This window comes from Zea mays, chromosome 10 (genome assembly GCF_902167145.1).
Source record: "Zea mays cultivar B73 chromosome 10, Zm-B73-REFERENCE-NAM-5.0, whole genome shotgun sequence".
In the NCBI taxonomy this organism is placed as follows: domain Eukaryota; kingdom Viridiplantae; phylum Streptophyta; class Magnoliopsida; order Poales; family Poaceae; genus Zea; species Zea mays.
The window spans coordinates 128,251,616-128,322,108 of record NC_050105.1 but is presented as its reverse complement, the minus strand read 5'-3'; the positions used below and the strand labels follow the sequence as shown (position 1 = coordinate 128,322,108).

Below are 70,493 nucleotides of genomic sequence, written 5' to 3'. Positions count from 1 at the left end.
GAGGTTGTCCTCAATTTAACCCGGGAGAGGATGGCTTCTACCTGCAAGAATATTTTCATTTGGAGCAATAGTGGGATCTTACTGCAAAGTTCCCTGTGATGCTCTTTCATCCTAAGGAACAGGCACAATCCTAAGGATGGAAATACTTAAATAGAGACTTGGGGTAGGAACAGGTGATGTTCTACCCAGGTTGATTAAGGATTAACGCGTATGTAGGCTTGATGATCGAGGACCCTTTAACTGGTCACATGCCTCGTCATGGGTAAGCCTTGCCTCGGGCAGACTAAGGCCGGAATAAGATAACACAAAATGGGCGTGGAGCGGTGGCGAGAGTAGCGTGTACCCTCCGTGGCAAGAGGCTGGACGGTGGTGTATCTGTGCTCTCGGTTTGCGTGAACCTGATCCGGTCTTAAGAACCCCGGTGGCGGGTTGACATATGCAAGGGTTAAGTGCTACATATGTCGTGTGATTGGAGATCCTCAGCTGAGTATAATCGATTCGGATCGCCGTACCTTCGCGGTTATGAAGACTTGGTCACTGCCCTGCAACCTAAAGTCAGGATGTGAACACTATGGATAAAAATGATGTTGTATGGATGAGATGTTGAAATTAGACTAGATGCAAATAGAGTCTATTAATACTTAATATGGCGTTAAAAGATTGAAAGTAAGGACTCACTTTACTAAGCTGCTTCTGCAAAAGTACAAGTTGATTTTTGCTAAAGCCTCTCCTTGACTCCTATTTATCCAGCATACCCTTGAGAGTCTTTTCCTTAGTCGGGTAAGACTTGCTGAGTAATTCCATACTCAGGGTTTATCCCTTTGTTGTTTTTAGGTGAGGAAGCGACAAAGTTTTGTTGCTTTTGCTCCAAGGTGGTATCTAATGAAGAAAAACAAGAATGAAGATACGGGAGGACTTGGTCCTCCACATAGGATCTTTTTGTTTGATAGTTATTGGGAGGAGTTTTTGCCTCCCTTGATATGTGTACTCAGCACTCGTTTATAGCTCTGGTCTGTAATAAGTAACTTGATCTTACTTTCTAAATAAATGTAAGTTTATGTAATTGCTTCCGCACTTCTATATCTCCGATGTTCTGTAATGTCTGCAAGACGGGTGAAACGTTCCTGGTAAGGTAAGGAAAGATACCGAACTTGTCAAGTGACTTAGGAACATCCACAGGGTGTCTGATGTCTGTTGGACAAGAACAACTGTAGGTGGGCCTAATTACTTGGGAGGTTCCGTCACAGCTGGTATCGAAGCGTAGCCCTTTTTTGCAGATGTTATGAGGCATCTTCAAAAAGGATTTCCAAAAGTCTTACCTAAAAACTCTTTTCTCTTCTTACCTAAGTATTCTGAAGAGTTTATCTTAAAGACCAGATAGGAAGAGTGCAATGTATAGAAGGTATGAATCAACTAAGGTTGATTCTGTAATTATACATGCATCATGTCATACAAACTATAAGTTAAACCCCCTGCGTAGCTAGTTTAGTACATGATTCATCTACCTTGTTCATACATCCTTAGTGAATAGAGTGTATCCGTTGCCCTTCTCTATAGATGAATCAACAAGAAGCTCCTACAGGAGTTGGAGAGTTTCTACGAGATTTTGGTGTTCCAGTGGTCCTGTGGCGACTACTTCAAGAGGTCGGATATACCGAAGCACCCAAGTACCAGTGGTCACGCACTGTTCTTAGAGGACAACCATGGTATGAGGTAGTAGTGCGTATTCCAGAACGTGCTAGAAAACCATCTTGGCCGTATTGGATGTTCCATGCCGAAGGAATGACTCCTTGGGAGGGTGCTCAGGTAGCTGCCTTAGAGGTGTTAACAACCATTTGTTACCAGAAAAGGGAAGAAATACAAGCCACATCTATGAGGTTGTTCCCTGCAGTTGCCTTAAGTGACCCATTGGTGTATCATCACCAGGCCCGATTAATGGAAAGCATTCCTATTGGGCAGGATTCTGTTGAATCGGCATCTGCTCGAGTTTTGATGGCCGTGCTAGAGTTGCAACTTACTCGGGGGCACAGTCGTCAAAAGTGGCAACAGTTGTACACTGGGAGTTATGCAGCATTTAAGATGATGGAAATGGCCAAGAATAGTGCTTGTACTCAAGCACAAGAACGACTTGAGGAAACAAAGGTTCAAGCGAAACAGATTATTGGACTAGAGCATCAGGTGACAGGACTTCAGATGCAACACCAAGCTGATCAGAATCGCATTAAGGAGCTTGAGCATCAACTAACTAATGCTCATTCTAAATTAAAAATTTTGAGTCAGCAACAAGAAGAAATTTGTCTGTATGCTATTGATGTTAGAGAAGACCTTAAGGAAACCATGAGCTTCATAAGCCATCAGGATCAGGCGATAAAAGAATTGAATCGTGCTCATCCCATGGAATTTCAAGTAGCACAACGGCTTGTCAACCATCTGCAGCAAGCAGTGCATAGGCTCAATGTTGCCTTTTATCCTACTCCTACACCGGCGGACTAAGGGTTCCTTGGAAGAATGGCAACAAACATCTGGCAGATGGTGTAGCTAGAGAAGATGTAGTAGATCAATGTAGTAAGGTAGGTGTAGATAGACCAGCTTGGTAATAAAACAGGTTAAACTTTGTTGGAAAGAGTTTTCCTGTTTCACCTGGATCATGTAACATGTGAGCTTTTATATGACTATGGTGTAAGAAACGACTGCCGGTTTATGAAGCAACTTTTAATATCTATAGTAGTTTGTCAAAATTCAAGAGTTAAGATGGTTATTCCTTTGGATATTCCATGCGGATCGTCATGTTACTTTAGTAACCCAACCTAGGAAAGACATGTCCGACCATTTTCCTTGAATTTGATGCCTTTGGTTTCTTCATATCTATCGAAGGCATACCAACTTAATCCTTGACCTTGTGATCCCTATGATGGGCATAGAAATATGCTTGGGCTGAATTAACAGTCTCCCATCATACTTCTTTCATCAAGTTTAGGTTATGGCCATGCCTTGTTCACTTCCTTGGGCCATGATCTATTTGGATCTCTACTTGTAATCGTACTTACAGGTGGAGTGTCTTTTGTACCTTGTCATCCTTGATCAGTCTATTTGTGTTGTGTGAGATTCCTTATTGGTTATGTCTGGTATTGGCGTTATGACTAAAATTGATGATGCTGCGCCAAAACCGAGGGCCTCTTGTGGGTATACACACAAGGTTGTGCTGCTCGATGCACGCTTGTATCACAGTTAGTAGTCATAATCCATTATGAGATTATATCAATATGTTATCTCTACGCAAATCGTTCTTATCACGTGAGATCCATTATTGGTGCCAGTTTTGTAATGGTGTCATGGTTAAGAACTTATGGTACCGCGGTGAAACTGAGAGCCTTCTGTGAATGTACACACAGGATTCTGCTGCTTGGCGCATGTTGGTATCGAAGTCTCTGGTCATGATCCATTGTGAAACTACACTGATGTGTGATCTTCTGTGGGCTCCTTCCTTAAAACAGTTTCTTGTTGTTTGTAAAGAGATCAAGCAACATCTGTCATTTCCATTGGATCAAAAGGCCATACCACTTTCATGTGTGGTCTTATTTCTTTTGATCTTGGTAGTGACTACTTACACAAGTTCCCTTTGCATTCTTTGTGTAAAGGTGAAGCCTTGGATCTTTTTAGTGTTGAATAACAACTGATTAGCTCCTAAAATGAAGACTGGTTTTCCCTGCTGCTGAAATGCAGGAGTTTGTTCATTCACTTTCCTAATTAATCTATGTATTCCCTAACCAAGTGGATAATTCATCTCGCTTGAAGAAACGGATGAACAACCTGACCAAATGGATTTCTATCCAAATGCATGACCTTTGGCTTGCAAATGTGAACTCTCAACCCTTGGCTTACCGATGGTACTGAGAGGACTTGCTCAATGTCAAAAGTAGTTCAACAAGTTGGTTTCACTAACGTGTAACTGCCTGGTGAACGAAGGTTGAGTTTAGAGATCGTTTTATCGAGTTGTCTAAGCTCACTTTTGTACAACCCCTCTTAAGGAAGAATCTTCAAGAATCGAGATTAAGTCGGTCAATAACCACCTAACCATCGCTCTAGTCATGCCTCGATTGCCTCATGTATGCTTTTCCAACATAAGTGATTGGGTCGAGCCATGTCTAGTGCCCGATAAAATGGACTAGTTGCAAAGTCCGCATTTTTAGATCCCTCCACTGGTGATTTTTCTTGAATCTATATCACCTTTCGTGGACCTGGATTCCCTAGCTAACACAAGTTGACCGTGATGTTATTCGACATTCACACCCGTCTCGTGTGCTATGAACTTACTGTAACCACTTGTTGGTAAACCTCTTCTTGTGTGTTTTACCCAAGATGGTGCATCTGATTCTATTTGGGTAAAGTTGCATAATTGCCACCCAACAGATTCAGATAGTACAATGTCATCAGAAAAAGCAAGTTGCACACCTGGAACCTTATGTGTTCTTCTGGTGGGCAAAGATGCAAATTGAAATTGCACACTATGTGGCTAGATGTGACACTTGTAAACATGTCAAGGCCATACACATGAAAACTGATGGTCCATTACAAACCTTACCTATCCCAACATGGAAAGGGGAAGATATTGTATGGACTTTATCGTGGGATTACCTAGGACTACAAATGGGTATGACTCTATCTGAGTTATTGTTGATCGGCTTACGAAAATTTCTCATTTTCTGCCAGTCAAGACAAATCACCCGGTTACTGTCTATGCCCAATTGTACATTGCTCGTATTCTTAGTCTGCATGGTGTTCTGAAGACCATGGTGTCGGATCGTGGATTGCAATTCGTATCCAAATTTTGGGAAGAAGTTCATAAATCCCTGGGTACTAAGTTGCTCCACAGTTCGGCCTATCATCCTCAAACCAGTGGGCAGACTGAAAGGGTAAACCAAATGCTGGAAGATATGCTACGAGCATGTGTTCTGAAATTCCCACAGAAATGAGATGAATGTTTGCCCTTAGCGGAGTTTTCATATAATAATAGCTATCAAGAAAGTATCAAGATGACACCTTTTGAAGCTTTATATGGACGACGATGTCGTACTCCGCTAAATTGGTCTGAACCTGGAAAAAGATACTTCTTTAGGCCTGATATGGTGAAAGAGGTCGAAGAAAAGGTTCAGAGAATTATTCATAATATGAAGAAAGCTCAGACTCGACAAAAGAGTTATGCAGATCGACGACGACAACCCTTATGCTTTCTGGAAGGCGATTATGTCTACTTGAAAGTTTCACCAATGAAGGGTGTATCGCGTTTCGGGGTTAAAGGGAAGCTTGCACCCAGGTACATTGGTCCATTCCTGGTGATTGAGCAATGTGGACCAGTGGCGTACCGACTTCAACTACCCGAAACATTGTCTGTTGTGCATAATGTGTTCCATGTATCGCAATTGAAGAAGTGTCTTCGGGTTCCCGATCGAACCGTTGAAGTAACAGATGTTGTCCTTGAACCGGACCTGACATATTCTAAGTATCCTATTCAAGTCTTGGATCAAAAGGACAGGGTTACCCGGAGAAAAACTCTCAAGTTTTATAAGATACAGTGGAACCAGCATTCTGAAGATGAGGCTACTTGGGAAACTCAAGACTTCTTGAACAAGAATTTCCCAGGCTTTTTAGCCTCTTGTAAATTGTAAAGCCTGTATAACTGTGTAATAGAGAAGTAACCCCCACATCACCCCTGCCTTGTACCAAAACTTAAGGAAATAAAAATGTGATGTGTTTCCTTTACCATTACCTACCCTAGGATTTTTAATCTCGGGACGAGATTCTTTTATGGGGGGAAGGATGTAACACCCCTGGTGTTACTATAACTAAAACTTGAGCATGGCATCATAAGCATTGGCATTGCATATGTTTGATACACCTAGAGTGCATTCACTAGGCAAAAATTTCAAACAAGTTGTATTGTTTTAATGTTTTTGCAAATAGAACCCTGATTAAAGAACTTAACCCTAAATAGGGATTAAAGGGGTAAAACTTAACCTAAGATGAGAAAACCTAAAGACCTTAGGGTAAAAGTTATAAAATGACCCCAAAAATAAGGTTGAATCACATTTATACCCCTGGGATACCAGAAACCCTAATTGGAACCCTGGAAAACCCTAAAACCAAACCCTAGGGGCTTATGTGCAAAAGTGGTGAACCTTTGGACTAAAGTGTAAAAACTACTATGTTTGAACATATACAGTCATTTGGTTCACAAATATGTGAATTTGCAAGTTAAACCCTAAGTTTTGGGCTTATTTGCAAGAATCACCTCTTAAGCACTATAGAGCCTAAGTCTGAAACTCAGTTTTGTTGGTTCAACTTTGGAGCCCTGTATCTTTTAAAATATAGGGATTTTGCCCAAAGTGACCACAACAAGTGTGTAGACCAATTAATGGAGAACAACTTTGCTTAAAGGTGTGAGCATTGTTGTTAAGGAAAAACTGAAGATAATCATGCCTGAAGTTGGACTGTCAGGCTGTCAGACTGGTTTGGTCTGAATTTTCAGACTAACAGTGAATTACCACCAACTTCAAACCCAATTTCAGACATGATTCAGTGACTTTTTGTGACAATACCATGTAGCAAAGTTGTAGCTGGTATGTAGTATTACAACCTTGATGCAGAGCTTGGGCTAAGTTGCCATTCAAAATTGAGAGAAAACTAAGTTTCAAAATGCTCTGTCAGTTCATCTAATAGGAGATCACCATGGTACAGTAAATGTTCAACTGAAAAAGATCCCAATTCCGCCCCCTGCTTGTCGCCGGTAGCCCATCGCCGTTGATCACCGCTCGCCGTGATTCGTGCGCCATGGCCATCGGATAAGCACGGCTCAGTAAGAATCTCGGCGTCCGATCCACTTGCGCTCGAGTTGTGGCTACGCTTGCCGTTTCCCCCCTGGCCGTCGGTCGACCAGATAAGTCTCACCGCCGTCGTGCTGTCGCCGTTACGTGCCACGTGTTTGTGCGCTGGTCCTCGTCGTTGTGACTCACTGGGTGCATGTCCAGTGATCACCGGAGGAAGCGCCACGGTGAAAGCCACCCATCCCTTGCTCCTGTGTCCATGTTCCCTCCGACCGCCACCGTGCTTAACCCAAATTCCCGGCCACCGCTATCGCCCCCTATAAATTGAAGCCACCGTGAGCTCTGCAAGGTCATCACGCACCCAGCCACCAGATATCGTCCTCAATCGTTCACCTGAGAGCTCGAATTTTGGATTCCCCCCAATTCGGTTTCCGCCGCCGCGATGAACACCTCCCCGTGGCCAGCCCAACTCAGGTTAGTTCCAGTGTCCCAGTTGCTTGTTCTAGAGTCCTTAGACCCTCCTCAAGCTCTACGACCCACCTAATTGAGCTAGACCACCCTGGGTTGCCGTGAACGCTCGTGTTCTTCCCCGATACCCGCGGTCACCGTGGCCAGTGCAAACTGAATAGCCATTCTTGGAATTAGTGGGGGGAAAACACTCACTAGATCTTGAATTTGGGTTCGGCCAAAGATGGGCGCCAGTCTTTGAGCAATTTGTCTGATGCGCGTGCTCGTCGGAGTTCCGCACGACGCCATCCGCCGTCGAGGGTGTCGGCGTGTAAAAGAATAAGAACACAGGGGCCTTTCTGATGATGTCAGTGACTCCCCGAAATAGTGCAAGGGTTTCTTCTGTGTTTATTCAAGGCGCCAGGGTCGTTTGTGCAAAGTCGCCTTGGTCAAGCGCGCGCGGGCACGACTTTCCCTCTGGGCTGGGCCGTATGGGTTGCTTCTGGCCCAGCACTGTTTAACTTTTCTCCTTTTCTTTTTCAGTAGAGCTTTGAAAACCTATAGAAAATGGTAGAAAAATCCTAAAAATATGAGACCAATTTTCTTAGAACCCTAATTTCCTGTAGTATTTAATAAAAATAAACTCATGATTTTTAGATCAAATAGGGAATTCTAGAGTATTTAAAATAGCCTAAAATACTGGTTCTAGATTTTTAGAAAATAGATAATAATCCCAAAATTGCCCAAACTTTTTATGTGAGCTTTTCACATTATTTAGAGGCCTTGGGTAGAATTTGGATTGATTTGGACCTTGTTTGATCACCAAACCCAAAACCAACCCCCCTGCCCTATGAACTCCTTTACCGACTCCGGAAACCCTAAGTTCTCGGAGTTCCGTGAAGGAAAGTTGTACTCAAGACATAGATAATAAGTTTATATTATCTTTGCATTCTCATGAGCATTACATGACATTCATTCTTATATATATATATATATACCTATATGGTTATATTTAGAAAACGGAGAAGAGAGTGAAGTGATTGAAGAGAAGGCACCACCACCTTGGAAACACAGGCATGGACTTGGCTCTACTTCGACATCTGCGAGTCCGAGCCTGACTCACCTATGAACAAAGGCAAGCCCCGGTGCATGCAACCCCTTTCCTTATGTTTTTAAATACTTTTCGCACACTTAAGTCTAGTGAAATGTGCATTAGGTTCATAGGAATTGCTTGAAACCCTTTGATGCATTGCTTTCCTTGATATCCATGCCTTTATCGATACTTCTGTGAAGTATCAAAATTATGATTTACAAAAATGCTTAGCCTTGCTTAGATCTTGTGGATAGAGGTTGTCCTCAATTTAACCCGGGAGAGGATGGCTTCTACCTGCAAGAATATTTTCATTTGGAGCAATAGTGGGATCTTACTGCAAAGTTCCCTGTGATGCTCTTTCATCCTAAGGAACAGGCACAATCCTAAGGATGGAAATACTTAAATAGAGACTTGGGGTAGGAACAGGTGATGTTCTACCCAGGTTGATTAAGGATTAACGCGTATGTAGGCTTGATGATCGAGGACCCTTTAACTGGTCACATGCCTCGTCATGGGTAAGCCTTGCCTCGGGCAGACTAAGGCCGGAATAAGATAACACGAAATGGGCGTGGAGCGGTGGCGAGAGTAGCGTGTACCCTCCGTGGCAAGAGGCTGGACGGTGGTGTATCTGTGCTCTCGGTTTGCGTGAACCTGATCCGGTCTTAAGAACCCCGGTGGCGGGTTGACATATGCAAGGGTTAAGTGCTACATATGTCGTGTGATTGGAGATCCTCAGCTGAGTATAATCGATTCGGATCGCCGTACCTTCGCGGTTATGAAGACTTGGTCACTGCCCTGCAACCTAAAGTCAGGATGTGAACACTATGGATAAAAATGATGTTGTATGGATGAGATGTTGAAATTAGACTAGATGCAAATAGATTCTATTAATACTTAATATGGCGTTAAAAGATTGAAAGTAAGGACTCACTTTACTAAGCTGCTTCTGCAAAAGTATAAGTTGATTTTTGCTAAAGCCTCTCCTTGACTCCTATTTATCCAGCATACCCTTGAGAGTCTTTTCCTTAGTCGGGTAAGACTTGCTGAGTAATTCCATACTCAGGGTTTATCCCTTTGTTGTTTTTAGGTGAGGAAGCGACAAAGTTTTGTTGCTTTTGCTCCAAGGTGGTATCTAATGAAGAAAAACAAGAATGAAGATACGGGAGGACTTGGTCCTCCACATAGGATCTTTTTGTTTGATAGTTATTGGGAGGAGTTTTTGCCTCCCTTGATATGTGTACTCAGCACTCGTTTATAGCTCTGGTCTGTAATAAGTAACTTGATCTTACTTTCTAAATAAATGTAAGTTTATGTAATTGCTTCCGCACTTCTATATCTCCGATGTTCTGTAATGTCTGCAAGACGGGTGAAACGTTCCTGGTAAGGTAAGGAAAGATACCGAACTTGTCAAGTGACTTAGGAACATCCACAGGGTGTCTGATGTCTGTTGGACAAGGACAACTGTAGGTGGGCCTAATTACTTGGGAGGTTCTGTCACACACTGCTTCCTATTTGGGGTCGAGCCCGGAACCGATCCGGACCTGCTTGGTGGTGTCACCACTGGGGTCGAGAGGGACGGCCTTGACCGTCTCCGCTGGCTCGAAGTTGCCGGCGTGGCGCTTCACGTCTGGCACCTCCTTGGAGAGGTTCTCCAGGTCGGCGATGAGGGCCTCGGACTCGGCGAGGGCCTCGGCGTACTCCACGCACTCCACGTCGCATTCGAACGCGTGTTTGTACGTGGGGCCGACGGTGATGACCCCGTTGGGGCCCGGCATCTTGAGCTTCAAGTAGGTGTAGTTGGGGACGGCCATGAACTTCGCGTAGCATGGCCTCCCTAGCACGGCGTGGTAGGTTCCTCGGAACCCGACCACCTCGAACGTCAGGGTCTCCCTTCGGAAGTTGGAGGGTGTCCCGAAGCAGACGGGGAGGTCGAGTCACCCGAGGGGCTGGACGCGCTTCCCAGGGATGATCCCGTGGAAGGGCGCAGCGCATGCTCGGACGGAGGACAGATCGACGCGCAGGAGCTTGAGGGTCTCGGCGTAGATGATGTTGAGGCAGCTGCCCCCATCCATCAGGACCTTGGTGAGCCTGACATCGCCGACAACGGGGTCGACGACGAGCGGGTATTTCCCCGGGCTCGGCACATGATCGGGGTGATCGGCCTGGTCGAAAGTGATGGGCTTGTCGGACCAGTCTAGGTAGACTGGCGCCGCCACCTTCACCGAGCAGACCTCCCGGCGCTCTTGCTTGCGGTGCCGAGCCGAGGTATTCACCGCATGCCCTCCATAGATCATGAAGCAGTCGCGGACCTCGGGGAATTCTCCTGCTAGGTGATCTTCGTTCTTGTCGTCGTCGCGGGCCCTGCCACCCTCGGCGGGTGGCCCGGCCCTGTGGAAGTGACGCCGAAGCATAACGCACTCCTCGAGGGTGTGCTTGACGGGCCCCTGATGGTAGGGGCACGGCTCCTTGAGCATCTTGTCGAAGAGGTTTGCACCTCCGGGGGGCTTCCGAGGGTTCTTATACTCGGCGGCGGCGACAAGGTCCGCGTCAGCGGCGTCGCGTTTCGATTGCGACTTCTTCTTGCCTTTCTTCTTGGTGCCGCGCGGAGCAGACGCCTCGGGAGCTTCTTCCGATGGGCGGCCCTGGGGCTGCTTGTCCTTTCGGAAGATAGCCTCGACCGCCTCCTGGCCAGAGGCGAACTTGGTGGCGATGTCCATCAGCTCGCTCGCCCTGGTGGGGGTTTTGCGACCCAGCTTGCTCACCAGGTCGCGGCACGTGGTGCCGGCGAGGAACGCGCCGATGACATCCGAGTCGGTGATGTTGGGCAGCTCGGTGCGCTGCTTCGAGAATCGCCAGATGTAGTCCCGGAGCGACTCCCCCGGCTGTTGCCGGTAGCTTCGAAGGTCCCAAGAATTCCCGGGGCGCACGTATGTGCCCTGGAAATTGCCAGCGAAGGCTTGGACCAAGTCATCCCAGTTGGAGGTCTGCCCCGGAGGCAGGTGCTCCAACCAGGCGCGAGTAGTGTCGGAGAGGAACAGGGGGAGGTTACGGATGATGAGGTTGTCGTCGTCCGTTCCACCCAGTTGGCAGGCAAGGCGGTAGTCCGCGAGCCACAGTTCCGGTCTCGTTTCCCCCGAGTACTTCGTGATAGTAGTCGGGGGTCGGAACCGGGTCGGGAATGGCGCCCGTCGGATGGCCCGACTGAAGGCCTGCGGACCGGGTGGTTCGGGCGAGGGACTCCGATCCTCCCCGCTGTCGTAGCGCCCCCCACGCCTGGGGTGGTAGCCTCGGCGCACCCTTTCGTCGAGGTGAGCCCGACGGTGGCGTCGATGGTGCTCGTTGCCGAGGTGGCCCGGGGCCGCAGGCGCGGTGTTGCGCGTGCGCCCGGTGTAGACCGAGGCTTCCCGCATGAATCGGGAAGTCGCGGCATGAGGTTCCGAGGGATAACCTTGCCTTCGGGAGGCAGTGCTCTCGGCCCGCCGGGCCGCAGCGCCTTCCAGGAGATTCTTGAGTTCTCCCTGGATTCGCCGACCCTCGGTGGTTGACGGCTCCGGCATCGCGCGGATGAGCATTGCTGCGGTTGCCAGGTTCTGACCAACCCCGCTGGATGCGGGCGGCGGCCTGATCCTGACATCGTTGGCGACGCGGTGCTGGAGACCTTGGGGCAGGTGACGTATTTCTCCGGCCAGGGGTTGGCCCACCCATGCTTGTCCGACGTCCCGATGGATCGGCTCAAGCGCTCCTGTTCCCTCGTTGAGCCTGGCCTGCGCCTCGCGGACTTGCTCGAGTTGTGGGTCGTAACCCCCCGCCGGAGCGGGGACCATAGCTAGCTCCCGTGGGATGTCGGCGCGAGGCACCGGCCTAGAGAGATCACCGTCCTCCGGCATGCCAAGATGGTTGCCTTCGGAGGGATCCCCTAGCTCGATGTGGAAACATTCGCGGCTTGGGCCGCAGCTCTCGTCGCCAAGGCTGCGGCTTCCATCGGAACAGTCGGATAGGCAGTAGTCACATGCGGTCATGAAGTCCCGCACGGCACTGGGGTTGCCAAGTCCGGAGAAATCCCAACCGATGCTGGGATCGTCATCTTCCTCGGACCGAGAGGGCCCGTAGGTCGAGACGTCCGTCAGTCGGTCCCAAGGCGACCGCGTACGGAACCTCAGTGGGGTTGCACTCGCCTCAATGAGAGCGCCCGCCAAAACGAGGTCGTTTGGCGGGTTGAGGCCGAGTCGAAATGACGCAAGATGGGAGTTAGTCGGTACCTTTTTGTCGATGAGGAGCGACGTAGTCACATCGGGGACTGGTTGCACCGTCATCTCTGGTTCGAGGGCGACGTCCTGCAGGCTTTCCGCGAGCGCGCCGGCGTCGTCTTCTTGCTCGGGGTCAGCGTGCCGCGGGGGGACGGCGCTTGCCTCCGTCTTGAACGCGAGGTCGACGTCCGGCGTGCCTTCCGTCGGGGCGTCGGGGGCGTCGATTCGCTCGACGGCCGACGAAGCGCGGCCTCCCACCTGGCCTTAACGGCCCCGCCTCCTCCTCCGTTGGCGGGGGAGAGAACGGAGCGAGCCCGAATGTTGCCCTTCCACCACGCGGGGAAGACGTCGTCGATTCCGCCGCCGGCGGGCGGGTTGTCGGCCACCATTGTCGTAGTCGCGCGGCGGTGGAAGAAGTATCATGTCGTAGCTGCCGTCGAAGGACATGAACTCAAGAGTCCCGAAACGAAGCACCGTCCCGGGCCGGAGAGGAAGCTGGAGACTGCCCATCTGGAGCTTGACGGGGAGCTGTTCGTCAGCACGCAGCGTGCCCCTACCTGGTGCGCCAACTGTCGGCGTTTCGAGACAGGGGGGTCCCTAAGCCGACGAGTGAGTGTGCTGCGTGCCCCAGCCCAGATGGGTCGAGCGCGTGGGCGAGCGCGAAGGGGGGAGAGGCGAGGTGGCCGGAGTCGAGCGTGAGAGAGGTGGAAGTCCCGCGGCCTTCGTGTTCGTCCCGTGCCCAGGTCGGGTGCGCTTGCAGTAGGGGGGTTACAAGCGTCCACGCGGGTGAGGGAAGCGAGCGGCCCCAAGAGAGCGCCTGTCCCGTCCTCGGTCCCGCGCGGCCAACCTTCTCTAAGAAGGCCCTGGTCCTCCCTTTTATAGTCGTAAGGAGAGGATCCAGGTGTACAATGGGGGGTGTAGCAGAGTGCTACGTGTCTAGCGGAGGAAGAGCTAGCGCCCTAGGTACATGCCAATGTGGCAGCCGGAGAGATCTGGGCACCCTGCTGGCGTGATGTCGTGGCTGTCAGAGGTGCGGCGGAGCCTGGTGGAGGGACAGCTGTTGGAGCGGTCGAATCCCTGCTGACGTCGTCCTGCTTCCGTAAGAGAGCTGGGGGCCGCCGTCGTCATAGAGCTTGTGGAGCGCCATCATTGCCCCTCCGGTGGAGCTGGCCGGATGGGACGCCGGTCTTGTTCTCCGTGACCCGAGTCGATTCGGGGTAGGATGATGATGGCGCTTCCTGTTGACGTGGCGGTCTGTGCCCTAGGCAGGGCGACGTGGGGGTTCCTCCGAAGCCGAGGTTGAGTCTGCCTTCCGTTGCCGTGGCCGAGCCCGAGCCATGGGGTCGGGCGAGGCGGAAGTCGTTCGGCCGAGGCCAGGGCGGAGTCCGAGCCCTGAGGCGGAAGTCGTTCGGCCGAGGCCAGGGCGGAGTCCGAGCCCTGGGGTCGGGCGAGGCGGAAGTCGTTCGGCCGAGGCCAGGGCGGAGTCCGAGCCCTGGGGTCGGGCGAAGCGGAAGTCGTTCGGCCGAGGCCAGGGCGGAGTCCGAGCCCTGGGGTCGGGCGAGGCGGAGCTTCGTCGTCTTTCGGGTCTTAGCCCGAGTCCGAGCCCTGGGGTCGGGCGAAGCGGAGTTTCGTCGTCTTCCGGGTCTTAGCCCGAGTCCGAGCCCTGGGGTCGGGCGGAGCGGAGTTCGCCGTCTTCCGGGTCTTAGCCCGAGTCCGAGCCCTGGGGTCGGGCGGAGCGGAGTTCGCCGTCTTCCGGGTCTTAGCCCGAGTCCGAGCCCTGGGGTCGGGCGGAGCGGAGTTCGCCGTCTTCCGGGTCTTTGCCCGAGTCCGAGCCCTGGGGTCGGGCGGAGCGGAGTTCGCCGTCTTCCGGGTCTTAGCCCGAGTCCGAGCCCTGGGGTCGGGCGGAGCGGAGTTCGCCGTCTTCCGGGTCTTAGCCCGAGTCCGAGCCCTGGGGTCGGGCGGAGCGGAGTTCGCCGTGGCGCCTTTGGCAAGGCCTGACTGCCTGTCAGACTCACTCTGTCGAGTGGCACTGCAGTCGGAGTGGCGCAGGCGGCGTTGTCCTTCTGTCAGACTGGCCAGTGGAGCGGTGGAGTGACGGCGGTCACTTCGGCTCTGCCGGGGGCGCGTGTCAGGATGAAGGTGTCAGGCCACCTTTGCGTTAAATGCCCCTGCAATTTGGTCAGTCGGTGCGGCGATTTAGTCAAGGTTGCTTCTGAGCGAAGCCAAGGCCTCGGGCGAGCCGGTGATGTGTCCGCCATAAAAAGGGGGCCTCGGGCGAGACGGAAGTCTCTCGAGGTCGGCTGCCCTTGGCCGAGGCTAGGCTCGGGTGAAGCGTGATCGAGTCACTCGTGTGGACTGATCCCTGACTTAATCGTACCCATCAGGCCTTTGCAGCTTTATGCTGATGGGGGTTACCAGCTGAGAATTAGGCGCCTTGAGGGTACCCCTAATTATGGTCCCCGACATAAAGAATGACAATGTTTGGAGATCTAAAGAGCACTTTCAAGAAACTCTTTATACCCTTATTAACAGAAATAGAGGCTTGAGTGAAAAAAGCCCTCCAATGACTTCTTTAATAAAAATAACCTCCATCTTTATATCCTTATTAATAGAAATAGAACACTTTCACTGAATTTTTCATTAGCCATGAAGAGCGGAATTGGCTCTCTGCAGTATGCACAAGATATAGAAAAGTCTTTGAAGAGCGAATTGATATAGAGACCGATTTTTATTCAAATAACTTCCCAAATTATTATTTACGGAGCGTTTAGATCCCTTCATTTCAGAGAAATTAAAATTCATTTAATAAGGTAACCTATTTAGCTTGGAATTTGACATTTCATCACTTCCCAAAGTTCTATATAAGGTTATCTTAAATTAATGGAGTGGGGATGGGAAATGATTTTATGTATTACTAGAATTTGTTTCTACTATGTAACTTAAAAGACGATCTTAGACTCACTCCTTTATAGTAAAAATATAGCACATAAATATCTCCGACATCTTACTAATAATATTATACTGATATATTTTACATAAACCCTGAATTTTTTTAATATATATACCTAAATTATTATTATTAGAATGAAATTCAATTTCAATGATCCAAATGATGCATTATAGAAAAGTCTAAGAAAGACTAATAATTTATCCTCCTCGTCGCAGTGAAATGTTGTTATAGTATTGTCCACTTTCCTGTTCCACTCCATCCTAAACAGGAAAGTGACGTGTATTTATACCTACTCCCCCATACACAGAAAATAGTTTTGGTTTTGTCATATGACACAATTTTAGTAGTGTTAACAAGCCTGTAGTAAAACACACAAACATATTTAATATATAAAATAACTTATTGATTATACGATCTGATGTACACCGAATCTCCAGCGGGAAGATCTCTGGGCAGCCCCATAACCACACGGATCGCTGATACAAACACGCTGTGCCAGCTAAGTCCAACACAACAAAAAGTCACATGTACCACAACGTTTTCTCATACTCAACTAGATAAAGGTGAATGAGCGACCAAACAAATTATAAAAGGATCAAGCTTTTTTTAACTCATACGCCAAGTGTAATATTTATTATTGTGTAACACACAGATATTATACTAGTTAGACTATAAATCAGTGTTAGCAAGTTGATTTTAATCTACTAGGTAAAGATTCCCGCACATGAAGCTTAACATGTTTAGCGACCATTTATAATGCCAGGGGGACAACCCTCCCCAAATTCTCAATCTGGTTCGGGCTCCTGGATCGGACCCGAAAAACTGGTGAGATTTGACCTACAGCGGAGATGGCCACCGGCGACCTGCGCAGCCTCGCCACCGTCGCGGCCGCGGTGATCGCGTGCATGGGCTACGCCCGCTTCGCCGCGCGGCGACTCCGCCCGGTCCTGTCCCGCCTTGCAGCGTTCCTCCCGGTGCTCGCCGTCTTGCCTTTCCTCCCGCTCGCCTTCCGTGCGCTCCACCCGCGCGGCATCTCCGGCTTCTTCCTCGCCTGGGCCGCCGAATTCAAACTCCTGCTCCTCGCATGCGGCCAGCGCCCGCTCGATCCGAGCCTCCCGCTGCCCTCCTTCACCGCCATCGCCACCTTCCCCGTCACACTACGGGATCCCAAGAGCTCCGCCTCGAGGCCGGGCCTGGGGCTCGTGGAGTCCGCCTCCATGGCCGCGCTGCTCGCGGCCATCGTGTCGCTGTACCGGTACGAGGAGCGGATGAACGGTTACGTCCTGCTCACGCTCTACTCCGTGCACGTGTACCTCGCGCTCGAGCTCGTCCTGGCGGCGGCCGCGGCGGCGTCGCGCGCGCTGATGGGCCTGGAACTGGAGCCCCAGTTCGACCGGCCCTACCTCTCGTCCTCGCTGCGGGACTTCTGGGGCCGGAGGTGGAACCTCTCCGTTCCGGCGCTGCTCCGCCAGTGCGTGTTCCGCCCCGTGCGCGCGCGCCTCGGCGCCGCCGCGGGTGTGCTAGCTGCGTTCGTCGTCTCGGGCCTCATGCACGAGGCCATGTTCTCCTACCTCACGCTGCTGCGGCCGACGGGGGAGGCGGCCGCGTTCTTCACGCTGCACGGGGCGTGCGCGGTGGCGGAGGGGTGGTGGGCCGCGCACGAGGGGTGGCCGCGGCCGCCGCGCGCCATGGCCACGCCGCTGACACTGGCGTTCGTGGGCGTGACGGCCTTCTGGCTCTTCTTTCCTCCGCTCACAAGGCCCGGCGCGGACAAGCAGGCCATCGCGGAGTGCGAGGCCATGGTCGCTTTTCTGCGGGACACCGCAGCTTGGGCGGTCGACTCCGCCTGGTCAGTCTTGTCAAGCTGGTCGTAAATTGTGGTCCGCCGTCCGCAACAGGCGTGCGCTGCGCCTGCGCCTGCGCCTGCGCGTGCCGTGTGCTTTGTCGCCGTGGCATCTGTTTGCACTTTTGTTTTGGGATGGTGATAATTTCAGAAATATTCTAGATGAGGAAAATCTAGATGCATGAAAAATATATTGTAGTTGAAGTGTTCAGCAACTTTGTAGTTTTTTTAGATAATGTACAACTTTTATAGTTGCTGACCTTTTTATTTGAAAACGATTTATTATATGTCTAAATAATCAACCAAGACATGTTGACAGACCAGTCTTCCTAGTAGTTTGTTATGCAAGAACTGGAAACATCAGCACATCATCCAAAAAGTAAGTCTGTTTAATTACTTAGGAGGACTAAGGCACGGCGATCTACCCAGTTGCAACTTCATCAGGTTGTAGTATATCCCTCCAGGTCCGACGGCGATGAGCTCCCCGTGCCGCCCTCTCTCCGCCACCTTCCCGCCCCGCACCACCGCAATCATGTCTACCTTCTGCACCGTGGAGAGGCGGTGTGCCACCACCACACACGTCCGCCCCTGCAGCATCCTGTCGATAGCGTCCTGCACTAGCCTCTCCGACACGGTGTCCAGCGCGCTCGTCGCCTCGTCCAGCAGCAGGACCCGCGCGTTCTTCAATATCGCACGCGCCAGCGCGATCCGCTGCTTCTGCCCGCCGGACAGCTGCGCCCCTCGCTCCCCGACGCGCGCGTCGTAGCCGCCCTCCATCGCGCTGTAGCACGGCGGGATTGAAGAAGTTTTTCAGGTACAACAAAGGCGTGCGCACACCAACCAGCTGCAGAATCTGTACCTGATGAACTCGTGGGCGTTGGCAAGCTTGGCGGCACTAGTCACCTCGTCCTCGGTGGCGTGCTCGTCGCCGTACACTATGTTGTCGCGGATCGTGCCGGAGAACAGCGTCGGCTCCTGGCTGACGAGCGCGACGTGCGACCGGAGGTGCGCCAGGCTGCAGCTCCTGATGTCCCTGCCATCGATCAGCACCGAGCCTTTCTGCACGTCGTAGAAGCGCTCGATCAGCCCGATCACCGTGGACTTGCCGGATCCGCTCGGTCCGACGAGCGCCACAGTCTTCCCCGCGCCTATCTCGAGGCTGAACCCATCGAGCACGGTCGTCCCCGGCCGCGTCGGGTAGCTGAAGTGCACGTCCCTGAACTCGATTGTGCCTTTCATTTCCTTCTGCTGCTGCTGTTGCTTCCTCTTCTTCCTTGGTCCGTCGGCTTCGTCGCCGTCATCCTGGATCATCGGTTCACGGTCCAGCGTGTCCAGGATGGACCGCACGGCGTCACCGCCCTTGGCTAGGTCGGACGTCAAGCTGCCGGCGTCTGCGATCACCCGCCCCATGGTCATGAGCATGAAGAACACCTGGAACAGGTGCGTGGGAGTGATGAGGCCCTTGGCCATAAGCCTGCCTCCGTACCACAGCGCGAGCGCCATGCTGCCCGTGTTGCTGAACTGGCACAGGGACAGGCAGAAGCCGGAGTACCACGACTGCACCCTGTTGTCCTTCCTGGGCGCCTCATGCGCGGCCTCGTACAGGCGGAGCATCCGACGCTGCGACGAGAACGCGGTGATGGTCCGGTGGTTCACGACAGCCTCGCTGGCGAGCTGGCTGCCTTGCACCTGCGCCTTCTTGGCCTTCTTGGACAGGGCGGTCATCAGCACCTTCTTGAAGTAGAAGCTCGCGATTACCAGTGGATGCATAGCCATCATGACCACCGCGAGCCGCCACGACAGGGCGAGCGCAAGGGAGAAACCTAGCGCCGCGTTGGCGGACGCCTGCACCAGGAGGCACATGCGGTCACCGACGAGGGACCGGACCTTTGTGGCCTGCGTGGCCAGCCGCGCGCACACCGCGGCGCTTGAGTTCTCGTCCTCGTCGAACCACCCGACCTCGAAGGAGAGTATCTTGGCGAACATCTGTCCACGGACGCGCTCCGTCAGGCGCTCGCCCATGACGGCGAAGTTGTAGTGCTGCACGATGTTCGCCGTGATGCAGACGATGGCGATGCCGAAGAAGACGAGGGAGTACAGCCTGTTGAGAACACAGTTCAGACAAACGTCACTGGCACCGCCATGGCACTCTGCACTGCAATCTATGTTCTCGATCGAGCAATGACGGACACGTCGCGAGGTACCTGGTCTTTGAACGGATGAGGTCGTCGTCGCCGAGAAAATACACCTCCGGCAAAGCTCCGAGGCTGTAAGAGTAGAGCGGCAACACCGCACCGAAGACGATGGCACCGGCGCACCCGAGCAGAGCTTGCTTCCATTCCGGCCGGTTCATCTTGAGCAGGCGGAGCTGCGACGGCTTTCTGCCGCGCGCCGTGTCGCGTCCGTCGACCTTTTCGTCTTCCATTTCCACGGACCGTTCCACCGACCTGAACGACGGCACCGGGCTTGGGTGGAAGTCGCTGGGCACCGACATGATCTCAACGCTACGGAACGACACCCTGTTGCTCTCCGGCTCTACTTCCACCACCCGCTGGCGTTCCTCCCTCGCCACGGACGCCCTCTGCAGCATCGCCATCCGCGCGTAGAAGCCGCCGCCTTCGCCGGCCTCCGCGCCGAGGAGCTCGTCGTGCGTGCCGCGCTCCACCACGCGGCCCGCGTCGAGCACCGCGATCATGTCGGCCTTGCGGACCGTGGAGAGGCGGTGCGCCACGACGACGGTCGTCCGGCCCACGGACGCCCGGTCCAGCGCGTCCTGCACCGCGCGCTCCGACTCGGAGTCCAGCGCGCTAGTCGCCTCGTCGAGGAGCAGGATCTTGGGGTCCCTGATGAGCGCGCGGGCGATGGCGATGCGCTGCTTCTGACCTCCCGACAGCTGCGTCCCGAACTGCCCGACCTGCAAATGCAAGCATTGAACTTGCTCAAGTACAAATAGGCAAATAGCTAGTTCATTCTGTGGCCAGGATTCGAAGCATCGGCATACATTGGTATCGTATCCATGGGGCAATTTGGTGATGAAATCGTGAGCATTGGCCATCTTCGCCGCCACGACGACTTGCTTCAGCGAGGCCGCCTCGTTGCCGAACAGGATGTTCTCCCTGATGGTCGTGGCGAACAGCACCGGCTCCTGGCTCACCAGGCCGATCTGGCTCCTGAGCCACTCGACGTTGAGCGTGCCGATGTCGATGCCGTCCAGTAGTATCTCCCCCGAGTCCTGGCTGTAGAACCTCTGCAGCAACGAGAGGATGGTGGACTTCCCGGACCCGCTGCCGCCGACGAGGCCGACGGTGGCGCCCTCGGAGATGGTGAGATTCACGGCGTGGAGCACCCGCGTGTCAGGCCTTGACGGGTACGAGAAATGCACGTCCTTGAACGTGATCTGGCCCCTGATGTTCTCCATGGCGGTGCCCTTCTTGCCCTCCGTCTCGAGAGGCTGCAGCTTGTCGATCATTTCGCGCATCCGTGCCGCCGCCGTCGCCGCGTCGACGAAGTAACGCAGGTTTGGCAGAGCCACCATGATGGACCTGGAAACCTCAGAGCAGAGCAGTGCCAGGTACGTATCAGGCAGGCTAGCCGCACCGCAACGCATGCATAAGGATTAAGGAATCGCTTAATTACATTCCGGCCAAGACGATGCAGATGGAGGCGACGAAGACGTGACCGCCCTGCGCGTGGAAACGGATGACCAGGACGCTGCCGATCCAGGACATGAAGGACCACACGGCGTATATGACGCCCATGCTCCCGATGACGACGCCCTTGATGAGCCCCTGCTTGATGCCGAGCGCGGTGCTCCGGGCCAGGGCGCGCCCGAACCGCTCCAGCTCCCGCCGCTCCCCGCGGTACGACGCCACGGTCCGGATGGACGACACCGCCTGCTCGGCGACGCCGCCCGCCTCCTGGTACGCCGCGCGCGCCTGCCCCGCCGCGGCGGCCATTCGCTTGCCCAGGTACACGCTCGGGACCACGAAGAGGAGCGTGAACGGGAGGCCCGCGAGCGCTAGCCGCCACGCGAAGACGAAGGCCACGGCCAGCGTGCCGAAGAAGAGCGTAATGTTTGCCAGGACGTTGGGCAGCTGAAACGTGAAGAGAGGTTGAGCGGCTCGGCCCGGCCCGGCCAGGCATGCACGCAAGTAGAGATGGGGACCTTCTCGGCGAGGAAGTCCTGGATGGTGTCGGCGTCGTCGGAGATGGTGGAGATGACCCTGAACGTGGTGCCCTGCGAGGCCGGCCCGGACGTGTCGAAGAACTCCACCTGCTGCCGCAGGACGGCCTCCAGGTACAGCCGCCTCATCCTGGACGCCTGCCGCTCCGCGGTCTGCGTCCAGCACAGCCCCTCTACAAACATTTTGACAGGGTAGAAGCTGCAGAAGATCGACGGACGCCGCAAAAAGGAAAAAAAAAAATATTGGAGACTGCTGCTGCGCTGCTCACCTAGGAAAGCGCAGGCGCCCACGGCAACCGCGACGTACAGCAACCGAAGCGCGAACTGCAGCAACGTGGCAGGGACGGCTCAGAGGGCTGCCCGTGCGGGCAATGTGACATGCCGGTATAGTATACGTTGGTGTTTCGAGAGCTTGCCTTGTCGACGGCGCTGGAGCTGAAGGCGCTGTCGGCGGTCCCGGCGCCGCCGTAGCTGTTGACGATGTCACCGAGCACGAGCATGGAGAGCGGCTGCATCATGCCGTCGCCGAAGCTGCCTAGCGCGCCCAGCGCCATGAGGCACCAGTCCCGCGCGTCGGCGTAGCGGACCAGCTCCAGGGCCGAGGCCTTCTCCTTGGCCGCGGCCGTCGAGCCTGCCGGTGCCGGAGCGTCGACCATACTCGCTCACCGAGTCACCTCAGTCCCCGATGGTCCCTTGCGTGCGTGTGTGTCAGTGTCTGAAGTGGACGACAGCCTGTGCTTAACAGTTCATTGCGTTCTGTGCTCGGGGAGACGGAGACGGAGACGATGCAATCTACTGACGGTAACATGCTCCAATCGGATGGCGTAGTAGTCCGTCCTGTGACTGTGATCCTCTTGTCGCCTAGTCTCGCGTGCGCGCGAAGGTTTTCGAGCGCGGAATATGCTAAGGCCGAAGGGGACTTCTCGTCGATCGGGCGAGCTTATTCCTCCGCGCCCGGATGGGTAGCTTCGGTGCGCGCGGGGCTTGTCCACGGCGATACGGCCAAACCGAGCCTCTGGAAGAACGTAACAGACGAGAGAATATACGTGACTGTACGGCGACCTCGTCTCACCTAAAAACTGTGATCGATCGTAGTCGTCGAGCTCCGGACTTCATCCGAATCGTCAAGGGCCTAACAGTATTTTTTTTTGTGTACTCGCTTCTTTTTTTTTAGACACTCAACTAAGATTTAAACATTTTGACTTTGGCCAATGATTATCATGTAGATTATATTATCGCATCTAATATAAAAGGGATCCAAGTGTACATAATGGGATACTTGTGATAATATAATCAGAATGCGAAGTCGAAGAAGACGAACTTCGTTCTACAGTAATATGAACTCCGTGAATGATCATTACCATCATAAATATTAAGCATTCTGATCTATTAGATAGAGCAATGTTTTTCTACGTCATCTACTTAGAAATATATGAAGCAACTCTTGAAAGCGTGCTTGTTGTCGCCGTGTGGGTTTGTCAATAGCTTAGAACAAGCGAACTCGGCCACAATAACTACTACTCCCTCTTACTTTTTTATTTATCACCGTTTACAGCTTGTTCGCTGCGGCTTGCTGCGGCTGCAATCCGGCTGCGGCTGCGGCTTCTACAGTATTTTTCTCTCTATGGATTGCAGCTGCAGCAATCCAAACAGCTGCAACAGTGTCGGCTTGTAGCCAGCCGAACACGCCCTTAGTTTCAAAATAAACTAACGGACAACAAATATTTGAGAACAGATGTAAGATAATTCACAGAAACAGTCAGTTTAGGTTAACCAAAAAATAAACGACCAGACTAAACGTCTCTATTAATAGTCTAAAAACTCTAAAACAAAAAAAATATAATTTCTAATGTTTGGTCGGAGAGCCACCGGAGTGGACCGGTTCTATTCTAGATTTAGAGAACAGAGCGGCTACATTCCATATTCTAATATTCTAATAGCGGAGTGAAATTATTTTATTTTATGTTTGGGCTCACCATAAAATGACGGGGAGAAGTGAAACGGTGGTATTCTGCCGTTTTTTGGAGCGAGTTCATCTCATATATGGTGGGAATATTCTTGATTTAGACCTGCTCCACTCTGATCGGTCTGCTTACTCTCCAACCAAACACGGAATGGAGTGGCTCCATCCCACCTCACTCCCCAACCAAACGGCCCTAATTAAACTCATGACTAGACTTGTTCAAACTCGGGTTGAGTAAAAATCGGGTGGTGGGTTGTTTGGCATGGCCTATATCCGTTTCGTGTTTAGTGTCAAGTCGGGTTAGCCCGCGTCTTCATGTTGGACGTGTTAGGTGTGGGGTTTTTAGGTTTGGTCAGATGTTTGGTAAAAAATCATAGTTTGTGTCTGGTCTGTGGATTATTGTGAGTCAAAAGCAATCGCATGTACCCGTTCGTTGCAATGGTTAGGCTAGGTTAAATCAGGGGTTTTTTTCGAACGAGACAAATCTGATTTGTAGAGTCGGATGACCCATGCTCAGGTCTACTCATAACCTACCATTCATGTGTTGTTTGGTTAACAAAATATAACGTAAATGGCAACGATAATGATTTATGCTCAAGTACCAGCGGTAATGAGTTTGAATAGGTTATTATCAGTTTTTAGTGTGATATTTGATTACGGTTAAACATAAACAAACATGATTGATCGTTATCAGTTACTCATCACGTTACAAATATGTGAACCAAACATCACCTTAATACTAGCACCTCTCTACTGCTTCAAGTCGACACCACATTCACATGTGATTATGTATAATACAGGGGGGTTAAGCTAGGCATCCGCAATGGGCCCTTACAAATAAGAGGCCCAATTCTAGACATGTATGCTATTTGTGTATCATGTATGGGATCTCAGCCCATAGAAGCAGGTCCATAATCGGTTGCTAAAAAGGGCAGGTCTTTCAAGACTTCTGATATGGGTTTAGAAATTCAGTAATCAGTACAGACCAGGCGTGCAGCTTAGAGATGTCAATGGGGAATTCCCCACCGGGTTATAGCATCCCAGACCCATCCCCATCATATTTGACTCATCCCCATCCCCATCCCCATACCCATCATGGATGCAAAACCCATCCCATACCCATCCCCATTCGGGTTTCGGGTCCCCAATGGGTCCCCATCCTCAATTAAGAGATAACTAGGTACTAACAACTAGTATAAACCATCCAGATTTCATACATCACCACATTGGCAATCACTCATCCATGAACCATGATCCATTCATCCATCCATCAAAAAAGAAATCAGTACTTCGGGACCAATAGAAGAAATGGAGAAATGAATTCTCCTTACCTTCCTTCGTCATCATCCGAGTTCGTTGGCGCCTGAGAATCCATGGTCGTCACCGTCGTCCTAGGCTCCTAGCAGTCGGCGTAGTGTATGATTGGTTATTTTAGGGTTTTGTTTTTTGCTAGTCTGCTAGTTGCCTTGTTGGGCTAGGACCTGGGGTTTGGTGCGCTGTCGTGCTAGGCTTGGTGGCCGGCTCGGCATCAACTCATTCATACAAACATGACAGGTGTACACGTATGAAATACCCATGGGTAATCGGGTTCGGGTTATTGCTTCCCAAACCCATACCCGTTTACCCAATGGGTGGAGATTTTGTCCCATATCCATACCCATGGGGATAATTTTTGTCCCATATCCGTACCCTAATAGGGGAATTCCCCACGGGTTAGCGGGTATCGGGTCCCCATTGACATCTCTAGTGCAGCTATAAGATAACGTGACCGAAATCTATACTCTTTTGATTTTTATTGAATCTACCCCAACATATTTTTGATAAATTACTTAGTAATAATTACTAGGTAGGTGCCCGTGCGTTGCGACGACATACAAAATATTGAATAAAATGGTAATGCACAACTAAATCAGTTCAAAAAGATATGTAATGATCAAAGGATAGTGCTTGTGGATGTCAGAGAGCGGGCGGACGCTTCTGGATAGCGAAGCGTGGAGAACGAGCGAGCGGGTGGGGGCGCGACGCACAAAAATCACGACTGGAACTATTTAAAGTGGTGCATTATAGTAGTAAAGATAGTAGATAAAATACCCCCACCCAGTTGTTAACATGTCGATCTAATAATTCAAAATACCACTTTTAAAGATGTGATAAATATATTAGTCCAGATTTCCAGATTGCATTGCGTCGACCCAAGAAATTGCCTAGTTCATGGTTCAATGTTTTTAGGTTGAAGATGTGCTTCCTTGCTCGACAATAGGTGATCCTCTTCCGCTGCCAATATTTTCTACAAGGGAAGCTCTACAGTCGTCATCGTCATATCTTGGATTCTTGGGGGGGGGGGGTCAAAAGCTTAGAGTATTATCAGAACACATCCCTCACATTTACCCTCACATTTACCAAGGAGGAAGCCCGTAGTCAAGTACTGGCAGTTACAATAGTCCTTTTAGCTTGGTATAATCATTCATATGTATTTATTCCATCAAGTTTAGATGTCTTTACTCAGTACCATATCAACTTCCTAAATATTTAGGTAATCAGCAAACCTTTCATATGTATTTATTCCATCAAGTTTAGATGTCTTTACTCAGTACCATATCAACTTCCTAAATATTTAGGTAATCAGCAAACCTTTCAGCTCTTCTATCTACTGAAGTTATGTATATTGAGCATGTGAACCCAAAGTGTTTCTGTTTGAATACAACCAAAGGGCCAACAAAGATGCGCCTTCTATTCAACTTCGTAGGGCCGCTAAACTTAAACTAACAGAACTTAGATTGTGAAGTAAAGTACAATATTATTCTTGGAAACTGTAATAGGTGTCACGACAAAGGAGCTTAGCTTGTGTGTAATCATACACGCATGTTTGAATGAAGCAACAAACTCTCAACCTATCGACTGCTGTAATCAGTTATCAAAAGTACCTAAGAAGCTAACAAGTAACAAGCCAACCGAAATACAAAATCTCCTCATCTAACGACCATGCCCACCGATTCGACTGGACACATTGCCTGGCTGGTCCTTTCTTGTGCCTGGAATAGGTGTTCTTGTACACAACAAAAATCTTGTATTTATGTTTAGCCTACAACTTAATTCACGAAATCTGCCAGATGTTCTCGTGTTTCTTCCACTCTTGTATTGCACAGTAAACAGTCCACATTCATGGGACACTTTGGTCATACGTACTGCAATTTCGTTGAGAGGTCGTAGGAACTCCCATTGGCGTCAACACTTGCATCTTCTCCTGGGGCAGAAAATTTCAACGTCTGCCATTCAAACTGCAGTCACGAGGCGATGGTCAGATAACATAAGCTCCGCCTTGTTGTAGGAAAGTAGCCTTGTTCCCTTCCCATATGAGAGAATGTGGTCACACCTATACAAACAGGTGAAGATGTTAATCATTCTTAAGTTTGATGCCTAGTAGGATGATTAAATGAACTAGAATGAATCTCATGAACAAAAGGTCCTAGTAGGATGATTAAATGAACCAGAATGAATCTCATAAACAAAAGGTGGAGTATTTACCATGGAGGTGTCCTTCTCCTAGATTTCATCGCATCACTACATATTTTTCTGAGTTAAACTCATATTTATATGTTCGAGGAATATGATAGGTCCTTCAACCCAACCGTCAAACGTGCACCCTTTCCCTAGTTCCTTTTTCAGCTGTCACAAAGAGAAGGATGCGTTGGAAACTCTGTGCAAGTAATGGATGTATTAGGATACCTAAATTACCTGCCAAGATCAAACAAGGTGACAACATGGTGACTAAAAGAGAATGTTGTCAAGTGACATTCATTATGACAATAGAAGGGTATTACTTACTGATGGCGCAATCTCATATGTAAGGAATTATCTTAAACAATCATATGTAAAATACAATGGTAAATATTTCGTCATGTCTAGTTTCACAATCAATCAGCTATATTCAATATGGAAATTCTAAACTGAAACTACACACCGTTTGAATTTGTTTCAGAACCCTGACCTTATTAGGAATCTTTGATAGGAATAATTCAAATGTATATAAAAAAAAGCTAGTACTTGACATTAAAAAAGTGTTGTTCCTATGTTCAATTTACGCACCACATATAAATATTGAAGATGTTAATTACTTACTTGCTCTGGACTCAAACATGCTCCATTTGTTCACATAACTCTATCATTGCCGCTCAGGACTCAAACATGCTCCATTTGGTGTTCACTGTAATTTCGTTTGGACAAGGCGAACTATTTCAGTTCTTTTTCTGAATTTCAGTTCATTTAATAACTTGAGCCATAATACACACATTGTCTCTCTGTACAACAGGACATTTGCATGAGAATTCAGAAGTCAAGAAACAAATAACAAAGTAAAATAGTAGTATGTAGCATGAGTGTATTTGAGGTTTACCTGGGGGAAATGAGCCTTATGCAAATGGCCTTCTCCGAGTAGTTCCCAAATAACCAGTCCACAGTCTCGTTTGAGGATCAAACCTGTGGATGGAAGCACGTTTCAAAAACTTCATGTGGCTCTTCACAAGTTGGCCTGCAGCAAGGACTGACAGGAGAGAGAGCTCGCCAACAAGCACACTGCCAGTGACAATAGAAATCTCAGCTAGAGCTTTCCCGGTAACTGAAATGGAAAAATAAAGACCATGTTATTAACTAAAATATGGAGATCTTAAATTACACAATAGAAATTATTGACTGTACCAGTCATGCATTTGTGAACGGAGTATGCTCATAGTTAATACCCGAGCAGGCTCCACACAGCTAATTTGTAATTTGTCAAGACATCACCAGGTTGTTGTTATACCAAACAAGTCTGAATAAGAAACAATTAAAAACTGATACAAAAGGCAACTCAATGCAAGAAAAAAATCAAGTATACCCATAGTGTTCCCCCATCGCTCAAGGCAATGGACATCCATATACCTATACATACTATATATACAATATAATCATGCCTCTAGTCTGTCGGTCACATGGAGTAGGGTTGTTGATTGTTCAAACCCTTCTGCTTCACCACCGACAACATCCTCCCTTAATCCCATAGGGCATCCTCCCCTTAATCAGATGGGACAGTGCAAAGTTAGGTTGTCTTGTTCAGTGGAGATGCTCGAGAAGCCTACTCCATGTGACCGACAGAGATGAAATCTTAGCCAAGAACTAAACTAAGATCTTTTTAAGAAATCTGAGACAGAGATGAACATTTATACAGCCACAAACATTTAAATTAGCACTACAGCCTGCTACTGCTAAGAAGACAGCAAACAGAAATTGTTTCACATGTTTTTACAGTCAAACAGAAATTCAGCTATAGAAGTACCTTGGCTTCAGCCTTTTGGAGCTCAGAACGCCTCATTCCAATCATTTGTTTATACCAAAGCTCTATCTTCGCTAATACCATGGCCTATCTGACCATGTGGCAGCAGTGATCACCAAGATCCTCTGACCTGAAACAGCCATGTTCGACATCGGAATCATGTTTTTGAAAAGGAAATAAAAAATGTCTGGTAAGCAAAATGTAGTGAAGATGAACACAAACAAACATGTTCTACTCCATGTGACCGACAGAGATGAAATCTTAGCCAAGAACTACTATATAAGACTCTATTGTAGACGTCCACACTACAGTGGTGCACGGTTCTGCCTCGAATTGACCGCCATCAACGCTCGCTGCCGCAATCTCCTACAAGGATAATAGTAACAATAAATTGTTTGATTGCACCGGAAACTTACTGTCTAACAATAAACTTCAGAAATAGAACATTATGACCATCATAATTTCATGATTTTGCTTTTGACATCAGATTATCGGCAAAAAAATATGCTCCTACAAGGAAAAGACAAACAAAGCATTATAAGCACCTTGATGAAATATCAGAAGCGTTATAGGCTGCATTAGTGACAAAGTACCTTGATGAAAGATGGTTTAGGGAATGTTTAAATACAAGCTTAGCATATGCACCCCGCATCAAAGGAATGCATTACAATAACCATGCTGATCTGTGAGGCTATATAGAAGAAATGCATTAAAGAAATATGCTCCCGTGCGAAGTACTAAGAAACAGTACCTCGCGTTTTCCACGGCGGGGACATGGCCGGCGCTGGTGAAGGCGGCGGCGAGGAGGATGCCCCAGCGGCGACTGGATCCGGCTCCATCGCTGCGATCTGTGAGGCTATATAGAAGAGATTAGGATTGGGCAAATTGAATTTCGCACGGGAGGATGTCTTTGTACTTGACGATTGCTAAAGCTTGCCATCAGGGACATCTGCGACAGCAAGCAAAAGCATGCACCTGTGTCACTTGCTTCTTCTTGCAGAGCAGGAAGCCAACAGAGAAAAAAAAGACGAAGAATAAATCAGATGCGGAGCCAACCTGGCTGGCGAGGAGGATGCCCCAGCGGCATCCGGATCCGGCTCCATTGCTGCGATCTGGTGGTCGGGGAAGAGGGCATCCTCATCGCTGTGATCTGGTGGCCTGTTGAAGGAGGTTGAACTCCGTGAGTGGGGCATGGACCTCCGCTGGCGAGCGAGGGACGCAAGCACGATGTTGCAGGGGCTTACCGTGATGAATGAGGAGGCAACAGAAGGGCACTCAAGGGCGTCATCGTCCCCAGTCACGCGGGTGGTGAATCGGGCCACGATTGTCGAGGTGCTCCAAGCATAGAGGTCCGCCAAGATCTGGTCCACCGCGGCGCCAGCCGGAACAGGGACTCTGAGAGAGAGACGATGGACCTGGTCGGCTCGCCAGCGGACGTCCCTCGGCGGTGAGGGGCTTGCCAGAGGACGTCCCTCGGCGGTGAGGGGCTTGCCAGCGGACGTCCCACAGCGGGGCGAGCGTTGAAGAAGCGTCGGAGGAGGGTAGAGGCAACGAGCGTCGGAGGAGGGTTGCTGATGAAGACCGAGAGCCCCCGCATCCCCGAGAGCGCCATCTGCCCCTATTCTGGCCGCCGCCGCCTCTAGAGAAACCCCCAGATCCAGTGCCTCCACGCGAGATCTGACGTCCGGATCGGGAGGAGCAAAATCCTACGGGGGGCGGAATGGATCGTCGCCTCCACACGCAGTCGTCGATGGATAGTGGACGTCGATGATGGGGCGAGGAGAGTGGATCGCACCTTCCATGTTTAGCTGGGGCTCGGTCGCACCTTCCATGGCCTTCCATGGGGAGCCAGGGCAGGGTCGTCGTGGTGGGGCGAGAGACCGTTGATTGCGGGAGGCCATGGAGAGTGGACCGCGCCTTCCCTGGAGAGTTGGGTCGGCATGGTAAGGCGATGACGCGTTGATTGCGGGAGGAGACTACGGAAGGACGCAGCGAGAGAGACGCGGCGTGAGGGACGGATCGGCGTAGGGAGGAGGGGATCTCGGCAACCTTCCAAGCTGGGATCTCGGGAACCTTCCAAGCTGGGATAGCGGCGGATGGAGGTGAGGTGGGCGCGTCCGTAGATGGCAGAACCGTGCACCGTTGCGGTTGTGGACGTCTACAATCTCTACTACTCTATAAGACTCTAATGTAGACCATCCGTGCACCATGGTTCTGCCTCCAGTCAATCGGTACCGTCCGTATCATCCGACGGCTCGTGTGTGTCGACCAGCCCCCTCGGCCCCTCCCCACATTCTGTGCACTCCCGAGACGTCGCCACTCCACCCCTCCAATTCCCCGTTTCTCACTCCAGGTAGGGTTTCGTCACCTCCATGTCGTCGCCTCCATTCGTTGTCCGCGCCGCCGCCTCCATTCCCCAGCCGCGCCGTCATCGAAAAACACATTTCGCCGGGCCGAAGTCATCAGCCTCAGTGCCGTTCATTGAAAGTGCGTCGTTCATGGAAGTTCTGCATCCGCTCTGCTCTCTACCGCTCGCTAATCTTGTGTCTACGCGTCGCTCTCTTCCACCCTCCAATCTCGCGCCGTCTCCTCCCCGTGCTCCATCTCCTCGCCCTCCTTCGCGTATGGCGCTGTCTCTTCCCCGTCCTCCGTCTCCTCATCCTCCTCCGCGTCACCGAGATCCGTGCTCCCCCCACCACTAATCTCGCGGCCCGCCCCCGCCACACGCTCCTTCCCCAGATCGCGCCGCCTTCCACCGTCGCCAGCGCGCGTGGGGCCCCGCCTTCACTGCCTTGTTTGCCTCCACCATAATCCCTGCCCTTCCCTAGATCGCGACGCCTTCCATCATCGCCAGCGCATAGGGGGGCTCGACACCGTCGACAATGCGTGGCGCCTTCCTTCATCGCCAGCGCGCACGGGCTCCGACACCGTCGACAACGCGCGGCCTCGGCATTGCCTCAAATCGCTCGCCCATCACCGAGGATGGTGGTCCTTCCTACCTTCCCTGCTATCCTCACCCACATGCCCTCGTCCGCGACGCCACAGCAGCTCGTCCTCCTCTCAAGCGTCGGTGAGCCGGTGCACTGCAGTCCCTGCTCCCCTTCCGTGTCGCTACACCGTGATGGATGTCTTCCGGGAGCACAGGGTTGATGGAGAGTCCTAGGATTCCATCACGCCGCCGGTAACCAGTCCCCCAGACAAAGATTTCTTCTCTGACCCTGACCTATATGTGAGTCGTGCTCACCGTTAAACACTAACATGCTACTTTTATAGTTTTTAAACAACTAAACACACATGTAGATTATTGCACACACCGGTTGCAGTTTCAACATAGTCAAACTCAACAAAACAAAATCCCATTGAATTACTCTTTCCCTTCTTAACATGCTTCGTCGCCTAAAGGCAGACAAGGAAAATGGATAAAGCAGTATGCTGCAAGATGCACCTAATATCGAGCACATCCAATAATCCATACCTTTACACTTTTAATACTACCATTTTTAGCTTTGTATTGAAATGCTGCTTCGGCTATCAGTTTGAGAGCACTTACAAGAGAGGAAGGGGAGGTAGAGGGGCAGAGGGAAGAGCAGAGCAGCGCATCCAGAGAGGGAAGCAGTGCCTTAGAAAACAAAGTATCATTTGTTTACGTTATTGGCGATACACAAATCACATGCGTCTGAATATATGATGTTTGTGCCCTTTGTAGTGTTCCTAACATTTTGCACAATCAAGAAATTGATTAAAAAGATGAGCTCTGTTTAGGGCTTGTCAATATCTAGACAAGTTTTTGCTATTATCAGTGTAGTGCTCAATAAGTATGTTGTTACTAGCAAGGTATTACCAAATGTTAAACCTGGTTAGCCATCATGAAATCAAAATCATCCTAAATCATTTAGCTTCTGGTTAGCCATAGTATTGATCCAACTTTGCATCTAGCTTAGCCAACAAATGGGAGGATTTTTTTGTGGTTACACATTCATTCGTGCACAAGGATAAATTCAAATTCTCTATCAAGATTCATATAGAAACTCACCTCATTATGCCTATTTTCTTCCAAGAGCTTCTGAGTAAAACATTAGAGATCTGTTACAAAAGGCTTGTCGTACTGCTTTCTCTTTGTATTCATTGATGAGATCTGTTACAAAAGGCTTGTCGATAGCTAAATGTGTATGTATCAGTTTCTTGCTTGCTTTTTTATCTGGGAAATTTATCTAACAATTACCCTGAATATGTCAGCTTGTAATTACTTTGAATATGGTCAGATCTCCTAATAAAATAGGACATTTATAACTAGATTTGTTTATGCATCTCTGCTTATTTTCTTTCCAATGTTGAATTATATGAACTGGCTATTAATCTGATTTAATCTCCATTCTCTTTGCAGAAGGAAGGCGGTGTTCATGTCTCATCCAGTTCAAATGAAGTGGCAGGAACCATTCCAGATACGAATGGAGGCGATCATCATATACCTGGAAGCTCTTTTCATGTTTAGTGAAGGTGATGACCTAGAATTTTGTGGATGATATGCAAATGATTAGATTTATTTGGTTTTGTTTCAGTTATGTTATTGATGATTAACTCCTTTATATCTTTGTTTCAGTTATGCTATTGATGATTGACTCCTTTATATCTTTGTTGCAGGTCTATGACATGTCTGATAGTCAAATGAAGCTAAATGATTTTATTTCAAGCCCTGTTGTTGAGGTAGATATTAACAATTATGTGCTACTTTGTTACGATCATTTGGATTTTTTGCAATATATATACCACATTTGCATTGTTAGGAAAAGGATAATCTCATCAAAGGCATGACCCTCTGTCCTTCGCTCCTGCTGAATGGATGCTGGTTTATTGGCTAGCAAATATCTTTTCTATCACACAAGCACCCTAAAACATATTCCTAAAAATAATTGTATTTTGATTTATATGGATCACGGGTTATGTGCAGAGGATGGTCAAGATGAATTTGAGAAGGGTGACTTTATAGTGGACGACGAGGAAGAAGTGGAAGGAGAGGAAGAGGAACAAAAGAGTGACGATGAGAAGTGAAGAAAGAAAACTAAAAAGAAAAGGAAGAGGTACCTCCATTTGTTCCTACTAGGAATAAATGTCAGTGTATTGTGTACACCTATCCTGAAATGAGGATGACTATATGTTGCTCTAGGATAATAACATCACTGCCATCACTCTCCCAAAGCTGCTATGTTTTTCTGTCATAGTTTGTTGTCCTGACCAATTTTTTTAATTTATTGCCTAATTCTCTTAGGTTGTTCTTTCAATAAGCTGCATCTTTCTCTCGTATGCAATGTAAATTTCAGGTATTTGTGAAATTTGAGTGTTGTTTTGGTCTCAAAATAATTCCACAAAACATTTCAGCATCTGTTAGCACTGTTGCACATTATCCAATTATATCAGGGTGGTCTAGAACTGCTTTGTGTTGTCTATTTTTAGTTGAGACGTGTATCTTTTTCCCACCATTGTAAATTACAATTTTCTAACTACACCCGTTCTGTTTGGGTGCTCTTGCATTCTCGCAGAGTGCTATAGAGGAGCAACGGTACCAGTACGCGTCAAGGTTGACAAAGCTATCTGGGACCACTTTGTAATTGCCAACTCTTCATTGATTATTTTTATATATGTTGCTCCAGAATAAATGGTAAGTGTTGATCGGTAATTCTTGTGAACGTAGGTACATACTGAATCTTTGATTGTTTGCAACCTATATCCTATTTGGTTAGATTTTTCTTCTGAGTTCATATGTTTGGTCGATTGGAATAAAAATTCTAGGAATTTATTGGTATTAAAGAAGACAATAGTCTAATAATAGAGAATCGTAGTTGACCATACCATATTATAGATTCCATGGAATGTGTATTTCTGTTTGTGGTGCATGACTGTACATAGATTGTATTCTCCTGGTAACAAACTTCATGGTGTTTTCCCTGTTCTTTGACAGGGTGAAGCCTTCGTCTCTCCTCGAGGGAAAGTCACTGACCTTTCTTGAGACGTGGACCACTGATGGCCCCTGTCGTCCCCCGTGACGATGATCCCAGGGTGAAGCCTTTGTGTTTCCTCGAGGGAAATCTACCAGTGCATGATTGGTTTAGTCAGCACCATTGGACACAGGTTTCACTGAATCTAAACAATTACACCTAGAGCGTCTCTGCAATTGTGACCCTTATTTATTTTATGTCCTACAAAGGGCAAATGATAACCATCTTCAATGAACATACCTAGGATTATTGCCATGTATCTCCCCCTTGCTATTCAACTCTGAATCAACAATACTAGAAACTATCTGCTTGAGTGTGATACCTAGGATTATTGCCATGTATCTCCCCCTTTGCTTGTCATGTCAATTCACCGAGGGACCGAGTATTTTTTTCCATTAATTTAGGACAACTCTTGTCCCTTAGTAACAAACCTCTAAAAGATTGTTCTTAGAAGGTCATATGTGGGTTGTCATTATATTTATCAAAGATAAAATGTGCATCCCTATGGCTTGGAAATTGTTGTGCCCCATTGATGATGACATCTTTGGATGTTTCATATAAAGTGCACCTTGATGCTGATTAATCTGAGAAATCGTTAATGCATGTGGAAACTACAAGACCACTTCAGTGAGATGATAAAAAATATGCCCAGGACAAGCAAAGTTTTGTAAGGACGTACAGAAACAAGCATAAGTTTTATGTCAAAAACTCAAAGTAAAACCCAAATTACTAAGCTAAGACATTTGTTCCAAAAGCAACTGATGCAATAATGGTATTTGACATTTGCTCTTCATTATTATTGAAGTTACCCCGGCTATTGTCTGACTGAAATATGCTACAGACACAATTTTGAAGAAATATTCGTCAACTGTTGCCACAATATTTGTTAGATTACTTGATGTCAATTTTGTAAACAACTTGCACTATTATTTACGAATTCACGCCAAACTATTTACATGCTCATCGATAAGAAGTAAAAGTCGTATGCTAATCTGATTTGTAAGAAATTCCGCTTCCGGTGTGCCAATAGTCTGTGCTCCTTATCTTTCAATCCAAATAGCTTTCTATTATATATTGTAGCACATTTTCAGTTGCTAACTGAGTTTTCAAATCATACGGAAACAACTGAAGCTGACATGGTAAAAGCTCTAAGAAAGTCGATGGTTCATTGGTTCCAGGAGCCAACTACATTTGACTGTGTTGCTTGCTACTGTTATGTTATCATATTGCCTGAAAGTGACACCTCCACAAATGATTAACCTGGATAGCATAATAAAACATAATCATGATACTTCAAGTCAACTGGATAGGTTTGATCTTGTATTAAAAGCTAGGAATGACTATGCCAAGTACATAATACTTTGGATCAGTGCCTATCAACTTTATCTAAACATTTTGGATATGTTGGAGCCTAATAGTTTTGGCTTCACTAAATATATTCTATCTTATCTTAGTACTTGTCGTAGGCAAAATTTCTATTTTCTGTGTGCTGTTCTCAAGGAACTTTATTTTCTCTGTAGTAGCAGAGACAAGATATCTGAATGCTAGCAATCGGGAGCTTGGTGATCATTTTCAGACAAAACGTGATGGTAAAAATGGTGTTGATGCATCAATTGAAAAGAGAACACTCAAGCTACTTCAGTTTACCTTTCAAGAGTTGAAATCCGCCACGCTTAACTTCAGGCCAGACAATATTCTTGGGGAGGGTGGGTTCGATTATGTATTCAAGGGGTGGACTGAGCCAAACAGCACTGCTCCTGCAAAACCTGGCACGGGGGTTACTGTGGCAGTCAAAAGTTTGAAGCCAGATGCACTTCAAGGTCATAGAGAATGGGTGGTAAGTATTGTATGTCATTTTTATTTTTGAATGGAGTGTTGTAGGTATGGTTTTTAAAAATAATCAGATTTCCAGGCAGAAGTTGACTTTCTGGGACAGTTGCATCATAAACACCTTGTTAAGATGATTGAATATTGTATTGAGGATGATCAGAGGTTACTTGTATATGAATTTCATGGCACGGGGAAGTCTTGAAAATCATCTTTTCAGAAGTAAGCAATCACCTAATAGAGTTAATGCTTTAAGTTGAGTAGATTTAGTGCCTTTATTACTAATTTGTTTCCCCACTTAGGCCTAACCAGTTTTTTTCTTCACTAAGTCTTCTTTCATTTTTTTGAGCAACCTTGGATTTTTTTGTTCTCTATCCTCTGTGACATCAGAGATAATTACATTCTAACTTGATTTGATTATGGTAATGTAGACCTGAACATTTTAGCCTGCCCTTATTAAGTTTGATCTGTGCCAATTACACCTGTTCAGATCTTCTTAGTTAAATACTAGATGAATTTTGCACACACAAAAAAGTTGCAATAGTACTGTAGTGAGCAAGGATGCATGCCTACTACCAATGGTGGTGTTCATTCTATTGCTAACTTCTATATTGGTATTAGGTCATACCCATGTAACCATTATTATTTTGAAGGGGGGTAGGGACATTACCAGCTTTTCACAAAGTTGATTTTATTTTATGTGCCTAATCTTGTCAACCATAATCTTTCTACCTGCTCGTTCTTATGATCCTGTCATCTTACTTTGTTTAATCTTGAAGGGACCCTTCCCCTACCTTGGTCCAACAGGATGAAGATTGCTCTAGGTGCCGCGAAAGGACTAGCCTTCCTCCATGGAGGTCCCAAACATGTTATTTACAGGGATTTTAAGACATCGAATGTTCTTCTTGATGTGGTACTTTATCTGTTCAATTTATTTCATATTGTGCCTAGACAATGCACGATACCTTGTTAATTGTGGTGATTTTACTTCTTCTTTTTGAACATGTGGTGATTTTACTTCTGTAGGAGTACAACGCAAAACTATCTGATTTCGGTTTAGCAAAAGTTGGTCATCAGGGTGATAAAACTTATGTATCTACTCGGGTTGTTGGCACCCATGGTTATGCTGCACCAGAGTATGTAATGACAGGTATCAGGGATAAACTTTTGACTTCAGTAGCTACCTGTAGCAGAAATTATGTACCTTGCTTATCTGTTGCATGTTGGTTCTTTACACTGTTTTTCTGAGCTTGTAGTTATTCTCGTGTTAACTCCATATTGGATAGTAAATTGGCTCAACATTTTTGTCCGAAGACATAAAACTAGGGTGCCATTACAAATGTTCTTCTTTCAAGTGAATCTGTGTTTTTCGTTTTTACATGCAGTAAAGGTTGTAAGGCTCTAGACTTATATAATGAATCTTGCGCTCCACTTCTTTGGGACATGTTTTAACATTTCTTAACATTTCTCACTCTGCAACGCTTTCATACCACTTTTCATATGTTTTTTAGATGCACTTTTTTTGAGACCAAGCCCTAAGAGCAACAATGGAGATGACCAGCGTCTTGGTTTATCAAGAGGAAGTTAATCCCTCTCAACTGAAACACCCATCAAATTTGGGGCATAGTGTGTCGATTCAGTTGTAACTATTATATGTCATTTTGGGTTAGCAAACTGTATCTACTAATTTCTCAGACTTATGCCTTTTGAGCTACAAACTTGTGTAAGGATTTGTTGCACTCAGTGACATGCTGATATTTGAACTATTTAGGCTGCCAAATTTGAATTTTTTAACTATCAAGTATCTCAACATTTCTCTCATTCTAACACTTCCAGACTGTTCTCCTTTGTTATTTGGGGTATGTTTTAACATCTCCCTCATCGTTGAACCCTTTCAGACTCAAAAAATAATGAGTACTATTGACGATCTATTTAGAACATCTATAACTATATTCGTCAAATTGGTTGCTCGTGCGTTGTATGGCCTTTAAAATATTTGATTTTACAGTATATTTTATATGAGTAGTTTATAATTGGATAGTGCGAGTAGCAGATTACAATAGTGACGGATGAACATTGTATTTTACTTTACATGATGGATTTTTTTGATGTGTAAGGCTTTTAAGGCATGTAAAAAATCTTAACTTTTAAAAGATGCTAACACGAACATAAATTGCAATCAGTATTCTTGAATTTCAATGTATCTTATCATAATATGTTCACTCCGTAGCAACGCACGGGCATTCACCTAGTAGAGTCTTATGTAGTAGTAGAGATTCGGAACTATTGATGAATTGTGCGAGTTTTTTTTTTATAAAACTATACCAGGTGGTGGTGGAAGAGTTTAAGTGCTAAATATGACATACCGTTAGATTTAGATCTAACGGATCAAAATGTCTGCTTGCGTGCTTGTATCTAGTACTGCTTGCATATTAGTCGTGTCCTAGTCTATAATATATCTAACAAAAAATGTTTTTGGATGTATTAAAGTGTTTATTATAGTCATCATTATCATAGTTATATTAATGCTCCATCTTTTTTTAGCTTTGCAAACTAACTGTGGACCGGGCCTGACTCTCTTTTTTATGTAAATCTTTTTGTAATCTTATTTTAAATACTTGCGATACTAACTGGACTTCAATAAAAAATTAGCTATAATAAAAATTTTAAATTTTGTCAAGCATTACAGCGTACAGGATGTCTCTTCATCCAAGATTGTTTTAAAAAAAATTCTGAATATCAGAAATAAATGAATTTGAAGCCAATATTTAACACTCTAAACCACTATAAATAAATAAAAAAATCGAATAACAGCCACCATGCCTCTCGCCCCGGTCCATTTTTGTGCTGCCATGGGCCTATCCGCCTATGGCCTTGCAATCGCGGGGGAAAACGATGGGCACCGCACCAACGAGGCCGCCCGGGCCCGAGCGCGCGACACGTAATGACCTATAAATTTTACGATGTAAAAATCGAATGGGATTAAGATTGGATCAAATTTCTATTTATTTATGAGCTAAAAACCTTTTAGAGCCCTATTATTTTATAAAAAAGCATTTATATCGTGATCTATTATACTCTTACTCATCACTATGGCGAAATCTCATTTTTTATATAGCACTAAACAAATCAACGCGGAACACCATCGCCTATCGGCGCTGGCCACGTCACGTCCTGAGGTGACAAGCAGGCCGCTACGGTATGGGCAAGGAGAGGATAGCAAAGGACGTTGATGCTCCCATATGTAAAATACATTCAACCGATCCGTCCAGTATTCAACGGTGTTATGATCTTTCTTTAATAAACAGCACCAACATAAAAAGCGTGGGAGAACTTATTTGCAAAATGTCATAACACCATTGGATACTGAACAAATAGATTAGATGCATTTTATACATGGGAGCACCGGCGATGGGCAAGTGGCGATGGCATGCCACCCAGGCACCCACGCTGAACAGTTGAGAATGAGAACCACGCCGCTTTCCCCATGTGAGGCTCCAGCTCCATATCGTCACCTTCTCGGCGACCGACTGATCGACAGGCAGCGCGACGGCGACCACCGGAACGCTCCGAGCTCCTCCCGATCGGTCTCGTCGTCCTCTAGCAGCCATCCATCGACACCAACCGATCGAGTCCTTGAAAAGCAAGCAAGCAAGCAAGCATGAATATGCACGCATGTGTCTGGGCCTGGCCCGGTCGTCCTCCTCCCTGCAGGCTGCAGCCCCACGCGACCCAGCACTCGGAGCTGCCTACCACACCACCGGCTGGCCAGCAATGTCTCCATGCATCGCGAGCCTTTTCTTACTTTCTTTCGTGCGGGTGATTGGTGTTCCTAGTACTACAAAGTTTCTTACTCGATGATGATGATGCAGCCCTTGACCTACCGCCTCCACCTGCACGCACCGGCCGGGGGCATCTATATATGATGTTCGCCGACGGCGGCGGCGGCGGCGAAAGGCAGCAAAATCACGCCGAACACGAGGACGTCGACGGCCGTTGGGTTCTTGCACGAGGAAAATCGAAACAGACCGCATCTTGAGACCCGCGCGCTTTATATATATATATCCTTTTTTGACGGATCGTGAGAGTAGGTTATGTACAACTTAGACACTGTTGCACGGTACTCCAAGTATAAGACATAACTAAAACACAACATAATATAGTAGTCATGTCTAAAATATGTGTCTTACCATATTCATTGTACCAATCAAAGCATTCAATAAATTAAAGTGACCAATTAGATAGTGTTCTGTCTCGAATATAGAGCTAAGACACTGTGTCTTTGTCAAGATACATATCTTGAGATTTTTTATATTCACCCCCTAGACACACTCTAAGACACAACTTAAGACACCCACTGTACATGCCCTAAGCTAGCGGCTTCCCTCTATAGGCCAGTCAAAACACGGTGCGATGCGAACGACGCGTATGAAAGCGGTGCGCCTAGCTCCTTCCTAGACTAGTACATGGGCGCAGTAGAGCGAGCCTAGTTAGTTCATGGAAAAATTGCTGGTATACCATCAGATTATACTCATTACTTTTGCGCCACTAAGTGACGTATATGTATATTTTTTGGTATCTATGACATGTGGGGTCAGTAGCATAAAAAAACTAGTATATCTTTTCATGGCATACAGGGAATTGGCCCTTAGTTCATCTCGAGCCAAGGAAGGGTGGGCGGGCTGGCGGCCGTCCGTCACTTTCCGCTAGGGATGGCAGCGGGTCGGGTAAAGTGCGGGTAAGCCATTTACCCGCCCGCCAACATATCCGCGTCTTGAGTGCTTACCCGTGCCCGCGAGAGCTTGCGGGTAAAATTTTCGATCCGTGCCCGTACCCGCAGGATATCCGCGGATATCGGGCAACCTGTTACCCGCCAGAAAATACCATTCGAGTATGTGGTCATGTTCATTTCACTAAGAACATAACTTGACAGACATAATATAATGGCAAGAAACATAGTTCAAACTTCAAAGTCCACAAACATGAGCGATCATCCACAAACATAACTCTCAAACTCTTAAGATAATTAATTATTACAACACAATGTTTTAGGATAAAATGAACACATGGGCGATATTTTGATGGGCTAGTAAATTAAGCGGGTAATACCCGCGGGCGAAATTTTATATCCGTTAATTACCCGCGGGTATGAAGTGTTGCTCGTATCCTTACCCGTGGGCGAGATTTCTTACCCGTATCCATGCCCATCGGGTACGAAACCCGCGGATATCCGTGCCCGCGGGCAGAATTGCCATCCCTACTTTCCGCCGCATGGTCCGTTTAACCTGCTCCTTTTATCCATTCCGATCCGTGTCCCAGACGGACGGACGGATAGCCAGACGACACCTCACTGGTCCTGGTCGAATGATCTAGAAGCCAGACGGTTGGCGACGGAAACGTCGGTCGCTTTCAGGCCCGACCGACCGCCCGATGGATCTTCCAATTTTCCAGACAACCAACGGGACAATCATGATCCGCACAATAGCGCTTCAACTTCAATGTACTACTACTATTAGTACAGCCCAGACGCAGGCAGGCAGGCGAGAAAGCGACGCGACTCGGGTCCAATTCGGGCGTCGCCCAACGAGGCGAGGCCAGGTGTTCTCTGCTGCGATGGGACTTGGGAGGAGGGGCCCCTACTACTACCACCCCCACCTGAACCCAGCACGGGGCAGCACATGCCGTTCGGCGGGGCGAGTTTGCCGCCCGCACAGGCAGGTACTACCAGCCTACCAGGTCCATGTCCCTCTCTATACTTGATGCACAGCCCTTGACCACCTACTGCTCTGCTGCTGCGTATGCGTTCGCCACCTGGACAGCATATCCAGGTGTCCTAGAGCTGTGTAGTGTAGTCATCGTCTCATCGATGTTCTTTCCATCAGCACTGAGCCACGGACAGGACACGGACTAGTTCGACATTCACAGCTCTTCCAGTTTTTTCTTATGACCACTTCCATATCGATTCAACATCTATTTGAAGGACTGGTCAGATTAGAAAACATTCAAAAAAATAAAAGGAAAAGGAAAACTCCTATAGCAGCATATGCGCAACGATAGTACCTAAAAACAAAAGAGGTAACCAAGTAAGCTAAAAAACAAAGAGAGTCCAAAACGAACTTATGTGCCAAAAAAAAGTTATGTGAGCCAAGAAAAAAAAACATCAGGAAGGTTTGGATCGACAAGGAAAGTGATAAAATCCGACATACTTATTATTTTTTTTTGGAAAATTTTGGGATTTCATAGAGTTAGGACACATAACACAAGGTTTAATTTATTTTATACTTTGAATTTCAGTATACGAAAATTCACACCATCAAGAGTAATATACAATGCACAAGATTAAGGGCTTGAGAGGCTAAAAAAGATCCAAACAGCAAAAACTAAAAGTGACTAGTCACTTTTGCTTTAGGCCCTAGGATCCTTACATAGCGGCTAGGGATGGTAATTGGACCCGTGGGTATGGATACCCACGGGTTTCGTACCCGGTGGACATGGATACGGGTTTGAAATCTCACCCGTGGATCCTATCGGGTCGGGTACCCGAAATACGTCGAGTAGGGTACGGATAGTATATTTTACCCATGGATATCCACTGGATGCCCGAATTGTGTTTTCGGACCATGAAACAAAGAAAAGAAGCCCAAAGGCCAAATCAGTGAACCGGCTAAGCTAACCCTAACCCCCTAAGTTCCCTACTTCCCTTCCCTTCCCGAGTTCCCGTCCCGGCCGCCCACCCTAGCCGTCACTCCCAGGAGGCCAGGACCCAGGCTCCCACCCAGCGCCCCACGCCGGCACGCCCCCAGCCGCCACTCCCAGGCTCCCAGGTGGCCAGACCCCAGCCCCGCCCAGCCGCTAGTCCGCTGTTCGCCTCCGCCAGGAGCGCAGGACCGCCCCCAGTCTTCAGCCCGCTGCGGCGCTGCCCCGAGCGGCCGAGCTGCGCCTGCGCGGCCTGTGCCCCCGCGCCCCGAGCGGCCAAGCTACGCGCGGCGAGCCTGCGCCCCTGCGGCGTCCCCGAGCCTGAGGCCCGACCGGCGACCGCCCGTCCCCGAGCTGTGACTGCGAGCCTGCGTCTGCGCGCCTGCGCTATCCGCCGTTGAACCCTCAGGTACTCAGTAGCTCAGTACTCAGTTAGAAGCCCAAATCCAATGTCAACTCCACAAGACATGTTGTGATGTTGTTTATTGTCGGCGTTTCGGACCCGGGGGACCCTCAACCGGACCGACTAGTGAATTTTGTGTCGCGTGCCCCTGTCCAGATGGGTTGATGTAAGATGGAACACAAGAGGAGGGATGAGGCTTATATTATCTTGCACCGGGGTGCTTGCAGTAGGGGTTACAAGCTTCGCGAGAGAGGGAACGGGTCCTAGGCCTCCTGAGGAGTCTAGTGTTGCGGAGTGGAGCTCGATGTTTGAGTGAGTCCGTCTCCATTGCCCTTGCTGCCCGTGCTCTCCTCCCCTCTCCTTCTCCCCCTTCCCTTGAGAAGGCCCTAGGCATCCCCTTTTATAGACACAAGGGGATGGTCCAGCTGTACATATGGGGGTGTTGCTATGTGCTAACGTGGCCTGCGGAGAAGTGCTTGAGCCCTGTAGAAGCGTAGCTGGCGGTGCGATCCTGGGCCCTGCTGACGTTTCTTTGCCTTCGTAGAGAGCTTGAGGACTATTGACGTCATGGACGCATACGGGGAACCATCATTACCTGTTGCCGTAGTAATCTAGATGTGACTCCGGTCTTGTTCCTTCGTAGCCTGAGGCGGCTGGCTAGAGGTAGGGTAATGATGTATCCCATGTAGCGTAGTCGGTTCGAGGCCGAGGTCGGGCGAGGCGGAGACCTTCTCCCGAGGCCGAGGCTGAGGCCGAGGCCTGGGGTCGGGTGAGGCGGAGCTCCCTGTTGCGCCTGAGGCCGAACTCGGGAGAGGCCGTGACTTACTGTTGTTAGTCTTACCCTGGAGGTTGGCACAGTAGTCGGAACGGGGTGAATAGTGTTGTTTTCCTGTCAGAACGATCAGTAAAGGGGCGAAGTGACTGCGGTCATTTCGACCTTGCTGACTGTGGCGCGCGTGTCAGGATAAGGTGTCAGGCGATCCTTGCATTAAATGTGCATGCGCTACGATCGGTGGTAAGGCGATTTGGCCGAGGTTGCTATACGACAAAGTTTGCCCAAGCTTAGCCTCGGACGAGCCGGTGGTGCGCCCGCTGCCTGAGGGGGCCCTCGGGCGAGGCGTGAATCCGTCCTGGACCACTGTTCTTTCCCGAGGCCGGGCTCGGGCGAGACGAGATTGCGTCCCCTGGTAGATGGGGCTTTGACTTTGCGTTGTGCTTACCAGCCTTTACAGTCTGTTTTGAAGATGATTTTCAGCCATGCTTAGGACTATTGGGGGTACCCCTAATTACGGTACCCAACAGTAGCCCCCGAGCCTCAAAGGGAGTGTAGGCACTTGCTTGGAGGTTCTGCCGGATTTTTGCAAGGAGACTAGCCCTTCTCGGTTATGTTTTGTTCCGATGGGTGCGCGCGAGCGCACCCGTCGGGTGTAGCCCCCGAGGCCTCGGAGGAGTGGTTTGACTCCTCTAAGGTCTTAATTCTTCTTGTGGTTCCTCGGTTGGCCTTGTTGTTCCCTCATGCGGCCTGGCCGCAGCCCGGGTGCATGGTCGGGCTCCGAGTTTTTAAGCTGGTTGGTTGACGTGGTCAACAATTCGGCCGTAGCCTTGTGCGAGAGCAGCCCCCGAGCCTCTGCACGGAGCGAGAGGACGATCGAGGACCATCTCGGCTTTTTACTGTACGCCCCTTCGTCGCCTTTTTGCAAGGAGGAGGGGGGAACGTGGTGTTTCCAATGAGTTGCTAACGGGTAATCCGAGTGGACGCCCGAGCCCTGTTCGATAAGGGTCGGCTAGTGGCCCAGAGGCGCGCTCCAAAAGTACCTGCAGGTGATTTGCTAGACCCGGGCCCATTTGATAGGGTCCGAGGGATCGATGCCTCCCTCCGGTGGGATTCCATTACAAAATCGTTCCCGCTGGTCTCGGAAATGTCCTAGGGTACCTCGGGAGCGTAGCCCGAGCCTTGGCCATGTAACGGCATACCCAGGGTCATCCCTAACTCTGCATGTTCTGGGGCGGCTGTCGAATCCCTTCGATGGGCCAGCCTTCGAACCCCTAATCAGTAAAGGGCTCGGAGCCCGAGTGCTCTAGGGCGGTCGCCGAACCCTGCGGGGTGCAACCATCGAACCCCTGATCAGTAAGAGGGCTCGGGGCCTGTTTCCTTTGCTGCGAAGGACTCCTTCGAAATGTCCCTTTTCCCGATCCCTGTGGAGAGAGAGAAAGAGAGAGAAAAGGAAGAAAGGAGATATTTTGAAGCAGTGTGGCACACCTTTTTTGAGGCGGCCATCATGACGGAGGCAAAACGGCGCCCGCCCGCCTGCTAGAGGAGACGTGTGTCCTGCCAGGGAGTTAATGCGACGGGACGGGCGACTCACGGGGTATCTGTTGTGCGTGCACGAGTCGTTCGAGGAATGGAAAACCGTTTTGCCTTCAAGTTTGAAATTCACGAAGGGTTCGGGCGAAGTTTTGGGTGGATTTCGCCCGGGCCTTTATATACCTGGGAGGGGGACCGGCAGTAGTTCTTTACCCTGTCACTCGTGCTTCCGCTCTTGCCTCTACCTTTGCTTTCGCAACCTAAGAGAGTAGACAGAGAGAAGAGAAAAACCACGCACCTCTTCCCGTCCGCTTTCACCGCTTTAGCCCGGCGATGGCTGACAAGGCGACCGTCATTCCGCCGCGCGACCCGTGGCCTTTCTCCACCGTCACTGCGGAGGATCTGTAGGCCCTTGTTACCGAGGGTTTGCTCCGTTCTCTCTCCGGCGGGCCGCAGCCTGAGTGGCTGGCCCCCGGGAGCGAGGCCAAACCGACCCCGCCACCGGGATACGTGGTCAGTTTCACTCCCTTCCATGAGCGGGGGTTTGGGATGCCAGCAAGTCACTTCATGCGGGCGCTCCCGCACTACTATGGGGTGGAGTTGCATAACTTTAACCCCAACTCCATCGCGCAGGCGGCCATTTTCGTGGCGGTTTGCGAGGGGTTTTTGGGGATTGACCCCCACTGGGATCTGTGGACCCATCTCTTTTGCGCGGAGTTTTTTGCTCCATCGACGGATGTGAAGAAGGTCCTTATGGCGGTGCGAGCTGGTGGCTGCACCCTTCAGCTGAGGTTGGGGCGCGCATCGCAGTACATCCCTGCCTCCCTCGTATCTTCGAACAAGGGGTGGTAGAACCGGTGGTTTTATCTCCGGAACGACGACGGGATGCTTCCGCCGTATTCTCAACGAGTGGTGACCGTCGCCGGCGATAGCTGGTGCTGGGGGGCCACTCGCGAGAACTAGGAGAAGCTCCAGCCCATTCTCCGTGCCCTGCAGAAGTTATAGGCCGGGGGCCTTACCGCTGCGGGGGTCGTCGCCGCTATCCACCGCCGGAGGGTGCTCCCATTGGCAGAGCGGCAGTTGCGGCTCTCGGAGATGAAACTGGGGATTGATTTGGAGGGTTCACGGATGTCCTCGACCTCCCTCACCGCCGACGATCTCCTCAGACGGGTAGCGGGCACGGTGGGGAGGCTGGACGCTGGTGTCCTTAGCCAGCCCTCGATGCGTCCCGATCATGGGTATGTGTCCCTAGTAAGTGTCCAACCCTCCTTCTATTATGAGCCATGCTTCTTACGTCTTTTAGTTCTTATTGTTGGGATTTTCGTTCGTTCCCAGGGGTTGAGGGATTTTAAACTCTCCCGGCCACCGGTCCCGGAGGACACGGCGTGCCGAACCGCGCGTAGGCTCGTCGCGGAGAAGGATAAGGAGAGGAAGGACACGGAAAAGGCCCGAGCTCGCGAGAGGATGCGAGCTCGGGAAGCCTTGGAGAAGCGTCGTCGGAGGCAAGCAAGGAATGGGTTCATGCTGGAGTCGTCGCCGGACACGACTGACGATGACGACGACGATGATGATGATGAAGACGACGACATGGCGGCCCGGCTTGGCCTCAGCCCGGATCCAAGGTTGGACCAGGGGTCATCAAGCCAGCCTCCAGGTGGGCTGGCGCCACTAGAGCTGGGGGCTGGGATGCCGGGGTCCCGGTCCGAGGAGCGGAGGCGGGCCGAGGGGGTACTTGACCCCTTGGCCGAGATATCGGGGTGACCCCGGGGGTTCAGGCCGAACCGCATGTCCCCCAAGAGCAGGTGCTCGTGCCGGCCGTACGGGAAGCTGGTCCCTCGACGGTCATGACATTGCCGGGGCAGGCCGCCCCCTCGGTGCCCCGGGCGTCCGAGGCGGAAGCGGCGTCGAAGCCAGCTGCAGGACAACCCCCGGCAGCGCCTGCGGAGACCGGGGCCCGAGGGGTCTCCCCGCAGGCACGATTGGTCTTGCCCCGGAGCGGGTAAGTATCCGAGGGTACCCCTGTTTCAGTTATTTCGCTGTGTGTCTTGAATTTACCCCTTCTCCCTTTCAGTAAGCGGAGGCAGGGCTCGGCTGGACTAGCCCCCACGAAGGCGCTTAAGATGGGGCCGACCTCTACAGCTGGAGTGGCGGCGCGCCATGCTGGTTGGTTGGCCTCCGCGTAAGGCGCTCTTCGCTGGGGGGCCCAGGCGGCATGGGCTGTCATGGGGCAAGCTTCCCAGGTCGAGCCCCCTGTTGGAGCGACCATCGTGTCGGGGGAGGTCGTTGACGCGGCCACGGCCTCGTGTCCGCCTGTCTTGTTGACGACGCCGGCATCGATTCCTGCCGGGGCCATTGCTGATTCGTCCGCGGAGCCGCCCGCCACTGCCGATGTTGAGATGGCTGGGGCGCCTCTGCCCTCAGTCACCCCTGATCTCCCCATTTTCGACCATGAAAAGGGGGTGGCCGTTGTTGCCGAGGTCAGTGAGCGGAGGCTTGTCACCTTGGCCGAGGAGAGGCCCGACACGTCGACGGCGATAGCGCCCAATGCATCGACTGTAGGGGGACTCAGCGCCTCGGTCACCGGGCGCACAGAACCGTGGCCCGTCTTGGGAAGCAGTGGCCTTATCCCAACGCAGCTCAATCCCAATGAGTGGTGTGGGCAGCCACTCCTGTTCTGGAGCCGCGACACCTCGAAGCCCCTCCTTTCCCTTAACGATGAGTTGGAGGAGCAGCTCCGGGGTAATTTCCGTGAATATACCGAGGCGGCGATGAGGTCGCTTCAGACAACCATGGAAATCCTTTCTAGGGACGTTCCCAGGGTCTTCCAGGTAAAGATTTAGACGTACGCCTCACGTGATCAGGCATTTTTTGTGATATCTCGTTTTTCTCCCTCAGGAGCTCGCGGACATGAGCACCGCTAAGTCGCTGTTCATCCATCGCGAGAGTGACGTTTGGGATTTGCTGCGGTCCCAGTGGGCTGCGCTTTCTGAGGCGAATGAGCGCCTCGCCCAACGGAGCGCCGAGGTGGCGGACCTTCGGCTGCTCTGTGATGAGCTGAAGTCGAAGGCAGCGGCGGCGCGGACCGAGGCGACGTCGGCATGAACGGAGGCTTCGTCGGCACGGGAGCAGGTGGCCTCCCAGGCTGGGGGGATGCAGCAGCGGCAGCAGGAGCTCGACCAGGTCACCAGCGAGCGGGACCAGTTCCGGAGCCAAGCCGCCGAGGCCGTGAGCCGGGCTGAGGCCCTTAGGGGACAACTAGCTGAGGTTACGGAGCGGCTGGCCGAGGCGACTGCTCGGGCCGGGACCCTTGCAGAGGGCCTAGCCGTGGCCGTCGGGTCTGCTTGGTCCGCCCAAGCTAAGGCCTCGCAGCAGCGTGTCCGGGCCGAAGCTATGTTTCGCCTACTTTGCGACTTTGGTTTAGCTTCATCCTTTTCCTCGTGCCTGAAGAACATCGTTCGGCTGTCTTCAGGGTTCAAGGCGGCTCTCGACGAGTCCGTTAAGAACTGCAAGGCACTTGCCCAGGCGGCTGAGCAGAAAGAGGCCGACTGCACGGCCTTGTCTGAGGCCATCTCGGCCTTCTGCCGGACCTTTGGCCTCGACGACGTCCCATTGGGCAGCTCCCCCCAGAGTCACCTACGGGCCTTGGGCGGCCACGTGCGCAGCAGACTCCGCGGGGCGCTGCACCATAGCGTTAGGCGGGCCTTCGCCGTCCTCGCTTCCCACTATGACGTGGATTTGGAGCGGGTTAGCGAGGGCTACTGCCTACCTGATGACGAGGACGCCGCCCTGGCGGAGGTCCAAAGGCTTGATGCGGCTGTCGAGGGCCCAGGCGCGGCGTTGGCTTCCTTTTTTGAGGTGGAGATCCTTCCGCCTGGGTCACCGTCCGAGGCCGGGCCAGATTCCGCCGCAGGGAGGAACGACGCCGAGGGTGCTGCTCCTCCCCCTGCCGACACCTGAGCCTGTGGGGAACAGTTTGTTCTAACTATGTGTATGTTTCTTGTGGCCGCTGAGGCCTAAACATTATCAGTGTTAGAGTATAAAGCTGCATTTTCTTTCCTCTTGTTTCGAGCGTTAGGACTTGTTTGTCGGTAGCAGAATCACTTATTGGAGCGTGAGCTACCTTTCGCGGGAAGGTGATGAGTGAGGTATCCGTATCCCGGAGGCGTAGGAGTCCCTCAGCTCGGTCGGCCTTGCCGTTCAAGGTCTCTCGTGTCGTTTTTAGGATTCCGCTATCGACATAGTCGAAAGGCACGAAAGTCATTTTCTACCCGGGCGTTAGGACTTGTTCGGTAGCAGAATCACTTATCCGAGCGCGAGCTACCTTTCGCGGAAGGTGATGAGTGAGGTATCCGTATCCCGGAGGCGTAGGAGTCCCTCGGCTCAGTCGACCTTGCTGTTCAAGGTCTCTCGTGTCGTTTTTAGGATTCCGCTATCGACATAGTCGAAAGGCACGAAAGTCGTTTCGGTAGAAAACTTTTTCGAGGAAAATTTTGACGCAGAGGGGATTCCTCCTTTCTAGCCCCCGAGGGAGGGTCGGTTTTTTGCTGAGGTAAGGCCGATCCTCCCTGGACAGCTAGACTTTTTATTTGTGCATGTAAAGGGACCGAGATACATGAATGGCTTGAAACATTTTAAGGGTAAAAGCGACGTAGCTGTTCGATGTTTCAAGCGTTGCTGTAGACCTCGCCTTGGTCATTGGCTAGCTTGTATGTCCCGGGCTTCAAAATTTTGGCGATGATGAACGACCCTTTCCAGGGAGGAGTAAGCTTGTGGCGCCCTCGGGCGTCTTGTCGTAGCCGAAGCACCAAATCTCCCACCTGGAAGCCTCGGGGCCGAATCCTTCGACCGTGGTAGCGTCACAGAGACTGCTGATACCGCGCTGAGTGTAGCAAGGCTACGTCCCGAGCCTCTTCCAGCTGGTCCAATGAATCCTCTCGGCTGGTCTGGTTGTTTTGGTCGTCGTATGCCTTTGCCCTCGGGGAACCGTATTCTAAGTCTGTGGGTAGGAGGGCCTCGGACCCATAGACTAGAAAAAACGGCGAGAAGCCTGTGGCTCGGCTCGGCGTCATCCTCAGACTCCAAACCACCGAGGGTAGCTCTTTTTCCACCGCTTGCCAAACTTGTTGAGGTCGTTGTAGATCCTTGGTTTTAGCCCCTGAAAAATCGTGCCATTGGCACGCTCTACTTGCCCATTTGTCATTGGGTGAGCCACAGCGGCCCAGTCCACACGGATTTGGTGGTCTTCGCAGAAGTCTAGGAACTTTTTCCCAGTGAACTGCGTGCCGTTGTCGGTGATGATAGAGTTCGGGATCCCGAAGCGGTGGATGATATTTGTAAAAAATGTCACCGCCTGCTCGGACCTGATGCTGGTTAAGGGTCGGACTTCGATCCACTTGGAGAATTTGTTGATGGCGATCAACAGGTGCATGAAGCCCCCGGGTGCCTTCTGCAAGGGACCGACAAGGTCCAGACCCCACACAGCAAACGACCACGTGATAGGTATTGTCTGTAGAGCCTGAGCAGGTAGGTGTGTTTGTCTCGCGTAGAATTGACACCCCTGGCAGGAGCGTATAATCCTAGTGGCGTCGGCCACTACGGTCGGCCAGTAGAAACCTTGTCGAAAAGCGTTTCCTACGAGGGTCCGAGGTGCTGCATGGTGACCGCAAGCCCCCAAGTGTATTTCTTGTAACAGCTCTTGTCCTTGGGCGACGGATATGCATCGTTGGAGAATGCCTGAGGGGCTGCGGTGGTACAACTCCTTTTCATCACCCAGCAAAACAAACGACTTGGCGCGCCGAGCCAGTCGCAGAGCTTCGGCCTTGTCGAGGGGCAGCTCTCCCTGGAGGAGATATTCCAGTTACAGGGTCTGCCAGTTTGGGTTTGGTGTGACCCCATTGTCGGCGTTTCGGACCTGGGGGGGTCCCTGGACCGACGAGTAAATTGTCGCTGCGTGTCCCTGCCCAGATGGGTTGGCGTGGGATGGAACACAAGAGGTGGGACAAGCCTTGTATTATCCTGCACCAGGGGTGCAGCTCGCAGTAGGGGTTACAAGCGCGTCGCGTGAGAGAGAGAGAGAGAGAGGGGGGCACAGAGCTCGTCCGCCGCTTCCCTCGCGCGAACCCCCCTTAGGGTGGCCCTGGACCTCCCTTTTATAGAGGCAAGGAGAGAGTCCAGATGTACAACGGGGGGCATAGCTATGCGCTAACGTGTCCGGCAGTGGAGTGCCTAAGCCCTGTGTACATGCCAACGTGGCCGTTGGGGGAGAGCTTGGGCCCTGTACATGTGATGGCGTGGCCGCCGGAGGAACGCCTGAGTCCTGTAGGAGCACAGCTGGCAGTACGGCGAGGATCCTGCTGACGTCTCCTTGCTGTCGTAAGGGGCTTAGAGCCTCCAGCGTCATGGTGCACGCGGGGCACCATCATTACCCGTCGCCGGGATAAGCCAGATGGGACGCCGGTCTTATTCCTTGTAGCCTGAGCAGGCTAGGAATAGGGAAATGATGCATCCCCTATTAGCGTGGTCAGTCCGAGCCCAGGGTCGGTCGAGGCGGAGACTTCTCTTGAGGCCGAGGCCGGGGTCGGGCGAGGACACGATTCCTCCCGAGACCGGGGTCGAGGCCGAGTCCGGGGGTCGGGCGAGGCGGAGACCTCCTCCCGAGGCCAGAGCCTGAGGTCGGGCGAGGCGGAGCTTCCTGTTGCGCCCGAGGCTGAACTCGGTGGTTGATCGTGACTTGTTGTTAGTCGTTGCCGGGGTGGCTAACACGGCAGTCGGAGCGGAGCGAGCGGTGCTATTTTCCTGTCATGTCAGACAGTAAAGAAGAGGGGCGAAGTGACTGCGGTCACTTTGGCCTGCCCGTCTGAGGCGTGTGTGTCAGGATACGACATCAGGCATCCCCTGCATTTAATGCGCCTGCGAAGCGGTCGGTTGGTGAGGCGGTATGGCCAAGGTTGCTTCACAACGAAGCCTGCCTGAGCCGGGCCTCGGGAGATCCGAGGGGGCGCCCGCTGCCTAAGGAGGCCCTCGGGTGAGGCGTGAACTCGTCTGAGACTACTGTTCCAACCCGAGGCTGGGCTCGGGTGAGATCGCGTCCTTCGGGTAGACGAAGTCTTGGCTTGAACCGCACCCGTCAGTTGGTCTGAGGGTGTTTACCAGCCATGATTAGGAGCGTTGGGGGTACCCCTAATTATGGTACCCGACAGTAGCCCCCGAGCCTCGAAGGGAGTGATGGTACTCGCTTGGAGGCTTTTGTCGCGTTTTCGGTGAGGGGACCGGCCTTTCTCGGTTTTTGCCTTGTTCTGGTGGGTGCGTGCGAGCGCACCCGCCGGTTGTAGCCCCCGAGGCCTCGGAGGAGTGGTTTGACTCCTCTGAGGTCTGAATGCTTTTCGTGGTGCTTCGGCCGGTCTGATCGCTCCCTCATGCGGCCCGACCATAGCCCGGGTGTGTGGTCGGGTTCCAAGTTATCAAGCTGGTTTGTTGACGCTGTCAACAGTTTTGGCCGTAGCCGGGTGCGAGAGTAGCCCCCGAGCCTCTGCACAGAGCGATAGGACGATCAAGGACTTTCCCGACTTTTATTATACGCCCCTGCGTCGCCTTTCCGCAAGGAGGAGGGGGGAAGCGCCATGTTGCCCTCGGAGGGCGCCGAACATGGTGTTTCCGGTGAGCTGCTAACGGGTGATCCGAGTGGACGCCCGTGCCCCATTCGTTAGGGGTCGGCTGGTGGCCTAGAGGCGCGCTCCAAAAGTACCTGCGGGTGATTCGCCGGACCCAGACCCCTTCGACAGGGTCCGAGGGCTCGATGCCTCCCTCCAGTGGGATTCCAATACAAATCGTTCCCGCCTGTCTCGGAAATGTCCTAGGGTACCTCGGGAGCGTAGCCTGAGCCTCGGCTATGTATCGAATGTACCCAGAGTCATCCCTCACTCTACGTGCTCTGGGGCGACTGTCGAACCCTTCCGAGGGGCCAGCCTATGAACCCTTGATCAATAGTGGGCACGGAGCCCGGGCGCTCTGGGGCGGCTGTCGAACCCTTCCGAGGGGCCAGCCTTCGAACCCCTGATCAGTAATGGGCTTGAAGTCCGAGTGCTCTAGGGCGGCTGTCGAAACTCTTCCGAGGGCCAGCCTTCGAACCCCTGATCAGTAGGAGGGCTCGGGGCCCGGTTCCTTCGCCGGGAAGGATCCTTTCCACAACATCCCCTTTCCCGGTCCCTGTAGCAAGAGAGAGAGAGAGGAGGAGGGGAAGGATATGAATTTAAATAAGGTGGCGCACCTTTTTTGACGCGGTCATTATGGCGAAGGTGAAGCGACGCCCGCCTCGCCTGCCAGAGGTGTTGCCTGCTCCGTCGGGGAGTTAATGCGACGGGACGAGCGATTCGCGTGGCGCCCGTTGCGCGTGCGAGCCATTCGAGGAATGGGGCACGGGCGCGTCGTCTTCACGCCGTGAGAGAGGGCTCTCCCGTCGCTTCAGGAGGGGACGCGAGCCTGCAGGCGACTTGACTGCTGCCTCCGCTCGTCTGCCGCTGCAGTTACTGCCAGCCCACTTTTGACCATACCAACCGTCGTGCCTACCCCTCGGCTGACTGACCCATGGCCATCGCCTTTAATTGGCACTGTTGGGTCATGCACAGGGGTACCTCGAGTCGCGGTACTGGTTCTGCAGTCGAGGAGGCACAGTATTGGCGTGAGTGGTGGTGTAGCTTCTTGCTCGTCGTAACCGGTGTGCCGGTTACATGACATGCGGGCCCGCTTCCTTTGCGCTGGTCCACCGGATGTGGACGGAGCCGAAGGGGCGCACAGTTGCGATGCAGTTGGATGCTTGTCGCATGCAGTCCACCCTTTCGACCACCGGTTTCTGCGAAGATGGGAGAGCACTTGTAACTGTGGGACGGTTACATGCCTCACATGCGGCGGTTCACCTTCTTCGTGCTTCGGATCAGCTCGTATGACGTGTGGGTCCCAGCCCCCATGTCGTAGGGGGTGAACCCTGGAGGATGTCAGTGGGGATTTCGCCCATGACGCTAAGGGGTGCAAGCGAGGAGGTCTGCCTATAAAAGGGGGATCGATCCCCTAGGTAGTGGCCATGCCTTCGTTCTCTCCTCATGCATCGCGCCCTTCCGCCTTTTGAGCCCCCGAATGGGGTGCTCCAGCGTCGCCTTGCTCTTGCTGTCGTTGGAGGAGCGCGGCCTCGTGGAGATCGGCACCTTTCAACCATCGCTCGGCTTCAAGGATTTTCGTCGTGCAGCTCGGCTGCATTCCCTCACCAATGGACAGTTTGGTGGGGAGAAGCAAGCCGGGCTGCGGCCTCTGCCCCGCCCTCAGCTTCAAGGATCTTCGTCATCCTTGCTGAGGCAGTGGGAGGGCTGAGCCGGGGTTCTACCTCCCGCATGGGCCGGCAGGCCGTCTCCTCCTTCAGCCTTCAGGGGAGAAGGTACTCACCGACCTTGCGGAGGGGCGAACTTCGGCAACGCAGGACCGGTCGGCCGCGAGCGTCGTCAGCTCCAGCGTGCCTAGCTCGCTGGCTCAGCTGGCTCTGTCGCGGCCTCCGACACTGCCTCCTGCCACTTGATCCGGGCTCGGCCGTCTGTTGCGCGCATGCGCACCGGTGGACCGTCCAAGACGCCATACGCCGCATGGGTGGCGTTCATGTTCTTGGATTGTCTTGTCCTCACTCCGGCACGACGCCTCCGCGCGGAGTTCGGGGCCTGCCCGTCCACGAGGACCTGAGTGGGGATCTGCCGGTGCAGGCTGGGACGTCCACCATTCGTTGGCGTGGCGTCGGCACGCAGGCGGCCGTTGTCGTCGGTGCTGAGGTGGTGGCAGCCGGAGAAGGTTTCTCCACCGACGAGACCATCGGCGCCAGCTGAGCCGGACCCTCGGCTCTTTGGCTTTAATGGCTTGTCCTCGCCCCTCGAGCAGAGACGTGGGCGAGGGCGTCGCCACAGCAGCGTCGGCTCTGAGGTCATCGCTGCTGCTGTTTAGCCGCCCGAAGCGGGGGTCGTTGTCGCTGCTGTCATGGGTCACCGGCAAGCCGCTCGGAGTTTGTTGTCCCGCAGGCCCTCTGGTATGGAGGTTGTTCATACCCGCGGGAGCGAAACTGGAGTCCCGTTTGTAAGGAGATGTACTGGGTTTTTGCCGGGGCAAAATGTAACCGCTTCAAGTACTTAGACATTTGTCGTAGGTCGAGAGAACCGCTGAGGGTTCTGCCGACGTCTAAGTCTGTGTAGCATAGTTACCCCAGGTATATGTGTTTATTCTTTGTGGCTGTCGAGGCCTGAACATTTGGGTATTCGAGAATGAAGTTGTGTGTCTTCCTCATTCCGAGCGCTGGGACTCGTCTGTTGGCTAGCCGAACCACTTAACCGAGCGTCGGTTGCCTTTCGTGGAAGGTGACGAGTGAGGTGTCCATATCCCGGAGGCGTAGGAGTCCCTCGGCTCTGTCGGCCTTGCCGCTCTAGACTTCCCTTGCTCAGTTTTTGGAACCCTCGGCTGCTCTGCGATGAGCCGAAGCCGGAGGCAGCGGTGTTAGCGCGGACAGACACGGAGTCGGCTCGGAAGGAGACTTCGTCGGCTCGGGAGATGGCAGCTTCCCAGGCCGAGGAAGATGTGGTAGCAGCCGCTGGAGCTTGGGCAAGACATCTGTTGGCACGGTGCTGGCGTCCTCCCTTAGGTGGAGGTTCTTTTGCCCGGGTCGCCGTCCGAGGCCGGGCCTGGTTCCGCGGAGGGTGGAAACAACGCTGAGGGTGCTGCTGCTCCCCCTACTGATGCCCGAACCTGCAGAAACAGTTTGTTTGTAGCATGCGCATGCTTTTTCATGGCCGCTGAGGCCTAAACACTTTATCGTCGTGTTTAAAAAGCTGCGTCTTTTCTCCTCTTGTTTCGAGCATCACGACTTGTCTGTCAATAGCAGAATCGTCTGTCCGAACTAGAGTTACTTTTGCAGAAGGTGATGAGTGAGGTATCCGTATCCTAGAGGCGTAGGAGTCCCTTGGCTCGGTACGGCCTTGCCGCTTACGTGCGCTCTCATTTGGTCGAAGGATTCCATTATTGGTACAGTCGAGAAGGCGCGAAAGTCGTTTTCTACCCGAGTGTTAGGACTTGTTCGGTAGCAGGATCGCTTATCCGAGCGTGAGTTACTTCTCGCGGAAGGTGCTGAGTGAGGTATCCGTATCTTAGAGGCGTAGGAGTTCCTCGGCTTGGTCGGCCTTGCCGCTTATGTGTACTCTCGTCGTTCTCAGGATCCTGTTATCGATACAGAAGTCGAAAGCACAAAGGTTGTTTTGGTAGAAAATTTTTCCGAGGAAAATTTTGACGCAGAGGGGGTTCCCCCCTTCTAGCCCTCGAGGGAGGGTCGGGCTTTGCTGAGGCAAGGCCGACCCTTCCTTGACGGTTATACTTTGTGTATTTAAACGAGGTACATGAACGACTTAAAACATCTTAAGGGTAGAAGCGACGTAGCTGTTGGATGTTCCAAGCATTGTTGTAGACCTCGCCTTGGTCGTTGACTAGCTTGTATGTTCCGGGCTTCAAGATCTTGGCGATGATGAAGGGCCCTTCCCAGGGAGGAGTAAGCTTGTGGCGCCCTCGGGCGTCTTGTCGCAGGTGAAGCACCAAGTCTCCCACTTGGAAGCCTCGGGACCGAACGCTTCGGGCGTGGTAGCGCCACAGCGACTGTTGGTACCATGCCGAATGTAGTAAGGCGACGTCTCGAGTCTCCTCGAGTTGGTCCAGCGAGTCTTCTCGGCTGGTATGGTTACTTCGGTCGTCGTATGCCTTGGTCCTCGGGGAGCCATATTCTAAGTCCATGGGGAGGACGGCCTCGGCCCCATAGACTAGAAAGAATGGCGTAAAACCCGTGGCGCGGCTCGGCGTCGTCCTCAGACTCCAGACTACCGAGGGTAGCTCTTTCATCCACCGCTTGCCGAACTTGTTGAGGTCATTGTAGATCCTTGGTTTGAGCCCCTGCAAAATCATACCGTTGGCACGCTCCACCTGCCCATTCGTCATGGGATGAGCTACGGCGGCCCAGTCCACACAGATGTGGTGGCCGTCGTAGAAGTCCAGGAACTTTTTTCCGGTGAACTGCGTGCCATTGTCGATGATGATTGAGTTTGGGACCCCGAAGCGATGGATGATGTTGGTGAAGAATGCCACCGCCTGCTCGGACCTGATGCTGTTTAGGGGTCGGACCTCGATCCACTTGGAGAATTTGTCGATAGCGACCAGCAGGTGCGTGAAGCCCCCGGGTGCCTTCTGCAAGGGACCGACGAGGTCTAGACCCCACACAGCAAATGGCCAGGTGATGGGTATCGTCTGCAAGGCCTGAGCGGGCAGATGCGTCTGCTTTGCGTAGAATTGACACCCCCGGCAGGAGCGCACAATCCTAGTGGCGTCGGCCATCGCGGTTGGCCAGTAGAAACCTTGTCAGAAGGCATTCCCCACGAGGGCTCGAGGTGCTGCATGGTGGCCGCATGCCCCCGAGTGTATTTCTTGCAACAACTCTTGTCCTTGGGCGATAGATATGCATCGTTGGAGGATGCCCGAGGGGCTGCGGTGATAAAGCTCTTTTTCATCACCCAGCAAGACAAATGACTTGGTGCACCGAGCCAGCCGCCGAGCTTTGGTCTTGTCGATGGGAAGCTCTCCTCGGAGGAGATATTCCAGGTACGGGGTCTACCAGTTCGGATCTGGCGTGACCCCATTCTGTTCCTCCTCGACGGGCAAGGCCTCCTCCTCGATGGCCGAGGGTGCCTCGGGTTCGGCCGAGGGTACCTCGGACTCGGCCGAGGGTACCTCGGGCTGGGCCGAGGCTTCCTCAGGCTCGGGCGCGTTGTCGATCTTGATGGATGGTCGATGTGGGTCTCTGGAGAAGACGTCCGGGGGAACCGTCGTTCGCCCCGAGGCTATTTTCGCCAGCTCGTCCGCAGTCTCGTTGTACCGTCGAGCGATGTGGTTGAGCTCCAGCCCGTAGAACTTGTCTTCCAGGCACCGGATTTCGTCGCAGTAGGCTTCCATCCTCCGGTCACAGCAGTGGGAGTTCTTCATGACTTGGTCGATAACAAGCTGCTAGTCGCCTCGAGCGTCGAGGCGTCGGACCCCTAGCTCGATGGCGATGCGTAGCCCGTTAACTAGTGCCTCGTACTCAGCCACGTTGTTTGACGCCGGAAAATTGAGGCGAATGACGTAGCGGAGATGCTTTCCTAGGGGTGAAACGAAGAGCAGGCCAGCGCCCGCTCCTGTTTTCATGAGTGACCCATCGAAGTACATGGTCCAGAGCTCAGGCTGGATTGGAGTTGTCGGTAACTGGGTGTCAGTCCACTCAACCAGGAAGTCTGCCAAGACCTCGGATTTTATGGCCTTCCGAGGAGCGAATGATAGCGTTTCGCCCATAAGCTCCACCGCCCACTTTGCTATCCTACCCGAGGCCTCGCGGCACTGGATGATCTCCCCCAAGGGGAAGGATGACACCACAGTTACCGGATGAGACTCGAAGTAGTGTCGCAACTTTCGATGTGTCAGGATCACTGCGTAGAGCAGCTTCTGGATCTGTGGGTAGCGGACTTTGGTCTCGAAAAGCACTTCGCTGATGAAGTAGACTGGCCTCTGGACGGGCAGTGCATGCCCTTCTTCTCGTCTCTCGACTACGATTGCGGCGCTGACCACCTGAGTAGTCACGGCTACGTAGATCAAGAGGGCTTCTCCTGCGGCGGGGGGCACCAGGATGGGTGTGTTCGTAAGGAGCGCCTTAAGATTTTCGAGGGCTTCCTCGGCCTCGGGGGTCCAAGTGAAGCACTCGGCCTTCCTTAAGAGGCGGTACAGAGGCAAGCCTTTCTCGCCAAGGCGTGAGATGAAGCGACTCAGAGCCGCAAGGCATCCCATGACCCTCTGTACTCCTTTCAAATCTTTGATCGATCCCATGTTGGTGATGGCCGTGATTTTCTCCGGGTTGGCCTCAATGCCCCGCTCGGAGACGATGAATCCAAGGAGCATGCCTTGGGGGACTCCAAAGACACACTTCTCGGGATTGAGTTTCACGCCTTTCGCTCTCAGACACTTGAATGTCGTTTCAAGGTCAGAGAGGAGGTCGGAGGCTCTCTTTGTCTTGACAACGATGTCGTCGATGTAAGCCTCGACCGCTCTGCCGATGTGTTCTCTGAACACGTGGTTCATGCACCTCTGGTAAGTGGCGCCTGCATTCCTCAACCCAAACGGCATTGTAGTGTAACAGTACATGGCAAAAGGTGTGATGAAAGAAGTCGTGAGCTGGTCGGACTCTTTCATCTTGATTTGGTGATAGCCTAAGTAGGCATCGAGGAATGACAGGGTTTCGCACCCAGCAGTGGAGTCCACAATTTGATCGATGCGAGGTAGAGGGTAGGGAACTTCCGGACATGCTTTGTTTAGACCAGTGTAGTCTACACACATACTCCATTTCCCATCCTTCTTCCTTACAAGAACAGGGTTAGCTAACCATTCGGGATGGAATACCTCTTTGATAAACCCTGCCGCGAGTAGCTTGTGGATCTCCTCGCCTATGGCCCTGCGCTTTTCTTCGTCAAAACGGCGCAGGGTTTGCTTCACGGGTCGGGCTCTAGCTCTGATGTCCAGTGAGTGCTCGGCGACATCCCTCGGTATGCCGGGCATGTCCGAGGGACTCCACGCAAAGACTTCGGCATTTGCGCGGAGAAAGTCGACGAGCGCTGCTTCCTATTTGGGGTCGAGCTCGGAGCCGATCCGAACTTTCTTGCTGGCGTTGTTGCTGGGGTCGAGAGAGACGGACTTGACCGCCTCAACTGGTTCGAAGTTGCCGGCGTGCCGCTTCGCGTCGGGCGCCTCCTTGGAGAGGTGTTCCAGGTCGGCGATGGGGGCCTCGGACTCGGCAAGAGCCTCGGTATACTCCACGCACTCCATGTCGCATTCGTACGTGTGGCGGTACGTGGATCCGACGGTGATGATTCCATTCAGGCCCGACATCTTGAGCTTGAGGTAGGTGTAGTTGGGGACGGCCATGAACTTGGCGTAGCATGGTCTTCCCAACACCGCATGGTAGGTTCCTCAGAACCCGACAACCTCAAAGGTGAGAGCTTCCTTTCAGAAGTTAGAGGGAGTTCCGAAGCAGACGGGTAAGTCGATCCATCCGAGGCGTAGGATTGAGAGCACCTAGAGGGGGGTGAATAGGTGATCCTATGAAACTTGAAAACTTAATGCCACAAAACTTGGTTAGACGTTAGCACAATAATGCCAAGTGGCCAGAGAGGAGTCTCAACAAAACACAATAACCGCAAGAGATATCAATCACAAAGATGGCACAGTGGTTTATCCCGTGGTTCGGCCAAGACCAACGCTTGCCTACTCCATGTTGTGGCGTTCCAACGGACGAGGGTTGCAATCAACCCTTCTCAAGCGGTCCAAAGACCCACTTGAATACCACAGTGTTTTGCTTTGCTTTTCTATATCCCGTTTGCGAGGAATCTCCACAACTTGGAGCCTCTCGCCCTTACACTTGAAGTTCACAAAGAAGCACGGAGTAAGGGAGGGATGAGCAACACACACAAGACACAAAATCAGAATGTCAACACGCACACAAGTCGCAACAAGAGCTCGCAACACAACCCGACGAGTTCACAACTCAACTAGAGCTCTAGATGCTATCACGAAGAAACAAATGCGTGGAATCGAAGTCTTGGTGCTTAGGAATGCTTTGAGTATACTTGGTATCCTCCTCCATGCGCCTAGGGGTCCCTTTTATAGCCCCAAGGCAGCTAGGAGCCGTTGAGAGCATTCCAGGAAGGCTGATCTTGCCTTCTGTCGCCTGGCGCACCGGACAGTCCGGTGCACCACCGGACACTGTCCGGTGCGGATTTCTTTCCTTCTATGGCGCAGTCGACCGTTGCTGATTGAGAGCCGTTGGCGCACCGGACACTGTCCGGTGCACACCGGACAGTCCGGTGCCCCAATGTGACCGTTGGCTCGGCCACGCGTCATGCGCGGAATCCTCGGCCGACCGTTGCCCCGGCTGACCGTTGGCTCACCGGACAGTCCGGTGCACCACCGGACAGTCCGGTGGATTTTAGTCGTACGTCGTTAATCATCTCCCGAGAGCAACGAGTTCGCCTGTGAACGGCTCACCGGACAGTCCGGTGCACCACCGGACAGTCCGGTGAATTATAGCCGTACACCGCCGTCGAAGTCCCGAGAGCAGCAAGTTCGCCAGAGTCAGCCTGGCGCACCGGACACTGTCCGGTGCACCCAGACTGAGCAGACTTTGGCTGAACAAGGCCATTTCTTCTCTAACCCGATTTTTCCTGTTTCCAGCACTTAGACACAATACATTAGTCCATAAAAACAATGTACTAAGTCTAGAAACATACCTTTTGACATGATTTGCACTTTGTCCACCACTTTGCATAGATTAACACAAAAGCACTTGTGTTGGCACTCAATCACCAAAATACTTAGAAATGGCCCAAGGGCACATTTCCCTTTCAATCTCCCCCTTTTTGGTGATTTATGCCAACACAACATAAAGCAACTAGAACAAGTGCAATATCAATGCAAATGAAAACTCAATATAGTTTTGATTCATATTTGGCATATATGGATCACTCTTTGCCACCACTTGGTTTGTTTTTGCAAATCAACCTCAATTTCCTATCTCTAAGTCAAATTCACTTGTAGAGACATAAAGAGAGGTATTCCAAAAGAAATTGATCAAGGATTTCAAAAACTCCCCCTTTTTCCCATAATCAACACTTCTCCCCGCAAGAGGCCAACTTTTGACAAAAGAGACAATAAAAGTGTTTTGACAAACCAAAAGCTCTATTCTACTATTTTCAAAATTTCTCAAGTGGTAGCTGATCCATTTATTGCTTTGGCCTTTATTTTCTCCCCCTTTGGCATCAAGCACCAAAACGGGATCAATCTTGGCCCTTTAACCCCATTGCCTCACCAAAATCTTGAAATAAGAATACAAAGGCAATAGGAGTACATGAGATGAACTTGGAATAAGTTACCCTCTCATCGGAGTGCAGTGGAAGTCTTTCATGGTCCAAGTCCACCTTTTCCCTTTCAAACCTCCTTTGAGACTAAATCAAGCAAACTCAAGAACACGGTTAGTCTCAAAGGGTCAAGTTGTAACACAACTCCCCCTAAATATGTGCATCACTTGCAAAAGGACTTGTGAGGTCCAGGGAGTGATTGTACAACTTGAGCACCACAAGTAAACAACAAAATGCATAAGGAACATGATCAAAGGCATAAATACATGTATGCTATAAATCAATCCAAGTTCCGTGAATCTAAGACATTTAGCTCACTACGCAGCCTGCAAAAGGTCTTCTCATCTAAAGGCTTAGTGAAGATATCGACTAGCTGGTTCTCGGTGCTAACATAAAACACTTCGATATCTCCCTTTTACTGGTGGTCTCTCAAAAAGTGATGTCGGATGTCAATGTGCTTTGTGCGGCTGTGCTCAATAGGATTTTCCGCTATTCGGATAGCACTCTCATTGTCACATAGGAGTGGGACTTTGCTCAGATTGTAGCCAAAGTCCCGGAGGGTTTGCCTCATCCAAAGTAGTTGCGCGCAACACTGTCCTGCGGCAACGTACTCGGCCTCAGCGGTGGATAGGGCAACGGAAGTTTGTTTCTTAGAATTCCATGACACCAGGGACCTTCCTAAGAATTGGCACGTCCCTGATGTACTCTTCCTATCGACCTTACATCCAGCATAGTCGGAGTCTGAATATCCAATCAAGTCAAAGGTAGACCCCTTTGGATACCAGATCCCGAAGCAAGGCGTAGCGACTAAATATCTAAGGATTCGCTTCACGGCCACTAAGTGACACTCCCTTGGATCGGATTGAAATCTAGCACACATGCATACGCTAAGCATAATATCCGGTCTACTAGCACATAAATAAAGTAAGGACCCTATCATTGACCGGTATGCTTTTTGATCAACGGACTTACCTCCTTTGTTGAGGTCGGTGTGTCCGTCGGTTCCCATCGGAGTCTTTGCGGGCTTGGTGTCCTTCATCCCAAACCGCTTTAGCAAGTCTTGCGTGTACTTCGTTTGGGAGATGAAGGTGCCGTCCTTGAGTTGCTTCACTTGGAACCCAAGGAAGTAGTTCAACTCGCCCATCATCGACATCTCGAATTTCTGCGTCATCACCCTGCTAAACTCTTCACAAGACTTTTGATTAGTAGAACCAAATATTATGTCATCGACATAAATTTGGCACACAAAAAGATCACCATCGCAAGTCTTAGTGAAAAGAGTCGGATCGGCCTTCCCAACCTTGAAAGAATTAGCAAGTAAAAAGTCTCTAAGGCATTCATACCATGCTCTTGGGGCTTGCTTAAGTCCATAGAGCGCCTTAGAGAGCTTACACACGTGGTCGGGGTACCGTTCATCCTCGAAGCCAGGGGGTTGCTCCACGTACACCTCCTCCTTGATTGGCCCGTTGAGGAAAGCGCTCTTCACATCCATTTGGAACAACCTGAAAGAATGGTGAGTGGCATATGCTAGTAATATACGAATAGACTCTAGCCTAGCCACAGGAGCAAAAGTCTCCTCAAAGTCCAAACCTGCGACTTGGGCATAACCTTTTGCCACAAGTCGAGCCTTGTTCCTCGTCACCACCCTGTGCTCGTCCTGTTTGTTGCGGAACACCCACTTGGTTCCCACAACATTTTGCTTGGGACGAGGCACCAGTGTCCAAACTTCATTACGCTTGAAGTTGTTGAGCTCCTCCTGCATGGCCAACACCCAGTCCGAATCTAGCAAGGCCTCTTCTACCCTGAAAGGCTCAATAGAAGAGACAAAGGAGTAATGCTCACAAAAATTAACTAATCTAGAACGAGTAGTTACTCCCTTGCTAATATCACCCAATATTTGGTCGACGGGATGATTCCTTTGAATCGTCGCTCGAACTTGGGTTGGAGGTGCCTGAGGTGCTTCTTCCTCTTCAACTTGAACATCCTGTGCTCCCCCTTGATCATGCGCCTCCACTTGAGGTACCTGTTCGTCATCTTGGGTTGGGGGATGCGCCATTGTTGAGGAAGAAGGTTGATCTTGCTCCAATTGTTCCTGTGGTCGCACATCGCCAATCGCCATGGTGCGCATAGCGGCCGTTGGAACGTCTTCTTCATCTACATCATCAAGATCAACAACTTGCTCTCTAGGAGAGCCATTAGTCTCATCAAATACAATGTCGCTAGAGACTTCAACCAAACCCGATGATTTGTTGAAGACCCTATACGCCTTTGTATTTGAGTCATAACCTAATAAAAACCCTTCTACAGCTTTGGGAGCAAATTTAGAAGTTCTACCTTTCTTCACAAGAATATAACACTTGCTCCCAAATACACGAAAATAAGACACATTGGGTTTGTTACCGGTTAGAAGCTCATACGAAGTCTTCTTGAGGAGGCGGTGAAGGTAGACCCGGTTGATGGCGTGGCAAGCCGTGTTCACGGCTTCCGACCAAAAGCGCTCGGGGGTCTTGAACTCTCCAAGCATCGTCCTCGCCATATCGATGAGCGTCCTGTTCTTCCTCTCTACCACACCATTTTGCTGTGGTGTGTAGAGAGCGGAGAACTCGTGCTTGATCCCCTCCTCCTCAAGGAACTCCTCCACTTGAAGGTTCTTGAACTCGGACCCGTTGTCGCTCCTTATCTTCTTCACCTTGAGCTCAAACTCATTTTGAGCTCTCCTGAGGAAGCGCTTGAGGGTCCCTTGGGTTTCAGTTTTATCCTGCAAAAAGAATACCCAAGTGAAGCGGGAAAAATCATCAATTATAATAAGACCATACTTACTTCCTCCTATATTTAGATAGGCGACGGGTCCGAAGAGGTCCATATGAAGCATCTCCAAGGGTCTTGATGTGGTCATCACATTTTTGGTGTGATGAGAGCCTCCCACCTGTTTGCCTGCTTGACAAGCTGCACAAGGTCTATCTTTTTCGAAATGCACATTAGTTAAACCTATCACGTGTTCTCCCTTTAGAAGCTTGTGGAGGATCTTCATCCCCACATGTGCTAAGCGGTGATGCCACAGCCAGCCCATGCTAGTCTTATCTTAGCAATTAAGCACGCATCTAGATCGGCCTCCTCTTTTGCAAAATCAACTAAATAAAGTTTGTCGTCTAGTACACCCTTAAAAGCTAGTGAACCATCACATCTTCTAAAGACAGACACATCTACATTTGTGAATAGACAATTATATCCCATATTGCATAATTGACTAACAGATAACAAATTATATCCAAGAGACTCAACTAAAAACACATTAGATATAGAGTGCTCGGATGAAATAGCAATTTTACCTAACCCTTTTACTTTGCCTTGGTTCCCATCACCGAATATTATTGAATCTTGGGGATCCTTGTTCTTGACGTAGGAAGAGAACATCCTCTTTTCCCCCGTCATGTGGTTTGTGCATCCGTTGTCGATAATCCAGCTTGTACCCCCGGATGCATAAACCTACAAGGCAAATTTAGGCTTGGGTCTTAGGTACCCAACTCTTGTTGGGTCCTACAAGGTTAGCGACAATGGTCTTAGGGACCCAAATGCAAGTTTTGTCTCCCTTACATTTGGCCCCTAACTTCCTAGCAATTACCTTCTTATCCTTTCTACAAATAGCAAAGGAAGCATTGCAAGCATAATAAATTGTAGAAGGTTCATTCATTACTTTCCTAGGAGTATGAACAACATTTCTCCTAGGCATATGATGAACAACATTTCTCCTAGACATATCTCTACCATGCATATAGGAAGAACTAGAAGCAAACATGGCATGAGAATCAAAAGCATCATAAGCATTACAACTCCTATAAGCATTTCTAGATTGTCGCCTATCATGGTACATAAAAGCATGGTTCTTTTTAGCACTACTAGCCATAGGGGCCTTCCCTTTCTCCTTGGCGGAGATGGGAGCCTTATGGCTTGTCAAGTTCTTGGCTTCCCTCTTGAAGCCAAGTCCATCCTTAATTGAGGGGTGTCTACCAATCGTGTAGGCATCCCTTGCAAATTTTAGCTTATCGAATTCACTTTTGCTAGTCTTAAGTTGGGCATTAAGACTAGCCAATTCATCATTTAATTTGGAAATTGAAACTAGGTGTTCACTGCAAGCATCAATGTCAAAATCTTTACACCTATTGCAAATCATAACATGTTCTACACAAGAGTTAGTTTTACTTGCTACTTCTAGTTTAGCATTTAAGTTATCATTAACACCTTTTAAAGTAGAAATGGTTTCATGACAAGTAGATAGTTCACAAGAAAGCATTTCATTCCTTTTAACTTCTAAAGCAAGGGATTTTTGAGCCTCTACAAACTTATCATGTTCTTCGTACAAAAGATCCTCTTGCTTTTCTAATAATTTATTCTTATCATTTAAAGCATCAATCAATTCATTGATTTTATCAATTTTATTTCTATCTAAACCTTTAAATAAACTAGAATAGTCTATTTCATCGTCATCACTAGACTCCTCATCACTTGAAGAAGTATAAGTGGTATTCCGAGTGCATACCTTCTTCTCCTTCGCCATGAGGCACGTGTGATGCTCGTATGGGAAGAGGGATGACTTGTTGAAGGCGGTGGCGGCGAGTCCTTCATTGTCGGAGTCGGAAGAGGAGCAATCTGAATCCCACTCCTTTCCTATATGTGCCTCGCCCTTGGCCTTCTTGTAATTCTTCTTCTTCTCCCTTTTGTTCCCTTTTTCCTGGTCACTTTCATTATCGGGACAGTTAGCAATAAAATGACCAATCTTACCACATTTGAAGCATGAGCGCTTCCCCTTTGTCTTGGTCTTGCTTGGCTGTCCCTTGCAACCCTTTAGCGCCGTCTTGAAGCGCTTGATGATGAGGGCCATCTCTTCATCATTGAGCCCGGCCGCCTCAACTTGCGCCACCTTGCTAGGTAGCGCCTCCTTGCTCCTCGTTGCCTTGAGAGCAATGGGTTGAGGCTCATGGATTGGACCGTTCAACGCATCGTCCATGTATCTCGCCTCCTTGATCATCATTCGCCCGCTTACGAACTTCCCAAGGACTTCTTCGAGCGACATCTTGGTGTACCTAGGATTTTCACGAATATTGTTCACCAAATGTGGATCAAGTACAGTAAAGGACCTTAGCATCAGGCGAACGACGTCGTGGTCCGTCCATCGCGTGCTTCTGTAGCTCCTTATTCTGTTGATAAGGGTCTTGAGCCGGTTGTATGTTTGGGTTAGCTCCTTGCCCCTTATCATCGCGAATCTTCCAAGCTCGCCCTCTACCAACTCCATCTTGGTGAGCAAGGTGACATCGTTCCCCTCATGAGAGATCTTGAGGGTGTCCCAGATCTGCTTGGCATTGTCCAAGCCGCTCACCTTATGGTACTCGTCCCTGCACAAAGAGGCTAACAACACAGTAGTAGCTTGTGCATTTTTATGAATCTGTTCATTAATAAATATAGGACTATCCGAGCTATCAAATTTCATTCCATTCTCAACAATCTCCCATATGTTTGGATGGAGAGAGAACAAGTGACTACGCATTTTGTGACTCCAAAATCCGTAGTCCTCCCCATCAAAGTGTGGAGGTTTGCCAAGAGGGATGGAAAGCAAATGTGCATTTGAACTCTGCGGAATACGAGAGTAATCGAAAGAAAAGTTCGAATTAACCGTCTTTCGTTTCTCGTAGTCGTAGTCGTCCTTTTGGGAAGAAGTGGACTCATCGCTGTCGTCGTAGTAGACGATCTCCTTGATGCGTCTCGTCTTCTTCTTCTTCCCATCTTTGCGTTTGTGGCCCGAGCCCGAGTCGGTAGGCTTGTCATCCTTCGGCTCGTTGACGAAGGACTCCTTCTCCTTATCGTTGATCACGATTCCCTTCCCCTTAGGATCCATCTCTTCGGGCGATTAGTCCCTTTGTGAAGAGAACGACTCTGATACCAATTGAGAGCACCTAGAGGGGGGGGGGTGAATAGGTGATCCTGTGAAACTTGAAAACTTAATGCCACAAAACTTGGTTAGACGTTAGCACAATAATGCCAAGTGGCCAGAGAGGAGTCTCAACAAAACACAATAACCGCAAGAGATATCAATCACAGAGATGGCACAGTGGTTTATCCCGTGGTTCGGCCAAGACCAACGCTTGCCTACTCCACATTGTGGCGTCCCAACGGACGAGGGTTGCAATCAACCCTTCTCAAGCGGTCCAAAGACCCACTTGAATACCATAGTGTTTTGCTTTGCTTTTCTATATCCCGTTTGCGAGGAATCTCCACAACTTGGAGCCTCTCGCCCTTACACTTGAAGTTCACAAAGAAGCACAGAGTAAGGGAGGGATGAGCAACACACACAAGACACAAAATCAGAATGTCAACACACACACAAGTCGCAACAAGAGCTCGCAACACAACCCGACGAGTTCACAACTCAACTAGAGCTCTAGATGCTATCACGAAGAAACAAATGCGTGGAATCGAAGTCTTGGTGCTTAGAAATGCTTTGAGTATACTTGGTGTTCTCCTCCATGCGCCTAGGGGTCCCTTTTATATCCTCAAGGCAGCTAGGAGCCGTTGAGAGCATTCCAGGAAGGCTGATCTTGCCTTCTGTCGCCTGGCGCACCGGACAGTCCGGTGCACCACCGGACACTGTCCGGTGCGGATTTCTTTCCTTCTATGGCGCAGTCGACCGTTGCTGATTGAGAGCCGTTGGCGCACCGGACACTGTCCGGTGCACACCGGACAGTCCGGTGCCCCAATGTGACCGTTGGCTCGGCCACGCGTCATGCGCGGAATCCTCGGCCGACCGTTGCCCCGGCTGACTGTTGGCTAACCGGACAGTCCGGTGCACCACCGGACAGTCCGGTGAATTTTGGCCGTACGCCGTTAATCATCTCCCGAGAGCAACGAGTTCGCCTGTGAACGACTCACCGAACAGTCCGGTGAATTATAGCCGTACACCATCGTTGAAGTCCCGAGAGCAGCAAGTTCGCCAGAGTCAGCCTGGCGCACCGGACACTGTCCGGTGCACCACCGAACACTGTCCGGTGCACCACCGAACACTGTCCGGTGCACCCAGACTGAGCAGACTTTGGCTGAACAAGACCATTTCTTCTCTAACCCGATTTTTCCTGTTTCCAGCACTTAGACACAATACATTAGTCCATAAAACAATGTACTAAGTCTAGAAACATACCCTTTGACATGATTTGCACTTTGTCCACCACTTTGCATAGATTAACACAAAAGCACTTGTGTTGTTACTCAATCACCAAAATACTTAGAAATGGCCCAAGGGCACATTTCCCTTTCAAGGATTCGCTTCCCGAGCGTGATCTCGTGGAAGGGTGCCGCACCGGCCCGGACTTCGGACCGATCAACCCCTAAGAGTTCTAGGGTCTCGGCGTAGATGATGTTAAGGCCGCTGCCTCCG

General features: G+C 50.7%; 2 protein-coding genes, 3 long non-coding RNA genes and 1 pseudogene across 5 annotated transcripts; 3 read left to right on the top strand and 3 right to left on the bottom strand.

Moving 5' to 3' along the window:
* The first annotated feature begins 16,337 nt into the window (after window positions 1-16,337).
* On the top strand, window positions 16,338-17,562 carry LOC100285318 (wax synthase). Its single transcript, NM_001158211.2, has one exon. The coding sequence runs from the start codon at window positions 16,407-16,409 to the stop codon at window positions 17,430-17,432; it is 1,026 nt and encodes a 341-aa protein (NP_001151683.2). The 5' UTR covers window positions 16,338-16,406; the 3' UTR covers window positions 17,433-17,562.
* A 100-nt stretch (window positions 17,563-17,662) lies between these two features.
* LOC103641772 (ABC transporter B family member 15) lies at window positions 17,663-22,592 on the bottom strand. The gene is made up of 8 exons (XM_008665106.4): window positions 22,001-22,592; window positions 21,854-21,908; window positions 21,567-21,757; window positions 21,038-21,495; window positions 20,403-20,943; window positions 19,606-20,315; window positions 18,261-19,502; window positions 17,663-18,182 (listed from the first exon to the last, which is right to left on the bottom strand). The coding sequence occupies exons 1-8, from the start codon at window positions 22,238-22,240 to the stop codon at window positions 17,795-17,797; spliced, it is 3,825 nt and encodes a 1,274-aa protein (XP_008663328.1). The 5' UTR covers window positions 22,241-22,592; the 3' UTR covers window positions 17,663-17,794.
* Window positions 22,593-26,327: 3,735 nt separating this feature from the next.
* On the bottom strand, window positions 26,328-27,282 carry LOC103641771 (uncharacterized). Its single transcript, XR_002265819.1, has 2 exons — window positions 27,073-27,282; window positions 26,328-26,920 (listed from the first exon to the last, which is right to left on the bottom strand). It is a non-coding gene; the product is annotated as an uncharacterized lncRNA (long non-coding RNA).
* A 5,955-nt stretch (window positions 27,283-33,237) lies between these two features.
* Window positions 33,238-33,933, top strand: LOC109943160 (uncharacterized). The gene is made up of 3 exons (XR_002265879.2): window positions 33,238-33,352; window positions 33,497-33,559; window positions 33,804-33,933. It is a non-coding gene; the product is annotated as an uncharacterized lncRNA (long non-coding RNA).
* Window positions 33,934-36,184: 2,251 nt separating this feature from the next.
* On the top strand, window positions 36,185-38,398 carry LOC109942921 (probable serine/threonine-protein kinase PIX7; annotated as a pseudogene).
* Window positions 38,399-39,991: 1,593 nt separating this feature from the next.
* LOC109943129 (uncharacterized) lies at window positions 39,992-40,708 on the bottom strand. The gene is made up of 2 exons (XR_002265813.2): window positions 40,530-40,708; window positions 39,992-40,310 (listed from the first exon to the last, which is right to left on the bottom strand). It is a non-coding gene; the product is annotated as an uncharacterized lncRNA (long non-coding RNA).
* Between the last annotated feature and the right edge of the window lie 29,785 nt (window positions 40,709-70,493).

What these genes read in the sequence shown, in the direction of transcription:
- LOC103641772 (XM_008665106.4), bottom strand. Translation starts at nt 22,240, where the DNA reads ATGGTCGACGCTCCGGCACCGGCAGGCTCGACGGCCGCGGCCAAGGAG. An exon ending in CTCATCCGTTCAAAGACCAG is followed by an intron (nt 19,503 to 19,605) that starts GTACCTCGCGAC and finishes TGTTCTCAACAG; the next exon opens with GCTGTACTCCCTCGTCTTCT. An exon ending in AACGCCCACGAGTTCATCAG is followed by an intron (nt 18,183 to 18,260) that starts GTACAGATTCTG and finishes GCCGTGCTACAG; the next exon opens with CGCGATGGAGGGCGGCTACG.
- LOC100285318 (NM_001158211.2), top strand. Translation starts at nt 16,407, where the DNA reads ATGGCCACCGGCGACCTGCGCAGCCTCGCCACCGTCGCGGCCGCGGTG.